The 72089-nt window shown below is 36.9% G+C and overlaps 2 protein-coding genes and 1 long non-coding RNA gene across 3 annotated transcripts; 1 reads left to right on the top strand and 2 right to left on the bottom strand.

The window, feature by feature from the left end:
• Window positions 1-410: 410 nt before the first annotated feature.
• Window positions 411-10978, top strand: LOC142354298 (uncharacterized). Its single transcript, XM_075406561.1, has 4 exons — window positions 411-712; window positions 4691-4852; window positions 8098-8182; window positions 10514-10978. The coding sequence occupies exons 1-4, from the start codon at window positions 667-669 to the stop codon at window positions 10779-10781; spliced, it is 561 nt and encodes a 186-aa protein (XP_075262676.1). The 5' UTR covers window positions 411-666; the 3' UTR covers window positions 10782-10978.
• Window positions 10979-40362: 29384 nt separating this feature from the next.
• Window positions 40363-45587, bottom strand: LOC142354746 (uncharacterized). The gene is made up of 2 exons (XR_012761114.1): window positions 45392-45587; window positions 40363-41494 (listed from the first exon to the last, which is right to left on the bottom strand). It is a non-coding gene; the product is annotated as an uncharacterized LOC142354746 (long non-coding RNA).
• Window positions 45588-64388: 18801 nt separating this feature from the next.
• On the bottom strand, window positions 64389-70805 carry LOC142353894 (uncharacterized). The gene is made up of 3 exons (XM_075406123.1): window positions 70339-70805; window positions 66351-66611; window positions 64389-65879 (listed from the first exon to the last, which is right to left on the bottom strand). Exons 1-3 carry the CDS (start codon window positions 70621-70623, stop codon window positions 64779-64781), a joined length of 1647 nt encoding a protein of 548 aa, XP_075262238.1. The 5' UTR covers window positions 70624-70805; the 3' UTR covers window positions 64389-64778.
• Window positions 70806-72089: the final 1284 nt, after the last annotated feature.

Here is a 72089-nt window from a genome sequence, read left to right as displayed (position 1 = left end):
AAAAAATAAAATGACGAAAGGTTGAGCAGCTGTATCAGTTGCTTCTTTTCGACAAGAAGCTTTTTACCTCAGATAAATAAAATTAGTTGATAAATGTTATCAGTGTTGAGTTTCTGCATCAGAAACCTTCTTGTAGGAAATACTCGATGATAAATATTTAATGCCGCACCATTGTAAACACCGCCTTGTGACAAGATAAAAAAGAGACCAAATCCTGATTCATAAAACAGACCGCTATTTTAAAAAAGATATTTTCCGATTATATGAACAGAAATGAAAGTATGTTTAAGTTTTTTTTGCTAAGCATTGGGTTTTATTCGATCGGATTAGAATTTTTGTAAAGTAGTAAATCCTAAGCAGGTGTTGTTACTTCAAGTGGTCAAAATTATACTTTAATGATTATAGTCTAATACAGTTTCTCTCATGCTGTTCTGTCACGACAGTTCTATCCTTTTTGAGTTCAAAATACATTTGGGCTATTTCAAAAAATTTTTAATGGAATTATTCAGAAATTGAGACTTTTTTTTGTTTTTGTTTATTAAAATAGGATCACAATGTTGATTCTTATGTTTGTTGTCCTTTATTGATAATTACACTTTGAGCAATTAAATTTTATAGCTTTGATGAGCTTTAAACAATAATTCAATATTTCGTTTACTTTGTTTGATGGGAAGTTACTGCAATTTTGTCAAAATTTTTCTTCCTCAACTTGGTAAGATCTTTTTGTTGTTCCAGCATTTTCAACGAAAAAGTAATGACGATATATTGCAGACCAACTTTTTTTCTCCCGTCACAATCGAAAAAATTTTGACGCATTCTAGAAAGATAAAAGTGGTACTACCATTAGAAAGCTTATTAAGTGTAGAATTGGAACCCCCCACCCCCATCCTCTCTATTGCCTATGCACAGCACAGCCCTTAGAACCACCAAAAATAAGAACAGCTTTGATCTTTTGCTTTGATTAAAACAAAAACTGCTTTCTTAAGTGTCTATAATAAATCAAGTTGAATTTGTTTGTTTGTATACGTCTTGCGGTAAAGTCTTTTCGAGATGTATGTATGTATTGCTCATTTGTAACTTTAACAAGAAAAGTGTTAGTTTTGCAAATTTTTTTCTAAAGAACTGTTTGTCATTAACAGTGCGTTTTGGCCTAACGGACATACTTGAATTCTTCTAGATCTAATATTTGGGTTTCAGCAATACAAAAATTGTTTTAAAGGTTCTAATAATCAGAACCTTGAGCAGTTTTAAAAGAAATCAAATTTGTTAAAATTTTTGTCGCAGACTTTGATTTAAATTTTTTGTCAATCACATCAAGAAACAGCTAAATATAAAAAACAGTCATGAAAATTTCCTTTTTTAAATTTGTTTATCATTTTGTCTTTACAACTGTGTTTGAACAAATTTGTTAAAGAATTTTGATACTTCTATTTTTTCTTCTGTTTATTTCTTATGCAACACGCATTTTTTGTCGCAGACTTTGATTTAAATTTTTTGTCAATCACATCAAGAAACAGCTAAATATAAAAAACAGTCATGAAAATTTCCTTTTTTAAATTTGTTTATCATTTTTGTCTTTACAACTGTGTTTGAGCAAATTTGTTAAAGAATTTTGATACTTCTATTTTTTCTTCTGTTTATTTCTTATGCAACATGCATTTTTTGTCGCAGAATTTGATTTAAATTTTTTGTCAATCACATCAAGAAACAGCTAACTATAAAAAACAGTCATGAAAATTTCCTTTTTTAAATTTGTTTATCATTTTTGTCTTTACAACTGTGTTTGAGCAAAATTGTTAAAGAATTTTGATACTTCTATTTTTTCTTCTGTTTATTTCTTATGCAACATGCATTTTTTGTCGCAGAATTTGATTTAAATTTTTTGTCAATCACATCAAGAAACAGCTAAATATAAAAAACAGTCATGAAAATTTCCTTTTTTAAATTTGTTTATCATTTTGTCTTTACAACTGTGTTTGAGCATAAAAATCCTAAATTGATGTAAAAAATTGAAAAATTTTGAAATCAAGAATAAAAAGAACTGTTTCCCTGAAGCTTAACAAGAGGAAGTGCTGCAATTTTATGTTAATGTTGTAATTTTTTTCTGCATTTCTGTAGAAGATATTCTCTGTCCCTATTCCAAACTCTCTTTGTTAAACATAATAAAAGCATCATTGTTAAATGTCACTTCCCCTCTTAAACATAATTGTTTTGACGGTGAAGCTTTTATATTAAAATTTTCTAAGGGTATTGATGACCCAAAAATATACAAACATTTTTTAAAAAATCAAGTTATTTCAGTAATTTGTTCTCATTTTTTTAAAAAAAATTCCTGATTTTCAAATAGTTCACTGTGACTCAAAAAAAATTTATTTCAACGTTGTGTACATTTAACATAATCTTTTTGAATCGCTATTGCTATTGAATGCAATCGGAAGTACTTTTTAAAACTTGAGATTGATTATTTTTGTCTTTTCTTTCTGTCTCCTTTTTCAATTTAAAAATTACTGAATGGAGATTTAATTTTGATTTCGCATTTATCACCCGCTCAATATATTTTTCAATGAGTTCATTCTGTTCTTGGAAATTTTTTCACTTGTTTGCTGTGCAACATTTTTGATGAACTGTTTTCTACGCAGAATTGGGCCTCAGTTCCAATATCAATTTCAGTAGCCCATAAATATTCAATATGCTGAAGACGATTGCATGGCGTAATTTTGAGTCTAAAAGACTAATTTTTTTGAAAATTTGGAGACCAAATTTGTGCTTTTTTGTTTTTCTTTCGGAGAATCTATTTCAAACTTAGGTTCTGTTAATATCTTTTTGACCATTAGAACTGCGCTTTCGTTTTTTTTTCAGATCAGTTCACAATTTTTTCACTTTTTCCTGTAAATCAGAGGTCAAATTGTTCAGCCATGCCGGAGCATTAATAGGAGAGGACATTGAGATTAAAATTATTTCTAAAGGTATTGTGAAAAAATGACGCTGAAGCAGTTTTTCGGTTTTTGGAAACTAAATTTTTCCCCAAGTGCGCCAGTTTGATTTGTTTGCTGCTTTTTTTTGTTTCTTCAAAAAGTTTTAAGCTTGTTATAAAAATGCTAAGTTGCACTTGTTTAAAACACTCAAAATGCAACTAACGGTTTTCAAAAACCTTGACACTATTTGTCATCAAATAACAGTTTTCTATATGAATTTTGAGTTTTTTTCGTTCTTTTCTGTTTTATTGTTTAGTCTCATCAAAAACAAATAATCTCCAAGGTTCTATTAAAACTAATTTAAATTAATTTACTGATTTGAATTTAAATTAACAGTAGTAACGTCTTCGAGGCTAACTGATTTCGAAAAAAATATAATAAGTTTTCTGGATGTTTGATTTTTTTTAATTTTTTTTTGTTTTTTTTCACTTAGTCTCGTTAGAAAAAGCTTTACATGGCTCAATTAAAAATCTCACATTTTAAATTAAGTTAAAAGTTTTTACTCAAATCTTACAGTTTTCACCACTTTTACATCACTTGCTTTCAAAAAATAGTTAAAGTGGTCTCATTTGCTCTTTTCAAAGGCTTCTTTAAAATCATCTAGTTTTTTTATTCCACACTGCAGGTGTTAACGACTTTTACTTAACGGGTTTTCCAAACCGATTTGTTATTTGTATGATTATGAGCGTTTTATAATTGTAAACTACTGTCCTGTCGGATAGTCTCATTAATGATAGGTAAAATTTGCTCTTCAATGAGCCATAATTGAATTTATTTAGAGGTTCAGGTTCAATTCTGAATGGTCACAGTTAATTTGGCTTAACAACATTTGTTTTCGACAATTTTCAAACTTTTGGTTGAATTTTTTGCTGCTTTTCTTGAGCGATTTCCGTAAATTCGTAAAAACATTCGTAAAAATTGTTTGTTTTCTCCAAATGTTGTTCATTTGGTCCTTTTACTTTGTCTGCAGTGGTTTTCTACAAAGTTTGTTTTGTACCATCAGACTATTTTTCTAAATTTTTCTAAAAGAATATTGGCGGTTTAATATCCGAGGCTATTTTTGAAGGAGGGGGGGGGGGGGTGGGGCTGGTATTGGTGTCTTCAATTAATTCACTTCTTCGAATTGTAATCAGGACTTGTCCTTCTTTGTTTTTTGGTAATTGGTCTTCTGTGCCGAATAAACTTGGACGAATGGTTCATTACAATGTTTAAGACTTCAGAACGTCAAACCAGTGGAGTCGGGCCGGCTATTTTCCAGGAAATTTTTTTTATTTTTTGTTTTCCTCTTTTGGAGTCTAGGAAACGTTTTATGGTGCAAATGTCGGGGTAGGAACAATTTCTGTGCTATTTACGGTAAACAGCAATTCGGCTGTTCTTTTCAATATCTTTGTGAAAAAACCAACGAGCTTTTTAGATTGAATAAAAGTTTCTATATCTTGATAAGAGGTGAGACAAACCATTTATTAATATATACCATGTTATGGATCTCAACAGATATTTGTGTTTGTCGGTGGGATTTTGTTACCCATTTACAAAAATATTATTACAATTCAATCTCAGCACAATCTACAAAATTTTTCTTGACGAATTGTTTTTTTCTCACAGTAAAATCTGCAGGATAAAAATTAAGCCTCAAAACAAAATTTTTTAAGTTTTATGATAAATCTTATTAGATCTCACAGGCTAAAATCTAGTTCGTTGGTGAAACGTTTCAGGTTCCGATTTTCTCCTCATCAATACTGACTGTTCTCGGATAGTGTTCAACAAATATCTAACGCAGAAGATAGAGGAGTTTGGATTGGAACTAGAAAATGATGACCCTGCCATTCTTTTATGCGACAGCAAGGGCGCACCATTTGACCTGCTGGAGCACAAAGGTACATAAACAGGCTCGGTGGTTTTGGGATATTAGTCCTAAAGTTTTTCCATCATCGCTTGATCGTTCGACTTGTGTGGTGGTCAGAAAATGAGGTTGGAGTTGTCACTGGTTCTGACATTAAACTTTAAGTGGTTGTTATGCTCTTGTCACAGCCTAAACAACGTGAAAAACTCAGCTTTAGATTTGAGTTCACGTGTCAAAAGATACAAAAAGTTATTAGAGAGTATTAATTCTATATAGAATTAATACTCCCTAATAACTGTTTGTATCTTCTGACACGTGAACTCAATCTAAAGCTGAGTTTTTCACGCTGTTTAGGCTGTGACAAGAGCATAACAACCACTTAAAGTTTAATGTCAGAACCAGTGACAACTCCAACCTCATTTTCTGACAAAATCATAAAATAAACTATTTTCTAAAACAAATATGCTAATATATTATACACCGTCGCAGTCTATCGGGAACGCAGTTCTTCTGGCAAAAAATCTATGATTTTGAAGCAAATTCCAAATAAATTGTTTTAAGAATTTTCGAGGCTCTAATCTATCTAAAAACAATGTTCTATTTCGTCAAATGAAAATCTGGCCTTTTGAAGAATCTTTCATACAAAGAAAATGCGTGAAAGCTTATTCGGAAAAGACTACTCGAATGAATAAAATTGCGGTTAAAATTGTTAAGCAAATCAAAAAAGCGTTTCAGTCCTCTCTCAAGAAAACAAAAACACCGATGAAATTCATCGCGTTTGAGTCCGGAAACAACAGGACACAGGACTATACAGGAATTAGGGAAAAACAAAACAATGAAACTTGACATTGCGGCCAGTTGCCAGAAAATTGCCTTTGACCTTTTGGTCAAAACCAGCACCTTAGCTATACTATGGGTTAACAAATTTATCCTCAGAATGTTGGGCGGGCAAAGGAACGAACAGTACTCGGCGACAACTGAACAAAAATTTCTTTGAACAGTGCGAAAGGCATGGCGAATCAGAAATCTTTAATACCGAAACTCTCCTTCGAGTTACAAAAATTTTCACCTTCGAACACTGGACAAGCAACAAAAACTAAAGATTTTTGATTAAGAGTTATTTGGTTGAAAATAGCTTGCAAAGAAGATCTTGCAGTTTCTTCCTTTCCTCTAAGCACCTGGACTGAGACAGGATTGTTATCTTGTAAGATCTTACAAGAGTCTTCCAAAATATGGTTATATAATAAGATCTCGCAAACATCTTGTCAATGATGGATCTCTTTTAAGATCTCGCAATTTGAATGTATGTCTTGCAAGTTTCTTCATGTTGAGCTGCACTCCCATTGATTCGTTTTTGTGAATTACTCTTCCTTTATTGTTGTAAAATCAAGATAAAAGCAAACAAAACAGAAACCGGCAAAATATGAGGATGAAAAATAGGACCGGCAAAATATGAGGATGAAAAATAGGACCGAGCAATTAAACAATCTTGACACCGAAAGTTTTTGACATTTGAAACTAATCAGTGTATAACGAATAAATTTATTTTTTGATTTCACATACTGGAGCGCACGAGTAGTCAAAAAATGGTGATCGTTCATAAATACCTAACTGAAACACTGTTTGAAACGCAAAAAAAACGTTTTACCAGAAAAACTAGTAAAAACAATGCAGTATTACCGTTTTAAACCAACGTTAATGCTGCATTGTTTTTACCAGTTTTTCTGGGAAAATGTGATTAAAGTTGTACACAATTTTAACTAGTTTTCAACCTTTTGATCAAACATGCCTGGGTCGGCACCAAAAGAGCGCATAATTTTAAGATGTTTTGCTAATCGCGCAAGTGTTTTGACAAGAATTTGTGCCTTAATGTCCAGATGACAGCAATGCGATTAAAGTTGCTATTCGATCCAAAAAAAAAAACATAAGTATAACTCACACCGGTAATTAAGCAAATATGGATTAAAATATGAAATGAAACCAACTTACAGAGGGGTTCGAATTTGAACTAAAAACTGTCAACGGACAATTTGACGTGTTATCTGATCTGTAATGTGGGTTCTCTTTTATGATCTTCCCTAACCTCTTTCGAATTTTCCGTAAGCTTTTTTTTGCTAAAGTATGTTTTTGTAGCTTATTCAGTGTAAACCAACAAGTGTATGACATTGATACTGATTTTCTCAGCGTTGCCATCATTTCACGTTTTTCTGACAATTAATCAACTGCTTATCCTCCCGCTACAAAATATGTTTCATTAAGTAGAAAGTCATTATGACAGAATAGCATAGGGTTTGCATGTTTATAGGGGTTGCAAACAAAATGCACCAACAAAGCTGTGGTTACAAATTTGTAAATCAGTGCATCAGGTAAATTTATCAGGAGTTCAAGGGTTCGAATCCCAGCGGGGATAGTTTTTTCATCGTTTTTTTGAAAAACAATCATTTCCTACATAAAAATAACGACGAAATAACGAACAAAACGACGATTACCACGTAAGGGCTTTGATCGTTTTTGTCTAATGAAAACGATTAAACAACGACGATTTCTTACAAGTGAAAAACAAAATTCCTCGTCACGGGAAGCCAGCACTGAATCACAAAACTTCAAGTCTGTGTATCCAATATGTTCATCTTGTGATAAGGTCATTTTTCCTATCACAGAAAACTTTTTGAGACAGTACTGATCTTTAATTTGTAAAAGGTACGATAAATTTCACTAGAAGTTGACTGTGTAATTCTCGACCATGTTTTAAAACTATACACTTGTCAGCGTGTGTGGACAATTGTGAAAGAAGACAAATCTTGTTAAAACTTTGCTTGAATTTTGGAAACCTCCATCGCGTTTGTCCACGATGACTGTTATGAGCAAGGATGGACAACACTGACATGATTTCATCATCCGGAAAGTTTTCCTTATTTACCAATACAATCCGAGATTCATGCTTTTCCTGTCACATTTGTCCGCAGATAATGTATAGCTTTCGCATCGTGGCTAAAAGTGATGTTAAATGAGAATATATGAAGAAGTATATACAGTCACTTGTCCACAAAAAGTCAAGACTCGAAATTAGCAAATGCAACTTTTGCTATGTAATATCATTTCACGTAAGAGTATAATAATTCAGTACTGGCTTAATATGTCACTACCCGAGTCGAAAATAGAGGTTAATCTTGTAAGATCTTGCAAGATTCTTACATGACGTTGTTAAATCTTGGAAGATCTTACAAGATTAACTTCTATTTTCGACTCGGGTAAGGTCCAATCAACGTGCTTGTTTAGAATGGTGTCGCAAGAGTGACGTCACACTTGGCTCCACGTGCAGGGACTTGTATGTGTACGAGATAAAGCAAGGAAATCGCGACAGGTAAGAAATCAACATCATCACTCAGGTCGGCGCCCCAAATTTTTCAGGACGAGCTTCCCTACCGTAAAAGTGGACCAGACATTCGCTGAGAGGGGTCCAGACCGAACTAAGAACAGACCGAAAGCCATGTTTAGGCCTGACTGAACATACTTTGATCACTCTGGGCCATACCAAGCAGATCCAAAGGACACACCCCGTCCAAGACGGAATGTTCCGGAACCTTGGTCCAGCTGAACAGACCCAAGGCCGAACCAGGGCAATGCTGACTTAAAAATGCAGAAGCGCCTTGAAAAAATTAATTTAATGATATAACCCCCAATTGTTAGAAGAGCGCAGTTTTTGGAGATCAAATTGGTGCATTCACATAGCCATCATATATAAGCCGAGCAGACCTCAATCATCAATCATTATGAGCCATACTGAACAGCGGTACTGAAACCAGACTATAAACTCGGTCACACCAGATCTCCTTGTCCACAACTCAAGTCTGGTTTGCCTATTGGTGTCTTGGGACGGGGAGCTCATCCTCCGTTCTATTCGGACCATGTTCGCGAGGCAGAGGGGTTTTATAAAATTTCCATATCTTCCTTCAAAGGCACGTTTAGGACGACTATATGGTTTTAGTCAGCTCAAAAGATGAGAAATGATTTCAGACAAGGACAGTTTGATGCGATTAAATTATTAAGACCAAGAGACTGTTCGGGTGGCTAACTATATCAATGACAACGGCTGGCTTAATTTGGACAGATGTGACCACCGTATTGCGAAAGCCATATGCGAGGCTCAAATGCAGATTGGTTGGAGACATCGCGATTCTGGATATGGGGTTCAGCGTTTCATACTGCACACCAAACTTAAAAACCCGATCTTTTGAAGCAAAAGACTCCTGAAAAGTTAAATTAGCCGGCCAGTAAATTGGAAACGGAAAGAGATTCAGGATAAAGTTAGGTCCAACTAATAGACATTAGCCCCGGCAAATACGGTCGTCAAAACATCACTGACAATATCAACATTTAAAGAGGCTGGAAAACTCAATGTTCGCATCCAAAATAGCTACCTGACTTTCTTTGAAACAATCGCGGAGTGGTCTAACCATCCATTTTAGGTGTATGCCCAAAGGCGGCGGCTCTCTTACAACAAATCGACGGAATAAATGGTAGCTGAACACTTGAAAGAAAAGAAATGAAGAGAAAATGAAGAAAAAACAATACGCAGATGCAGTCCCCAGTCGATTTCGAATGGTTATCTTGCAAGATTTCTGCCAGAATCTTGCAAGATAACAATTTTTCTACCAGAATCTTGCAAGATAACCGTTTTTTTGCAAGATTCTGGCAGAATCTTGCAAGATAACCATCCGGTCTCGCCTGGGGGTAGCTTTACCTTATCAGTGGATTCATCCACAAATTCTAAACTTCAAATAGCACTTGCGCCACATAAACCAAAAAAAAATCTAGTTTTGGGGCGATATTCAACACAATCTTCTGTCGAAAGACAGGAGCAATCGAGCTATGCCAAACTTCAATTTGCAGTCTGCATGCAACAAATTCACAGAAAACTCGAACAAACTCTGTACAGCACCTATTTTCTACGGAATTGAAAAACCGAGCAAACAGATACGGCAACCTTCTAAAAGTTTCAAGAAACCTTCTTTTGCTGTTATATTGGTGGAATGGCAGAACATTCACTACCGAACAAGAGAGCCGCCAATTTAAAAATGTAGAAACAATTCAAGAAGAACAAACTCACACACCCATTGGCATCAAGACAGTTTAGAGACGGCCAAGTACCCGCTCCACTGCATCCGCAAAATCTTCAAAACTTGGAAGACCCCGAAAACAGTCTCATCGATAATAAGAATGAACGAGAAGAAACTTCATATGACACCAATGATATATGCTAAATCGTATCATATAAACAACATTCACACTGTATCCTCCACTTCCCACTGGGAACCACTAAAACTTCCCCACTTGAAGCCACTAAAATTTGCTAAAACCCAGCGCATATATTTTATCATAGTGGAGTGAATCTGATTTACATGAAAACGAAATATCAGAGTATACCTTATGATTGGAAGCGAAGTGGTTAAAGGTCTGGCTGTTCTCAAAGAGGTCAGTTGTTTCCACCGGTCGAGTTGATTTTGACAAAAAATTGCGTTTAATTAACATTTAGAAAACAATTAGGTTTAATTTCACCGCAAAATCTTCAAAAAATTTGCTGCATTCACTGCTAAAACACGCGGGCGCTTTGCGGTGAAAAAAGTTTATTTTGACCACTCTTTAACCGCAAATTTTCAATTAGTTGTCTGTTCAAACTAAGCTACATTTTCAGGCCAGTTCAAGACGTCAAAATTTACACCCCAGTCGATGTAGACAACAGAACATACAACGAACTTCACAAAACCCTCTTACAAACCCTAATCAGAGCCCACTCCCACAAAATCAGTCATGGAGCAAAATCTGGATCTAATTCAGAGAGAAGATCGAACGAAAGGCGACAAATGAGCGGAAATGACAAGAAATCTGGAACTGGTGGCTCAGCCAATCAGAATTCAGCTAAGAAGAAACAAATTTCGAATTCGTTGACTGTTCAGGAATGAGAATATCGATTAAACTGCTGCAAAAAATTAGCAAAACAATTTTCCTTTCCCTTTCTACCACACTGGTAAGCACCTGAAAGACGAGAAGTTACCACCGAGAACTGAAACATTTTAAACACAGAGTGATCAGAGTAATTGTTTTTAGTTTTCATTATTTATTGGAGAATCCAGGTGGAGAAATAAAAATTTCGCGATAATTGCTTTTCCAGCAATGTCTATCAATATTTCATGTTTAAGAAGACACTTTCAATGATTTACAAAGCATCCAGGTCTTCACAGAACTCCTCTCTTCCAACCCATCATTTAAAATATGCAAGAAGTCGCTAAGTATCTTTGTACTCCCTCCTCACTGTGATACAAAAAAAATCAAAAATCAATCTAAGGGTATCATTGTTCAGTTACAATCATAAAAATCCAGTGACGGAAGAGCAGTAGCAGAAAAAGATTTAGTCAACAATTTTGGTCAAAATTCTACCCATTCAGACAACTAGTAGTTTTTTTCGAGGGTACCTTAGAAAAGCAAAAACTTTTCACTTTAAGAAGAGACTTTTTATAGAAAGACACAAATTATAGAAAGACACAAATTCTTAGAAAGACACGTTTTTCAGTAAAGATTTAGCCATTTTTATGATCTTTCACCACGTTTCTCTACCGCTTCACACTATTTTTTTTCGATTTTCAGTTTGTTCAAAATATTTGATATTGCCCTGATAAACAGGGAAAATAAAATCATTTGAAATATGTCCGTTTGTAAATTGTTAATGAAAACTTTTCCAAAAAAAACGAAAAAAAATACGTTGTATCGAACTTTGTATCGATCAGATTTGAAGAATAAATGACAAATAAAATTTAAAAAAAAATTTAAAATCCTGATCAATTTTTTTGTCAATATTAAAGCCATTTTTTCATATTTCCGTCTGTGGTACGGTTGTACCATATTAAGTTCATATTCTGTTGTTTAAGTATAGTATCACTTTAAGTTTGCCCTTGTCTGACTAAAAGTCATAGTTCACATATGTTAAGTTTGCCGCCAACTAATAAGTCAACTTTTCAGTTTTGTTCACATCACCCACTTTTAAATATATTTCATTCTCATAAATTTCATCACTTAATTCAGTTGCTCTTAATCTACTCTGTTTGCCAATAAGAAGAATCCTATTGGATTCGAGGAGGATTTCCACGTCAGATAAAATACGGCTACAATCGTAGCTCAATTGCTAAGCAAAACTAAAAGTGGTAATCCCACAAATTAGTAACAGCTTGGATTCCAACCTCGAATCCCACTCTACAATTTCTGAGCGGATTCCTGGCTCACATACGTATCTCTACGGTCAGGGATATCACATGGCGCAGTCAGCAACCAAAGAACGTGCACTCCTTGGAATCAAACTCTTTTGGGAGAAACCAACACTAGAACCACCCTTGAGATGGCACCGCTGGCAGATCATGTTGAAGTTGGCTATCATAGCAAAAGAGGGCATTTCGAACGACATTCTTCTCGAAGATCCCCCAGACAAGGGCATCCAACCTCCTGAACCTATTTACGAGGATAATGTTGAAAACAGCACATCTCAGAGCGAAAGAGATCGAAGAATCCGAAACGAGCAATTGAAGAACTCGTGGCTAAATCGTTTTCAGAAAATAGAACTCGTAGGTATATTGTGCGGTGAAAAACCCTGGAAGTATTGTGATACAAAGCAGTCTCCCTAACGTATCTCAGCCTGGGGATGGAGGGTAGACGAATATTTGGTTCCCAAGAACCGAATATCCAGATTGATCGGGTAACAACAAAGGATCTTTGGGAAAGTCTAGATAGGGTGTTTACTAGTTTCTCACCAGGAAACAACTGAAGGGAGAGCCTGTGAAAAAGTTCTACGGTTGTCTTCGGGAACTATCCTTGAATTGCGATTTAGGAAGCCACGAGGAATCAATCATTCGTGATGTCTTCATAGCAAACATGCAAGATTGTGAAAGCCAAAGTGAATTGCTAAAGGAGACAAGAACAGCAAAAAAAGCACTTGAAATTGCAATGAACATTGAAATGGGAATACAAAATCAGCTAAAAATATCTGGGACCTCAGCTCAGACGACCACAAACGAAATTAGAAGTACGACAGTGAATAATGTACAAGGATCCTGGAATAGATTACGTCCATCGACTAACCAATTCGCCAATTCGTCAAGCCTACAATTTGTCCAACCTGTGGCTATAGATGGTCAGCTTCACATAGGCAAAATTGAACTGCCCGTGGAAAAAAATGCAAAAATTGTGGTATTGTTAACCACTTCGCAAAAGTTTGTCGAAAACCTAAACACCCATATAAACCGAAACCCAGAGTAAATAATGTAGATGATTCTGTTTCTGAGGCGGCCACAGTGGGTACCTCAGCAACAGCGGCCGAACAAGTCAATAACATAGACAGACTACTCCAGCAGCAGAGCATCTACGACGCAAACTATAACTCGGATTATGACGACTATAATGATAATTGTGTGCCGATGATTTCAGTTAAAAGCGACACTCGAGAGGTGGAACCGGTGAATTTAGACATTTGTGTCGGAAATACAAAGACAAAAGCATTGGTGGATTCGGGAAGCGTGTGCACAATTATTAATAAAAGTCTCGCAAACACGGTGGTGTCAGAGTGCAAAGAAAGTTTTTGTGTACAGTCACCAGAGATACATGACCTGAAAAATTTCTCTAATGATATAATCGAGATCTTTGGTGTGATTAATGCATCAATCAAATGTAATGACTGGATAGCCATGGGCGCTGACGTAACAGTAGTGTTAGATGGTCATAGACCCATCATTGGACGAGATCTCTTCTCAAAGCTAGTCTTTTCTCTCACACAGTTGAAACAAGTCGCAAACATTGATCAAAACCAATGTTTAATCAAGAAACAGATTGCATTTGATTTTCCAGGTTTCATAAAAAGAATAGGTAAATCTTTGAAACACTCAGTCAAATCCACATTTCACAAACAGTTTACACCTACACATCAAAAAGGACGTTGAGTCCCAATTAATTTACAACCACTAGTTAATGCAGAACTCAAAAAATTACTTGACGAAAAACAAATCATAAAATTAAACAGTTGTTCAGATAAAAACTTCATTTCACCTATAGTTATCACAGTAAAAAGAGATAAAACCGTTAATCTGGCTTCAAAAATTTTGAATAAATCTATCCATAAAAATAAATATCAAATGCCAAATATTGATAATTTAATTGACACGATTCAACAAAATTTAATTACAACCGCTTCACAGGAGACATCATATTTTTCTACCTTACATTTGAAGTACGCATACAGTCAACTTAATTTAGACCCGGAAACGGCCCGGCATTGCAACTTCAATATTATTAGTTGTGAGGGAACTGGTACATATCGTTTTATTACCGCTTTCTACGGATTAACTGATATGCCAGCGGCATTCCAAAAAGTAATGGATTATTCATTAGTTGGGCTTCAAAATACTCATTGCTTTTTGAACGACATTATAGTGGTTAGTCGAGGTTCTAAAGAAGAACACTTAAAGTTAGTCTACAGATGTTTAAAAAAATTAGATGAGGATAATTTAAGAATAAAATTACCTAAATGTCACTTCGCAAAAACCGAAATTGAATGGTTAGGAGATAAATTTACTCAGTCAGGAATCGCAGCACTTGAATCAAAAACAGAGGCAAACTTATCTCTATCAGCACCCAAAAATCTAAAACAATTGCGATTATTCCTAGGCTCTATCCACTATTTAGGAAAATTGATTCCTAATTTATCACAATAGTGCCATCCACTTCGGTCATTACTTAAAAAGAACACAAAATTTGTCTGGAATGATGAACATGAAACTCACTTCAAATCATATAAAAATAAAGTTGCAAATGCAACGGAAAATACACATTATAATCCACGCTTGGAAACGCGGATCAAATGCGACGCATCTAGAGCGGGATTAGGAGCATCATTAGAACAACGCTCACCTACAGGTTGGCATACAGTTGCATTCGCGTCTCGTTTCCGCAACTCAAACGAGGAACGTTATATTGTTAATGAATTAGAATTATTAGGGGTTATGTGGTCCGTAGAATATTTTAAATACTATTTGTTTGGCAAATCATTCACAATCATCACAGATCATCGTGCACTACTTTCAATTATGAATGAACACCGGTCCAACAAATCATATAATAGTCGTTTAACCCGTTGGATAGATCGTCTTTTACCCTTTGATTTTAACATTGAAAATATACCAGGCGCAAAAATGGGGCTGGTAGATTATATTTCTCGCCAAACAAATCAAGAATCAAAAGTTACAAACAAATACGAGGAGGAATTTGCGACAGCAACAATTACCCGCATTCGTGACTCTATTACAGCAATTTATGTAAATATCACACAGCGAAACTGTCAATCACAGCACTTTTGCAGCGTCAATCACACACATTCCACACGTGCCTTACATCCTCAACCAACAAACTATTCCAATTTGCTTTCTGCCATTAATCGTAATACCACTCAGTTGCTTCTCGAGAACTCTGCAAACGCAGCTCAAATCCATTCCAATTCAAATTCAAAAACACACTTAAGTCAAAATCAGCCGCTATTTAATGTTAACGCAAACTCAACACACATTCATTCAATCTCTCAATTAAATATGACCAGCCCGAAGTCAAACCCACAAACCCCCCTACCCACAGCAGGGCTACGTTCCAGTCGACACCAAACTCCGCCGTGAACTCCACTCACTCTTCAAATGACGGCCAAAACTCTCCCAACCTGGAACTGTCGAAGGAGGAAGTATTCGAAAATAACCTCACGCAGTTATTTACTAAAGGATTCTTGGCCGTCCTCACCAGTAAGGACGCGGTCCTTAAAGAAGTGCGAGACTGCATCTTGCAAAATGACCCAAAACGGTGTAAGGAGGTGAACCCCTACTAGTTTCCTACTGGAGGGACTTGCACGTACGGTCAGGTTGTGTATGTGTGGACGAACGTGTGGCAATTCCACACTCCATCCAAGATGCCGTGCTCGAAAGTCTACATCCAACGCACCCTGGCAGTTGGGGTATGATAACCCTGGGACAGTATGCATTCTAGCCGTATATGCATCGTGAAATTCTCAACAAGGCTGCCCAGTGCAAGCCTTGTACTGGTATTGGTAAGAATCTCAAACCCGTTGTTCCGGCGTCGAAATGGAAGCCTTTATTAAATTTTTCAGAACCTAATGAAGAAATACAAATTGATTTCGGCGGCCCCATTACAAAAGAAAAAATCAAGATATTCGTTTTCTTGCATGCATTGACCGTTTTTCCAAATATCATACTGCAGAAGTCCTTGATAAAGCTAACGGACCTAATGTAATTAAATTTTTAGATGAATACATTCAAATACACGGTGATCCCCGAAATATTAGGTTAGATCAAGCACGTTGTTTAATTGGATATAAAGTTAAGAATTTCTGCAAACAACATAATATTAACATAATCACCGCTCCTGCTAATGACCATAGAGCTATTGGATTAGTAGAGCGTTTGATACGAACTATTAAACGACGCTTAAGCTGCATGAAATTAGATAGTAGAAATAACACATTCACAATTAAAGAAGCAATAAAGTCAATAGTATATCATTTGCGTATATGCAAACAAAAGACAACAAATGTAACACCTTTCCAAGCACAATTTGGAAGAAAGCCAAACACACCACTAAGTAATATTAGTACAATACCCAAGTCATCAAATTTATCATATGAAAACATTCTCCACCACTATTTAGACGCAGATAGAGTTCCCGTGGAGGACTACCTCGACGAAAATGGATGGGTGACCGGTGACCAAAGCGACATACTAATCGAAGAGGCGATGCAAAAGGCACAAGTGGATGCTGGACGTCGTTATAATGGAGACACGAACAAATCGGTATCCCGGTTCATCATGCATCCAAAGCTGAATAACCCCATTCCGCGGTCGGAAAAGTCGCTGGAAATCAAACTGGCACGCAAGGTGTCCAAGAGGTCCAAGAGAAATCTTCGTGGTCTATGGGAAACATTGGCCCCGGGCAGTACGGTTGTCAGAACTTCTGACACGACAACAGTTTTTAAGGAACCCGGAGTTCCTGAGGTAAGCGTGAGGAACAGCAATATTGCCAAATTCGGCACACGTGCTGAACGTAATACAGAGCTATGGCAATACGCTCAAAGACGTCCTCTTCCCTATGAGAAGACCACGGAAGAAAATATTGCCCAACACACGAAGGATCTTAAAAAGAAGTATCATGGGGAGATCAAAATTCGCAATAGACCTACCCAGTCTGATGCGGCCTCAGGAGTTTCATCGGCCAATAGCAATATATCGAAGGCCATGTCTTCGCTCAAACTAAAGAAGCCACAACCGGGAAGTAATCGCTCAAGCAAATCGTCCACCACTTTAAATACCTCCAATGCATCCTCTGTGGCTGCGCCATCGGTCACCTCGTCAACCGCTTCGCCGTCTACACCGAAAACCAAAAAAAATCGACGAGCTCCAGATTACTTTGGCTTCGAGAACACAGTCTGTTCCATCAGCGATGACTCTGCCCCTGCATCCAAAAGACAAAACACCGCAAATCCTGTTATTGAAACGATACTCCAAGAAGAGGCGTCACAGCCTCCTACAACAGAGACAGATTTTGAGCTACCAGTAGTGAGTCGTCCTGAACCTCTTCCTGTCGGAACATAGTCTCCGGAGAGTTACGAATACGACAATTATGCTAGGGAGATTAGCATGAGCGTCTTTGACGCCGAAAACCAAATTTGAAAACTGAGCAAACTATTGTTCAAAACTAATTCCTTCATTGCATTTCAATTTTAATTTATTCAATTAGCAGTTATTTAATGTAAAACCGGATTCGCAGTACTATTGTGCAGATTTTCTATTAAATATCATTATTTATTTGTGAGCGTATTTAGTTTACAATTGCTCAATTCAATTTGGTTTCTTAGCAGTAAATCGTAACCATTCAATCTGTTCGGGACTCGCACCAATATTGTGCAAAAATTTGTGCTTTGTATTTACGATTAAAGGTAAATGTCAAGGATTTACACGTAATGTAATTTAGCTATCATATGTCCCTCAATTCCACTGTAATTTTCTGTTGGTTGTTGCTGCTCTCATTATTTACTAATTATACTAACCAGTACATATGCTAATAATATCAAAATTTTCCACTGTTGCAGTTTAAAATTTAATTAGAGCCGAGGATATGTGGTACGGTTGTACCATTTTAAGTTCATATTCTGTTGTTTAAGTATAGTATCACTTTCAGTTTGCCCTTGTCTGACTAAAAGTCATAGTTCACATATGTTAAGTTTGCCGCCGACTAATAAGTCAACTTTTCAGTTTTGTTCACATCACCCACTTTTAATTATATTTCGTTCTCATAAATTTCATCACTTAATTCAGTTGCTCTTAATCTACTCTGTTTTCCAATAAGAAGAATCCTATTGGATTCGAGGTGGATTTCCACGTCAGATAAATTACGGCTACAATCGTAGCTCGATTGCTAAGCAAAACTAAAAGTGGTAATCACACAAATTAGTAACAGCTTGGATTCGTACCTCGAATCCCACTCTACAGTTTCTAAGCGGATTCGTGGCTCACATACGTATCTCTACGGTCAGTGATATCACACCGTCAATAAATTAAACAACCATATCATTTGCAAATAGCAGTTTTTAAACCCAGTCTGCTATTATTGAGCTCATAAATACTGGATTTCATAAATAGTTTGATGCAGTCATTTTTTAGAAACTCGTCATAAATTTTAAAGAGTTTGAGATTAATTGAAAGACACTTCGGGTTCAACCCTACTGGGGCAGAATAGTCAGTGGAGAAACAATTAGCTTTAGAGCGCGAAAATCAATTTCTGTGGTAGGAAAGAAAAAAGATTTTTGCAATTTTTGTTGACATACGATGCTCTGGCTGCTGCTTTTATTGTTACCACCTTTTCAGCATTCGTTCTGAACAGTTTTTTTTACTTTGGACTAATTTCTTCGAAAGAATTTTTTTGGATGTTTTTCATTTCTATTTCTCGTAATCATAGTTCTGTTTGTTGAGGTCCTCAATTATCATGTTTCCGTTTCTGTTCTCATGTAATATACATGCTTAGAAAGATTTATTTTTCCAAAAAAAAAGAACTTCTTTTTTTAATCAGTATTGTCTTGATCTGTTTTCCCTCTAATTTGCTAGACTTCTATTGTCTTGTCCTGGACAGCATTTTTGAGTTTCAGAGATAATAAATTGAAACATTTCAGATGGAATCGTTTCGTCTCTTTAATCTTTTTATTAATTTTTACTTAATTTTTTTTACTTGCTTCACGACGATTTCAAGCTGCAGATTCAAAAAGTTCCATTTTTAAAATTCACTGCTGATGAACACTGTCTTTGTTTCCAATAGAACTTTTAAATGTCTCAAATTATCTCCTATAAAGTATATCGTCTTCCTTATGTTGTATATTGTCTTCCTATACGTATGATATTTTATACGTATATAATTTGAAGAAGGTATTTGAGCATTTTGTTTCTTGAGTCCAAAAATTTTTGCTTCTGTATTCTCGCAAATCAGTCTAATACGCGCTTTTGAACGCTTTATGTTTATTAGTTTTTTTATTCTTTGAAAGATTTTATGCTTTATCTATTTTTCAATGAATGAGACGCAACCTCTTTTGGAAAGCAAAATCGAATTAGCTAATTTTTACCCGGATTTCATATCCGCATACTTTTTTGTGATTTTTAATAGAATGTGGTATACGCTTCATAAGAGTACTGAGTTAAATCTGTGCCTATTATTTGCTAATTAAATTCAACATAATTTGTTGCTAAAAACGTTTCTGCATGATAATTTTAAATATATTGATATGATGTATATCAATTGTCAAAAATGGATATGAATTTAGTTTATAAAAACGTATCCAATTTTGACAACTACAAAACTATGCCTTTTAGATTGATGAGCAAAAAATGACCCCGCAGTAACCGATATTTCATTGTTTTCAATTAAGTACTGATTTTTCCACCATGAGATTGAAATAATTGCGATTTTGATAAAAGTTTACTCGCTTTTCGATTTTCTGCTTTAAAATTAATTGAGACAGATTATCGAAAACATCTCTTTATAGCCGCCTTATCAATTGACTTAGCTTCTAATTTGCTCTTCAAGTGAGAGCCATAAATAAAGGTGTTTTGGGTCTATTTTTGTTTGAAAAATGATAATGTTTTTGTAGTCATATGAAAACTATATTTAGTCCTCGATTTTTGTCTCTCCGAAGCAGTAAAGCATCAAAAAAATCTATAAAATTTTGCTCGTGTCGCAATTTGAATTCTGTTTCCTCGTACTTCTAATTATAATAGACTAATTGTTCCAGAACTGATCGATTCTGGTTCTTCATTCGTAGATTTGTCAGTTGGTTTTCACGACCAAAAAGTGTTGTTACCGAGTAAACTAAATGAACAACGCGCTATTTAAATAAAGCAGCGAGAAAACTATTACGTAATCTCTTAGCCATGTAAGCCTTATAAAAAGATTAAATGCACACAAAATACGTTCTATTTGGCATAGAAAGCTCGGAAAAAGTTCGTTAAACATAATTTTCGTTGAGCCTACTAATATACTGAATCGATTGCGCTCTTTTTAGGCTTAATATTTTTATGTTTCGAAAACGTATCGGTGACCAATCTGAGTCGAAAATCGGCTCAGACAAAATACCTGCTAGCAAATATAGCTAGATTTGCCGGGCCATTGAGATGTGCTTTTTTTTGCCTTGATTCGTTGAAAGACAGTTGTTTCTATCATGGTTTGCTTATATAAACACGCTATAGAATAAACGTTATCGAAAGAGTGTTTTATTCACCTTTATTTTGGCGCCCCACAAGGGACACACCGCAGTGTTACAAAATTGAATTTACAACAGTGCACGAAATTAGCGTTTGGATCATTTGCCGATCCGTTCTGATCATTGTGCACATTAAATAAAGATAGCGTGCGGTCTGTTCTGCCCTCGTACGGAGTCTCCAGCCTCATTTTACCCTATATTGTCAGTTCTGTTATTACCCAATTACCACAAATTTTGAGTTTGCCTTTATTCGAAGTTTGCACTTTGTTACACAGCACTTCCAATAGAAGCATCTCAAACGACTAGCTGTTGCAAAACGGTATCCAGCTCATTGTAGACAATCCTACTGGAATCTCATGAAGATTGTAGTCAATACATAGTCAATACCAGATGATATTGAAAGAAGAATGGCTGGGGCTGTAATGAAAACAAACAGTATCTAAATTTCGCAGCCACAACTCAGCAACTGTTAGGATCAAGTCTGCAATGCCCTTTATGAACAAGAATTTGACAAAACGGAGCTGGAATTAGCTAACGATCGCAGCCCCGGCCGAAGAATGAGCGGGGGAAAATTGAGGAATTTGAGCGGACTCCTCGACTTGGGTGGGATTAAGTGACCCTGGGATCTAGACGACGCAACCCCTCAAGAGTTCGGCAGACCCCTATTGATGAGAGTTGCCCAAAAAATTAGAATAAACTTCAAAAACTGTAAGAACTATCCAAACTAAAACTTTGTTACTTGAAAACTTAATGCTCTATATTTATATTCGAGACCGGCAAATCTAGGCCCCAAATCCCATTTCCTATCCTATATAACAAATTTTTTTCGAAATTTCTAGGTCACCAAAAACCCACCCCTTAGAATTTTTTTGAAAGACAAGAAATTTGACAAATTTTTGTCAAAATCCAGAAATAATCAAATTGCGGTGTTTTTTACAGTTCTTGACATAAACGCGAAGCAAAAAAAAAAGTTTGAAAAAATTGACCAAATTTGAAAAATTGGAAAAAAGTCTATCCGATCATTCTAGCATACCCATATACTAGTTAGATGGATTAAAACGTTGTAAAAAAAAAAAAAGAAGTTTGGTCAAGTTTTTCAAACTTTACAAAAAAGAGATCAGGTAACTGATTTTTTTCCTCGATTAAGCGCTTATTCTTGGTAACTCGTGAAAATCGTGCCTTTAACATCAAGGTTCGGAGTTTGAGCAAAGCTCAAATCATTTATGCTGTAAAAACATTATATGGTTTTCATATTAGCTGCTAGTTCACTTCATCACGCCATAAAAACTGCGCCTCAAGTAACACAAAATCGTTACAAACGTAACGTTTACGCATTACCGGGTTTAAGTTTCAACCCTAACGCTTTGAAAGTCAGAAAAACAGCGCAGTTCCAGTTGAGTCATTTCTTTCATGATAAGAAGCGCCTAGTTATATGGCATGATGTAGTGAACAATTCGCTTTCACGTCATCGAAGCAACAACAATAAGCCTTTAACACCTTCACAGCTTATTGCAGTGCTTGAAAACTATCAGAAGCGCATAGAAGCTATTGTGTATTGCCCCAGAGAGGGAACTCCTGATATTTCTGACCAGCTCAAGTGTAGTACTCTAGTTACCATACACTTAGTGAAAGACATTGTGTCTAGACGTAAACAGAAAGACCTTAGTTTACTCAAAGAGTACAGAGCATTACACCAAAGGCCTGCGCTTGAGCTGAAAACACTGACCATAGTCTTAACTCATAAGAACAACCTCCGGTCCATGATAACACGGTCTCGACCGAAAAAACTTTCAAAGCGCCGTCGAAAAACGCTCCGCAACCGCCATGCATACGAGGAGGCGGAACTTACTCAAGCTTTTAATAACCTAAATGTCTCGTAGTCTTGCGTTGTTGCGCGGGTTAGTTTGTGGTTGATTCCTTCCAATAGCGCTTTACTAAACGTTTCGCTCTCCCCATTTTGAGTTATTCACTACCGTCCGTATTCCGCAGGTTATCTGGTTTCATTTTCCGTTTCCGTCCTCTTTGTTTCCGTGTCTTCTTGTTTCTTCCTATTCCCCGTTTATTTGTTGTATGATGTAGTATGTTGAGTTTTGCTGTAGTAAAATTTCTTTCTGCTAGTATGCCGGTTTGTTGTTTAGTCTCGTTCCTTGCTAGGGTGTGACTTAAGTTCATTCTGGAGTTACGGCTGGTTTGTTTCGTGACTTTCACCACACTGGTTTGCTAGCAATTTGTTGTAGCTTTAATAATTTTTGTAGTATGCACTTTGGTTGTCTGGGCAGGGTGGTTTGCTAGGGTGTGACTTAAGTTTGTTCTGGAGTTACGGCTAGTAAAGCTCCTGACCTTTTCGACTTTTGGTTATACTACACTGTTGCCGTAAATTGTTTCATGTTTGATGTTTTGTTGCCGTTGATAAAGCCCCCATAATGCTTTGTGCTAGTTTACCTGGCAGTAGCTCCTCTCCTTCTTTCTAGGGTGTGACTTAAGTTTATTCTGGAGTTACGGCTAGCTTGTTTGGTTGAGTTTGTTGCTGTGGTCTGTTAGCATCGATCTTCCCGCCTCCTCGCTTGGGGTTTCCGCCCCGCCCGTGCCAGTTTTCCCGTTTCGTCGCGCGCCATCCGCCCGACGTTTCCGCCCCGTCCGTGCCAGTTTTCCCGTTTCGTCGCGCGCCATCCGCCCGCCTTTTCCGCCCCGCCCGTGCCGTTTTCCCGTTTCGTCGCGCGCCATCCGCCCGACTTTTCCGCCCCGCCCGTGCCGTTTTCCCGTTTCGTCGCGCGCCATCCGCCCGACGTTTCCGCCCCGCCCGTGCCATTTTCCCGCTTCGTCGCGCGCTTTTCGCCCGACGCTCCCGTTTGTCCGTCCGGTTCCCCGTTGCGTCGTGCGTTAATCGTTCGGCGTCTCTTCCCGTCCGTCCCGTCTCCCGTTCTGCCCCCTTTTCGTTTTTCGGCCTGACATTCCTTGCATGTATTACGATTGGCGAAATTCTTGAAACCGCAGGAACAGTTCCAATCTCCAGGTCTCCCGCGATTTCCACCACCATCAGCTCCACCGCCAAATCCCCCGGCTGAACTAGCGCCTGCACCCTCAGGTCGACTCTCTCTGCATTTTCTGCATGAGGTACGATCCATAAAGTTGGTCGATCCACAGGAGCATGTCCATTCTTCCCTCTGCTCCCGAGCTGCGCCACCTTCAGATTTTCCTCCAAATCCACCTCGGTTTCCCCCGAATCCGCCTTCACTCTCGTCATTTCCTCCGAAGCCACCTCCTCCAAAACCACCTTCGGCTTTTCTTCCAAATCCACCTCTGTCTCGTCCGTCCCGTCTCCCGTTCTGCCCCTTTTCGCGCTTCCTGCGCACCGTTCTTTCTTTCTTTCGCCGGGTACTATTGTACTCGACGAACATCTTTGCTCTTTGGCGGTTTGCTAGGCAAATCGTCACACTAGGGTTCGGTATAACCCATTTGTGTTGTGCTGTTGCATGTGTGTGTACGTTATACTAGTACCAAATTAAACTTGTGGTTCCTGTTTTTCTTAAGATCATGACAACATTGCAGGACAAATTCAACAAACTTTATAGCGCAAGAGCAAAATTAGAGGCTGAACTTAATAACATCTATGGGGAAATTAACAATGCTGTTGATAAGCAAGACAGGAAAGTTAAGATCGAACGTCTGATTGTGAAGTGCAAAGATGCTTTTACTAGAGTAGTTGATAAGAATGAAGAGCTCTTTGATCTGGCACAAAAGACTGAAGATCCAGACGCTGCCTGTAAGAATCTTGAGAAATGGTTAGAGACTGTAACAAAGAAAACTGATGAGTTCATTGCTGCTGCTCGAGGGTATATAAATTCGGTCCAAGACAAAGAGACAGCAGAGATGTATACCTCTCACCACTCAAGATCAGGTTCGCATATGACTTCCTCAAAAAGATCAAGTCAGCGTCAACGAGAATTAGAATTATCAAGACTAAAAAGGGAGGAACTTGAGAAACAACATGAGGCAAAGCTTCGCATTGCTAGACAACGTCTTGAAATTGAAAAACAAACGAAATTGCGGGAATTAGAAATTGAACAGCTTGAGGAAGATCATCGCAAGGAAGTAGCTGCTGCAGCCCTTGAGGAAATTGAGTTGATGACAAAATCATCAGCGGACGGGTCTGGTACAGGCAAAATGAGTGGGCTCTTTACGGAAAGAAGTTCAGTCAAGAGCAAGAAACTTGTTCAAGATTGGGTTAATTCGTCACCAGCCGGGAACATGGCAGATGTTGCAAACGAACCGAGTTTGCACTTTTCTGGTTCCATCGCCCAATCCAACCAAGCAATTGTCCGACATTCTTCAGCTCAACTTCCAAACTCACACTTCAATCTCAATACACATGGTCAAGTTGAGGCCAACATCAACCTCCCTGTCCATGAACCAAGTAGTGGAACCAATGTAACCAATGATGCACATGTTGCAAACAACATCATGCAAGAGCAGCGACAGCCTCAATATACGCCTCCATCACCACCAATAAACTTTGGTATGCCAACTCAACTAAACGCCCCAAACACAGCCCGACAACTGTCTCAAGCAACAATGCACTTCGATGGTTTACAGTTAGGCCATCAATTCCCTCGCAGGTCGAGCATGCCGGGACAGTTGAATTTAGTCAGCCCTCCGCGTTCACCACCTTTAAACACACTCGTTAATGCTCCGCTAGCACTTAATCCGCAACAAGCACACATAAATGTACCAGCCCCCCCATCACCCGTTTTAAACCCCGTACTACCGCAATTCCCGTCAATCCCACCAGCATTCCGCTTTCCTCCTTCGCCACCACAAGCACCCCCACTACACGCCACTAACCCCGTGACAAATAATGTCAATCTGCTGCCCCATTCTCCGCCTGCACAATTCATTTCCTCCGCAAACAATTTCGTGCCTCAATTAATTCATCCACCACCTCCACAAAAGAGTTTTCAGCCCCAAAACTTTGTCCCTATAACCCACGCACCTCCTGCTCCTCCGGATTCAAATGTCTGGCGTTTTCCGGCAGCAGTTCCACCTAATGCAGTACCACTTGTACGTACATCTGCAAATTTATACACCGCACAACCGGCCCCGTTAACCAACCCTCATATAACTACATCTCACCACTCCTCTCATGTACAAGCAACAGCAGTGCCTCAAAATTACGTAACTTCAGACTTCATGCAAGCGAATCCATTTAGTTCCTCCACAGGTATCGCCCCCACCTTTGTCACTCCGATCATTCCGCCAACGTATGGAGCTACCGTTCCAAACCCGTTGTGTTGGGGTGGCACGCCGCATCCCACACCTTCGGCTCCTTCTTTGGACTCTGCGGATTTGATAAAGCAGTTGGCAGAGGCAATTACTTGTAAGAAGAACGATCCACTGCCCGAGTGGAAGTTGTCACAGTACAATGGTGATCCACTGCAGTGGCACGAATGGTTCGGACAATTTAAAAGCGCCATCGACGCACAGTCCTTGACTGATGATGTCAAGTTAACATACTTAAAAACTCTTGTAACTGGAAAAGCTAAAACCGCCATTGCTGAGTTCGCATACTGTGGTGTAATGTATAAGGACGCACTTAAGACACTCGAACGTAAATTTGGCCAACCACAGGCAGTAGTCAGTGCACATTTAGACAAACTCAGCTCTTTTCCTCCATTAAAGATGCACAATAGTGATAACATCATAAACTATTCTGCAACAATTTCAAGTCTTGTTGGGGTCTTTAAATCACTTTCATATGACGCAGACCTTAAGAGCGCCTCACTTCTCAATACGGCTGTGCAAAAATTGCCGCCCAATCTGAAAGAGTCTTGGTCACTCTTCACAGTGAAGAAACATTGGGTTAAGCCAACACTCCTTGACTTCAACGATTGGTTGAAGGATAAGGCCGAGGCACATGGTTTAATGAAACAAACTACATCAAAGGCAAGAACTGAGGATAACACCAACTCAGTAGTAAAGACCAAAGTTGCCTCAAGAACTTTCGCCGCTAATACACAAACTAAGGGCACTCAGAGACCAGCCTCAACATCGGCAACGCCTGCAACCCCTCGCTGCATCGTGTGTAAAGGCAATCACCGCATCTGGGAGTGTAGGGTATTTAAAGAAAAGTCTCCCACTCAGCGAGCAAAGGTAGTGGCGGAAGCAAAACTGTGTTTCTCATGTTTGAGAGAAAAGCATATGTTCAGGCAATGCCCAAACCCCAGGAAATGCAGGAAGGACGGTTGCAACAGCTCCCATAACACACTTCTTCATGGAGCTGAGAGGGTTTATCCATCAAAATCCCCTCCAAACGGCAACAACAGTAATTCTAATGCTGGCGCAAATCAAAGTAAACTTCCTAGTGTCCAATCATCGAGTAAGACCACCACTTTGTCATCTGTGAGTAATGTGAAAGGCCTCCTTCAGGTGACTGAATTACATTTGAAGAGCTCTTCCGGTAAAGATACCACAGCTTTAGTTTTGTGCGATACCGCTTGCAGTAACTCTTGGGTGTCCAATGATCTTGCAAATAGACTTGGTTTGCACGGTACAGCATTGAAATTAACAGTCAAGGGTATAAATACCGAGGAGGTCGTAGACACTAAGTTAGTTGAACTAATTGTAACACCACGCGACAACCAATCATTTGAACCATTTAAAGTAAGCCCTTACGTAAAGGAAAATTTGAATGTAGGCGCCGATGTCATTAACATTAAAGCACTTCAGGAAACATACCCGCACCTAGCAGTTCTAGACCCAGTTACATATTGCTATGGAAACATCGAGATGATACTTGGACAGGATGTGTATCATGCCATCCGCCCGTTAGAGTACTTCGCTGCCGACGAGAAGTCCTCGCCCTTCGCTGTTCGCTTGCCCATAGGTTGGGTTCTAAGCGGCCCGCTACCGTCGTCTTCAGGTTTAGTCTCGACTTGTTTCAAAGCTAATTTGGAGCAGGATTTTGAACTCGCTAGTCAGGTAAAATCTTGGTACGACATGGAGTCGTACGGCGCACTTAAGCAAGTAGACCCACGATCCGCATCGGATGCACGTGCGCATGAAATTCTTGAAAACACCACCGTGCATAATGGAAAAAGGTACGATGTCGGAATGCTATGGGCTGAAGATAACATCGAACTGCCCAACAATTATTTCTCAGCACTTGTTCAATTAAAGTCTTTGGAAAAGCGGCTAACGAAAGATCAGACATTAAGGGAAAAATACTCGAATACCATCAAAGAGGACTTAGACAAAGGCTACGTAGTAAGGGTCAAAGATGCTCATAAGGTGGAAAGTCGCTCGGAACGAGAGTGGTACCTACCACACCATCCGGTTGTTAACCCGAACAAGCCGGGTAAGGTTCGTAGGGTACTAAACGGAGCAGCAAAATTCCATGGCGCATCTCTTAATAAGTCATTACTTACCGGACCCGACCTACTACAAAACCTAATCTATGTACTCCTACGGTTCAGACAACATCCATTTGCCGTATCCGCCGACATCGAGGGAATGTTCCTCCAAGTTGGAGTGTTGCCATGTGATCAACCATCATTGCGCTTTTTGTGGCGGGAGGACCCCACATCAAATGTTGTGGTACACCAGTATACGCGCCACATCTTTGGGGCAAAAGATTCACCCACCTGCGCCAACTACGCACTTCAGCGCACGGCACGCGATAATGCTAAGGAGTACCCAGAAGCTGCGAAAGCCGTCCTCGAGAACTTCTACATGGACGATTACTTGGACTCAGTGGAATCCCCCGAGAGGGCCCTCATTAGGTCGAAGGAATTGGTACATCTTCTCCATCTAGGTGGGTTCAAGCTTACTAAGTTTGTAAGCAATGTACCAGATCTTGCTGACCGAATTGATGGGTCTGCTCAATCCACTGAACCGAAGGTCATCGTTTCATCAAAGGAGGAATCAATGCACGTGCTTGGGCTTAAGTGGGATCACAACAACGATACTCTGGTTGTGAGTAGGGGTACTAACAGCACCATCACGAAAAGTTTAACACAGCGCTTGGTCTTAAGTCTTGTGTCAAAGGTCTACGACCCAATTGGTCTTGTCGCACCTTTCACTGTTGGTGCTCGGTTAATCTTGAAAGACATTTGGCGTGTCAATGGACAAAGTTGGGATGACGAGTTACCTAAAGACACAGTTGACAGATTCCTTGCCTGGTGTGTTGAACTGCCGCGGTTAGCTGAGATCACTATACCGAGAAGTTACTTTTCAGGACCATTCCAAAATCTTGAACTCCACATGTTTGGTGATAGTTCGCAAGACGTATTCAGTGCAGTAGGTTTTCTCAGGGCTCAAGTAACTTGCACCTCCGGGGAGATTAAAACAGAGCTGGCGTTTGTCTTGGGCAAGGCCCGTGTTGCACCTATGAAGGTAATGACAGTTCCTAAGTTGGAATTACAAGCCGCTCTCCTCGCTGCCCGTTTAAAAAGGGAAATCTGTCGAGCATTAACGGTTACTGTGGATAAAGTCTTTATGTGGACAGATAGTACCATCGTCTTGCAGTGGGTAAACTCAACAAACAAACACCCCATCTTCATTGCGAATCGTGTTAGTGAAATCCTGGAGAACACCAGCGTTGACCAATGGAACCACGTCGCCACTTGTGATAATCCGGCAGATGCTGGCACGCGTGGCATGTCCGCTGAAGTTTTGCAATCAAGTAGCTGGGTGAGGGGTCCTGACTTCTTGAGAACTAAACAATTCCCTTTTGTACCAAATACTGACGTCGTTGATAACATCAAGCTCGGCGTTGTAACCAAGGAACAAGATGATGACTCCATCTCATCTTTAGCCGCATCTTTAACCAATTCCCCAAAGGAACAAAGCATTAATCTGATCCCGTTTGATAAGTTCAGTTCTTATCAAAAATTACTTCGTGTCACCGCATATGTGCTCCGTCTTTTACCATCTCATGAAAGTTACCGTACCGTAGACGGCAGCATAGCCGACCCTGTTGAGCTTGACGAAGCCGAGCGTCATCTCCAGTACTTGGTTCAAGGAGAGTCCTTTAATACTGAAAGAAAGGATCTTCTTGACAACAAATCCGTTAAGAAGAGCAGCCGCATTGCTCAGTTTGCTCCGTTTATTGGACCTCATGGTCTCATCCGTTCCTCTGGTCGACTCCGACGGCTAGTGGAAATTGACTTTGACACTAAGCATCCTATCGTGCTGGATGCGCGTCATATTTTTGTTAAACTGTTTCTGCGGCATACTCATTTGAAGAACCATCATCAGGGCATCGATTACTTAAGGTCAATGGTACAAGAACGTTATGCCATCCTAAAACTACGCTCCACACTGCGTTCCATCAAATAAAACTGCGTTTTGTGTAGAAAGTTCCGTGCAGCAACCATTCAACCTATCATGGCAGACCTCCCAAAGGAGAGACTCGCATACCAGTCTCCTCCCTTTACCAACACCGGGGTTGATTACTTCGGCCCATTCTACGTCACAGTTCGTCGAACTACCGAGAAGAGGTGGGGATTTCTCTTCACTTGTCTCACTACTCGTGCTGTCCATGTTGAAGTTGTCCCGTCCATGGACACTAGTTCTTGTGTAATGGGAGTGGAGCGGTTCGTCTCCCGTCGGGGTACTCCTGCTACGATTTGGTCGGATAATGGTACGAACTTCATTGGAGCGGAGAAAGAGCTCCGTGAATGTGTGGAAAAATGGAACACGCTTAACATTGCCACCGAACTTGCACATAAGGGCATTAAGTGGAGGTTCAATCCACCCAGTGCGCCACACCAAGGTGGCATCTGGGAGAGGTTAGTTCGGAGTTTTAAAAGAGTACTGTACACTATCCTCGGTACGCGTCGCCTCACAGATGAGGTGTTGAACACTACTTTTTGTCTGGTCGAATACGCACTAAACTCACGTCCTTTAACGCCCGTAAGCGCCGACCCGTCCGACCTAGGCGCTATAACACCTAATCATTTTCTACTCGGTAACCAAGCAACCCGAATTCCGTCTATCGTTGGCGTCGACGAGTTCGATCATCGTAAGCGGTACGCCCGTGCACAGTCCTACGCCAATGCAATTTGGGCACGTTGGCTCAAGGAGTATGTACCTGCGTTGAACCGTAGATCTAAGTGGCAGACGCCTGCCGAGCAGCACCTCAAGGTCGGTGATTTAGTTTGGATCGTTGAAGAAAGCAACCCTAGGGGTTACTATCCAACCGCTCGGATTGAGGAACTTCGGTACGGCTCCGACAGCGTCGCCCGCTCCGCCGTCTTACGCACGTCATCCGGATCGCTCGTCCGCCCACTCGTTAAGCTTGTGCCAATCCTCCCAACATTTTCTTCCGGGCCGGAGGATGTTACCGAGTAAACTAAATGAACAACGCGCTATTTAAATAAAGCAGCGAGAAAACTATTACGTAATCTCTTAGCCATGTAAGCCTTATAAAAAGATTAAATGCACACAAAATACGTTCTATTTGGCATAGAAAGCTCGGAAAAAGTTCGTTAAACATAATTTTCGTTGAGCCTACTAATATACTGAATCGATTGCGCTCTTTTTAGGCTTAATATTTTTATGTTTCGAAAACGTATCGGTGACCAATCTGAGTCGAAAATCGGCTCAGACAAAATACCTGCTAGCAAATATAGCTAGATTTGCCGGGCCATTGAGATGTGCTTTTTTTTTGCCTTGATTCGTTGAAAGACAGTTGTTTCTATCATGGTTTGCTTATATAAACACGCTATAGAATAAACGTTATCGAAAGAGTGTTTTATTCACCTTTAAGTGTCCTTGTCAGTAGAGGGAACACTCATGGATCAAAAGACGTTAAGAGGGAAATAGTCTGTTTCAGACTACAAGGAAAATCATCCATTGACTACAGTGTAGTTCTATGTTTATAACAAGATAACTTTAATTGTCCAAATTGTGAACATATGCCAGTATTTTGTCTTAAAGGTCATCAAAATCAGTAAACAATGTCAAATGGCGCTTAACTAAAATAGAGGAACCCCTCAATTGTCAGCTTTTCATTTATTTCGATCCAGATTATTTTGGCAAATTAAAGGAGAATATTTTACCTGTCCTCACCTTAATTTGGGTGCATCCTCAGAGAATCATTAATCACAGTTCGCATCTGCTTTATAATGGCGCAATCTTCGAACTGATTAAATTCTTCATTTTATAATCAATGGATTACAATATTTGTACTCAATTAGTTCTATAACAAACGATTTCTGTTCCTCTTGTTTTTTTTGCGTATTATTTTGACGCTGCTCTTCAAGTCTTACATTTTTCATAAAACAGTTGACATTTAGTATGACCTCAATATACGAGCTAGCGCGTTCCATCGACTTGTGAAATGATGGATCGTAGCTTGAATACTCGCTTAATTCTCGATTGCAATAATCGGGCATTAAATTTGAAGGATATCATCCGTACAAACGGTATAACTCCATCAGTTTGTAGCCAAAACAGGTTCTTCCGTGTTTTGAAAAACTCCCAAAATCAAACTGTCACGCTGTCTAAATATGGGTACACCTTGTTGGGTTCCCAGACAAAGGTCACCAGTGATCAGTTCATATCCAGACCCATCTCCATACTTTTATGCGGTTTTTACGGACTCAAGTATAGTTGATTCCAGTGCAGTATAGCTCGGTGTGCCCCCGACGATAATCTTCTCAGAGATCATTTCAAAATCCTGCCTTGATCATGACAACAAAAAGTAGAGAGATTTCCAGCTAAGTCATGTCCGCTAGAGTTTCATGTCCGCTCAATTTCCCTATAAAACTTTACAGTCTAAATTTTTACCCTTATAGACAATAGATAAAAAAGCATTCGACAAACTGCGCGAATTCCTTTTACAGGTTACCCCATTGACGCAGTATTGGTAGGTCCAAAGTGCTAATTAATTATTTCATAAATAATGAAATCAGATGTCGAAAATTCAGGTGGCAACTTTTTATATATTTCCGACATCTATTAAAAAAGAATTTTCACATTTTCAATAAAACTGAAAATTTTGATAAACATGGTGCTTGAATTTTTTTCGCATTTATACTGTCTCATCAAATTTTTGAGTCTTCCCTAGTAATGCATATCTTTTTACGTTTGAGCATTCTTGCCCCTGGATGCAGCTAATGTTCTTGTTCTATTTGTTACTTTGACCGAAATAGTTATTACAAAGTTTTAGGAATGGTTTCTAATGGGAAAACCAGAATTTTTGAGAGCTTTCATCGTGTAAACGTGTTTAAATAAAATTACTGTCACTTTTATATGGAACTTGAAATTTTGTCCTTCAGTTCGTCTCGTAGATACTTTGCGCTTGAGTTATAGAAGCAGGTAGTGGGTATTTTCCCGTGACATGTAATCATTTCTCAGGTAAAATCCTGTCTCCAAAAAATGAAGTCAGCATGAATGATGAAGCACAAACATAGCTGGCAGATTGCCAGAAAAAATCAGCGATAGCGCTGTAGATCTGCAGTCGCAAAAAGAAAAACAGAAAATTCTCTTGCCGAGATGTTATATTTTAATTAAGAACCTGCATAACTTATTGCTGTTTCTATTAGCTGCGATCAAATATCCTTCAATTAAACTAACACACACTCAATTAACCTTATCTCCTTGATTTAAATTAAAGAAGTCTGTTTGAAAGTGAGGTAGGTCACAATGTGAATAAAAATTTAATCACGCCAATGAACAAAAAATCGCTCGACTAAGTGTGAAAAATGAATTCACGCACGCAATTCAGTTGAAATTGCATGAATGAACAAAAGTCAGATTTGAGGTGATCGTGACGTCATTTAGTCGAAAATTTGAGGTGATCGTGACGTCATTTAGTCGAAACAAAAATTTTGACAAAGTGAAGAGGAACCAAGAGAAGTTCAACATTAGAACATTAGCCCCAGCTATCGCTTTGCGTTTATTAAACAAGACCACCATTGTAGTTATTGATTTGACAACAGATTTCCAAAACAATATTTTGTATTATGGCAAACAATTCTGCATTATCATTTCAGATATAGTAATATGCTTTGCAACCTGTTCATTTCGGCTGAGTGAACATTGTGCCACGCACAGAGACATGCCAGCCTTCCTGTTAAGTATACCAGTTTTAGCATCTTAGACACAAATTTTTCTTCACAATTTAGATTAGTTTCGACTTAGAATATCAGAAAATTCACCATAAGTTTAAAACCTATTGTAGTGCATTCGTTAAAAAAACTTCAGCGACATCCAAAAACGTTATTTTTAGTTCATTTTTCTTATCACTCTTCATTCTTGTTCTATTTATATCTAAAACTTGATTCGTCCTGTCAGTTGGTTGTTAAGAATCACAAAACTCAAACTGGTGAAACCTTCAACTTATTCATGTTCAAATATGGACAACAAGCGAACTAAGTTTAAAATACACTCATCAAAAGTAAAGGTTAACGAGAGTATGAACTTAGTCAGACAATAAATATACCCCAAAAGAGTTCAAAGCAGTTTCACATCCAAGCTTTCTAAACCTTCTCGTTGCAATGGCTTTCCTTGAGAGACGTTCTGGTTGTTTTAGTAAAAGCCCGGGTAACTAATCAAACATTTAGTTATCACGAGCCAGTTTGGAGACAGTCTATTTTAGGAAAACAGAATTTTTCTGCAGTTGCATTGCATAATACTACTACTTTTACTGTATGATGAATTTGATGATAGTGAATGAGAAGATTGTCCCGATCGTCGTAATAGAATCGGCGATGTTGACTTCGAGTTAAAAAGGGAGCCAATCTTCTGCAAGTTATCTGACAAGCCTCATCAACGTCTGAAAACTGTCAATTCTCAAACATTTGACAAGCTTTTCGTTTCCTTCGGGAATTTATCGCAGATGCTCAATAATGCTCATAATTCCTTCAGGAAAATTGTAAAAATTCGCCAGAATCCACTTAACGTTGAATAACGCTCGGCGAAAAGTCAACAGGGATATAATTTCCCTTCAAAGATGAAAAATCCCAGTTAGTCTAGCGATGTATGTAGTTGTTTGTTGTTGTTGCTGTGTGTTGCCGTGTGGTTGCTCAGTAACGAGGGCTGTTCAGAGAACATTTCACTGAATTGTAATTTTAAAAATCAATTACTTTTGATTCTCGTATTTTGCGAACATGCCCAAATAAAAGCAAACAGTAAGCGAAGTAAACAATATTGTATCAAAATTGAGTATTCGCAGTGAATCGAACGAGCACACTTAGTCGCCCGATCTAGTGAAGTTTTAGTAAAGTTGCGTTTAATTTAAAGCAATATAATTTATAATCTAAAGCAATAATTGCGCAACAAGAATTTTTCCACGAGCCTATTTGTCGAAGTTCAACTTCGGCCGCGTGCAAAAAAGGTAATAATTTTTTCATCATCTTAATCATCGTCATCATCACAGTAAAAAGCTCAAAGATAGTTCAGGCCGCGAGTAGGAACAAAATGAGTGCTGGGTAAATTTGTTCAACATCGACACCACGCGCTTTCTCAAAACTATCCAGAACTCAGAAAAAACAATCGAAGTTGTTTGTCAGTAAATGGAAAGTCAAGAAGTACAAGTCAAAAGAGATCCTTTTGTTCATCGGCGTCAAATAAGAAGTCAAAAATGAAAATTTTCCCACCATTTGACCGAATCACTGATAATGGCCATATTACAAGGTAAAATTTTGCCAGTACTCCATTTCGGCTGTAACCTAATTGTGAAAACTTTCGAAGCAAACTGCAAAGTAACATTGGGCATCACGTGCCACGAAACTTTACTACCATGCAATCTGAAATCAAAAACCGTTTTTATCAAACTTCCAAAAGAAGCAAACTGCTTCCTTCCTTTTGTCGGTTATCCTTCCCCCCCCCCCCCCGCCCACAACCACAACCACAACCACAACCACAACAACCACCACCAGCACCACCACCACCACCACCACCACCACCACCACCACCACCACCACCAACACCAACACCAACACCAACACCAACACCACCACCACCACCACCACCACCACCACCGCCCCCACCACCCCCACCACCACCACCACCACCACCACCACCACCACCACCACCGCCAGCACCACCACCACCACCACCACCACCACCACAACCACTTCCTTCGACAAAAGGCAGACGAGCTATTATATTTAACATAGTAATGTGCTATATAACAACAAATCGTAATTAGGGACATGAAAACACTGTGATGGGGGAAGAACTGTTCTCTGCGCAGTTCACACACACGTACCTATTTGACACCATACAATGCGTCATATCATTGCATTTGGCAAACAATTAGGTCACAACAGGTGGTGAAAACTGCATATACAAAACATAAGCAAAAACTGGAGGGGTCCTCGGAAAAGGAACCAATTATAAAACGGCTTTATTCAAACGGATGTTTTGTTTTTTCAAACCTATATTTTAACCCCGATTTTTAGCTTCTTTATCATTTAACCCCTCATTAATTTAATCCCTATATTCTTTCACCCCGATGTTGAGCTTCCTATGATTGAGGATAAATAGGTCTCAATCAATTCTACGAAATGACTGAGGTGAGAAAAAACTTTTTCACACCTCAGTTATTTCATCCTGATTTCATTCAATAAATTAGTGACTCATAATTGTCATGAAAAGTAAGCCCGCGAATCAATAGTTAAAAGCAAAACTATAACAATTAGCAAATTATTTATCTCGTCCCTAATGGGCCAATTATAAGCAATTAAAACGTGGATGGAACTCCAAAACATTTTTTCTTTCAATGCATTTTGAAATCATAACTGCCGATTTCATCTCTAACTGCCGAGTTTATTATTTCTTCTAAAAATAAAGAAATGAGGAAGGCCATGAGTTTTATGTTAAAAAATAAAAAAGTTTACCACCGCCTGGAATTGCTCGAAATATCAAAGCAACAAGTGCCGCGTTTCCGCATTTACACAAAATGGTCAACTTATTCGCGTAAATGGTGAGCACAATTATAATGCCTCTATTCGAAAGCCGGCCACATTAAAAGTTATAAAAGAGATCAAAGCCCTGAGAGAAAAACTAAGGCCCACAGCAGCCATAGCTTCCGCATTTTTACCAGCAACCGACGTTCTCTCGACACAGTAAGCGTTGTCGTCGAAACCCAATTTAATACAAACGCAGCGTCTAAAAAATAACAGTTGTCAATTCATGAACCGTCGGACCGGAATTTTGATAAACCCGATACGTTTAAAGAGGTTTTGCGGTATGACAGCAGAAAAGGCGACCACGAGCGTACTTTAAATTTTGGTGATCCGTATATGATATCGGTTGTCGAAGGCTTTAAGTATTGACTTGCTGACGGAACATTTACATTATCGCCTGAAAATTTATACCAATTTTTATACCATGTATATATTTTTGGTATTGCTCCTGCTTGTTTGAATGCAGTCCTTCCAAACCAAACGAAAAGAAAAACGTAGAGCCGATTCCTCGATGCCTTAGAAAAATTGGCTCCCGATACGCTAACTAACTGTGAGCAATCGGTAATTGTCGCCAGATATTACAGCAGAAATGCAAATTCTAAATCGGAATTTTTTCTGATTGTGCCCACCCTCAGCTTAGTGGGTGCATATTGTTTGCACCTCCCAAACACACGTGCCATATTTTTATATAATGATTAATTATGTAATGGCACGTGCTCTGTAACTGAGAACAATAGATGTATTGCTTTGTAGCTGTATGCGTCTAGGATAAAAAATTCTGCTTTCTAAAATAAAATATGAGGCATAATCATTAGCAATTTTTTATTAATTAACCTAACCTCGTCCCATCTTTTCGATGAAAAGCCTACTCCAGATTAATACAGTCGTTGTTTAAAATGGTTAACTTAATAATTTTTTTTGTTCAACTAGTTATTTTTGTTAAAAAAATTTTTTGTAAAACTCAATTCAGACTAGCCCTCATTTTTACTAGCACAACAGAAAATCAATTTAAAGATGGGTCAGAAGTTTTAGAACGAATTGGGTCACATTATATTAATAGATTTTAAAAAACTACAAGCTGTTTAAAGTTTTTCCTTGTTCATCTTTGGCCTATTTCTTCAGCAACTTGAACAGAAAAGTGTGGGTTTAAATGTTCCTGCTGTGGATTTAAGGGATATATGAGATTATAAATAGGGTTTTGAAAATCTTAATTTAAATCCATTAGGGTATTTTTGATATTCATTAAAATAGAATATACAAATTCATTAATATTATTTTAAAAAGGTATCTGGTAATTGTGAAACAACCTAATGAGCTTGCAAATTATATTTTTCATTAAATTCTTTTAAAGTCAAATCAAACACAATATTTATTTCAAACTGAAAAAACTTTGTACGACATAAAAATTTAAGGTCTGAAGCCTATTTTTTTCAAGTATTTACATCATAGAGTCTGCACATTTTAAAAATCCTATGAACAAAAATTTACCTTCTGATTTTTACTGTCTTGCAAGTATGATTGCAAATAGAACTTATCGAGAACTAATTCTCCAACTCTTCCGTTTAAAATATATCCTATAAATCTGATTTAAATATCCGATAAATCTCCATGCGATACTATTTTCCAGACCAGAAAAAACCACGTTCTTGTGAAGACACGAGATATTAAAGCAGACTAAAGTACTTGGTATTAATATCATTATAATGCTCTCCATTTTTTTTTAGTTTTGAGACTTCGGGATTTAGGTACATTTATTGAATTATTGTGCCAAAAACGTGTTAAAAATATCGTTCTAACAACTAATGTTCTGACAAAGATTGAAAACTTATAGTGGCAATTTTTCCGGCTAATTATAGTATTCATACGTTAAATTAACTTTCTTAGTTGTAGAAATTTGATCTATTCTGTTCCTTCCACTCTAGCACACCATGGCTTTGACCGTGGTGTGCTAGAGTCCGACCGTGGCTTTGATTGATCTAAGTATGGCATAGGGCGGAGCGCCGCGAATTCCGGTGCTCCCATTTGAGCTTCCACAATCAGCAATAAAAACTGGAACCATCTGCGAACACAACAAAACATTGCCCTTCGCACAACTACTGGGTGTGTAAAAATGTCTGACATCAATGACTTACACAATGAGGTTAAAATGCTGCCTGTTAAAAATCAAACAGAGACGTTAGCAGAGCAATTTGTAGCTGGCGATTATCGGAGCCACGGTGCTGATTTAAAACCTCCACTCCAACCAGTTTTTGTCCCATAAGACCGACACTAAACGACACTTGTAAGGACCGCGTAAAACAACACACAGACAAAAAAGAGCACGGTCCGTATTCAGTTGAACAAAGCCAGCAAGCAACTAGGCACATCTCTAACAACGATAGCTGAAAAACAAACGCTGCCACGAATTGCACGCATCCGATTATCGCAACAGAAATGGATATTGCCCCCTGCTAAACTCTTAGTAGGATCTGTAACAATGTTGATAACAGCTGCCCAAATGTAGAGTAGCACCACATGACGTAAACAACATTTCAAACTTCAGCAAAAACAGCAGGGACCTGAAAGTGATTGACCTGTGGGAACTAATACCATCAGTCCAACACGACCACACTGCACAGAATAATCCGCCTTCCTCGCCCCTTTCCCCCGAAGTTGACGATGACCCTCTTGGCCTCCATAACCCGCGGACCGCATGGAGTTCACCATGACGTAGATTCAGAAAGGTTGCCACACCACAAACAATTTGTGGATAGGCAGTGACACTACTACTAATATATATATATGTTTTTATTATAATACAAATGCAACTAAGGTACCGGTTAAAAACGGCAATAAGCTCCACTATCCCGCCAAAATTACACGCAAATTGCAGCTCTGTGCCACTGCTACAACAGCGACAACCTATGTATAGCACGCGCATACAGCAATGGGAGGGGAAAACACCACATTCTTTTCACAATTTCCCGATTATAATAAAAAAGACCACTACGCAAAACAAAAAATTTTAAAAACAATTTGGCATAAGAAATTAATTTTATTAAAAGCTTGATAAGCAACCTACAGAAAATGAAGTCTGAGAATTTCTGAAAAAGAAAACGAAAGACGTCAAATTTAACAATTCCTTTAATTACTAAAATGAAAGAAAAATTTTAACTTTCGAATTTGAACCGAACCCGAGCACTGCAGTACAAATCTTCAGTATTATATAATTGGTGAATATGCAAAAAATGCTGCAGTAGAAATCTACTTTACTCTCTATTTATTCCCCGTCTGTTTCACAAAGTCTGATGTGAGCTGTTTACTTCCAAAATTTCTTATTAAGAAAAAACATGAAACAGAAAACCTAGTAAAGGCTCGAATCAGCAGGTTTCATATAGCACATGCTGTTTCACATGCGTTTTTACCAAATAACTCCAGATTAAACTGCTAAGTTGGGCTGCCTTCAGCACTTAATCATTCTTTCCCACTGGGATCTCTAAATTTTGTTTGAGGGCAACGAAAACTTTTGTGGTGATAGCTTGACAATTTACACAATTCCATTTCACCCAACCTGCCATTTTACCCAATACATTTGGGTAGAAAGGCAGGTTGGGTATTATGTTACTGGGTAAAATGGAATTGGGTAAACTGTCTCGACTCCCTTTTTGATATTATGTACGGTCAATGCAAGTCGTACAAGACTAAGGGATTAAAGAGACAAATTGTAAAAGGTTGCAAAAAGCCAATTAATACGTTGAGATTGTTTCAAACCTATTTCGGCATACATTTTTCATTACGATTGCCCAAAAACTTAACTCTGTGTGAAAATTTAGAATTCAATTTGACTTCTTAGTTGCAACCACATCAATTTTGAACAAATATAACATTGAACAAGACATAGGAGTAAGCAGCAAAATTGAGTTTGCTGAAATTTACGAACTTCAGTCATTTTATTTATCAATCTCTCTATCTATTCTCTCTCTCTTTCTCGTAAGTAAAGATTAAACTCAAGGCTCTTCGACCTTATTCATTGTGAAAAATAATTGCAAGTGAAAAATTGCACAGCAATTGATAAGCGTCAGTGTCGTTCGCCTGAGGTTCAAGTCTAAGTCGCTGACCTTTAACAGCCGAGCACTTTTTCAGAATATTGTGAAAGTTTCCCGCATAAAACTGTGCATAGTTTCTGCTTATAAAACCTATCAGTGTATTATGTTGAAACCCAGTTAGGTCGTCAACACTTCAACTACGCAGCCATTGAGATATCGTCCATATCATGCTAGGGTATTGACGAGTCAATCGAGTGTTGCTCCATCAAAATATCACAATAAGACCAACGTAGTTAAAGGGAAGAGTAACATAGACAAAACGTCCCATTATTAATCTTCGAGTAAAGTAGCACTTTGGTTACTCTGGCAACTTGTGATAAAAGCAACGAATGAAGTGCAAGTTCAATTATTTGTCTTCTTCTTTCTCTTCTCTCTCTCTTCATCGTCAAGTTCTCAACAGTTCTCGAATCAACTGTAATTAACGGCAGAACATCAATGGTGAAAGTAACTTTTTACAACCTTTTCAAGTTGCAAGTAAAAAATGCCAAGTAATTCTTCGCACAATTTTTTTTTAAATTGAACAAAATCTCCAACGATAGGAGTAAGGGAAGTTACACACACTAACACACAGACAGCTGCTCCTAAAATTGGAATTGAAGTTGGATATTCCATTAACTGTGGCAGCGACGAAGTAAAGTAGGAACTTAATTCGAAATGAAATTTTGAAGTAAAGTTTGACCACGCGATCTGATCAAAAAAGTTGACAGAAATTTGAATTCCTGAATTGCTCGAGTAAATTTAGTAGTAGGTTGAGTAGAAGAAGCAGCTGCGTTAACTGTTCCAGACCAAAACATCTGCTTACGTCATAATTGTTACCAGAATCGGTAACACAGAGATGATGACTAACTGGGAAAAGAGCTATACCACATGCAAGAATTCAGATTACACTATTTCTCAAAACTAGATTATCTTAAAACATGAATTACGAATATCAGAAAAATTCAGCCAGGAATGAGTACATCTTATTTATAACAATAGCAAGTGATAAAAAAATTTTGAAAAACTTAATGCGCTCTTTAGAGTAATATACACAATCTTACAATTCATTTTTTTTTCTTTACAAGAAAACAGTGTGTGAACAAAAACTCTCAGAATTTTATCAATATTTTACTACAATTTATTTTTGCTACACTTTCAAACTTTCCAGCTCCATAAAGAGAATTGTGTCCGAATACCCACCAGACAAAAGCAACCAAAAATAGAAAAAAAACGAATCTGAACATATGGAGTAACTACAAAACCAATGGACAGCAAACGACTTTTTTTGACGGTATGTCTTCATAAAATCTTTACATTTTTTTTCAGTTTAACTCTTAATTATTTCAATTTTGTTGCTTTGTCAGTAAGTTTTAATAGAGAACGCTCCCATTGATGGTTTGAAAAGGAATGCGTACACATATGCATTCTTTGAACATCTTATTTTACGAATTCTTCATTAACGTCCAATAAAAAAGCTGAACTTTTCAGTTCAGATTATTTGTATAACATATTGTTCTCATAACTAGGGCTGATTGATGTTAGAACCATTGAGCTATCTAAGTAGACACAAGTAAGCTTGAGCCAATTTCTAGTTTTGCATCTTCTTATTATTTGTTTTTGGTATTATCACTCAAATATCAAAAATGAAGGGATCATTGAGCTTCCTAGCGCGCTATCGATCAACTTAAATTAATTGAACTCAATAATTAATGCATAAAAACTATAAAATCGTGTTTGAAAAATATTTAATTTCTGAATTTTGACGTTTTATCGTTTTTTTCAGCATGAGTATTACTCTCATTAATGACAGCGCTCATTTGAGTTCTAGTAACCCATGTGAAGCTATGTAACAGTTTTAGTTTGTATCAAGAATGTTTGACTTCGATACAGGAAACGAGACTTCAGTTTTGTCCACTTTTTTGTCTTGTGTCTTGTTCTCAACAATAACAGGTCTAATCAGATTTCCGATGGATTTCGTAGTTTCATTGAATTACTGGTATCATTTTGCAGCAGAAACAACTGACCAAAAATTATTAACTTTTGAAAACTGTTTTTTTTTTAAAATCTTGCCTTCATTTGCTATTGTTTACTTGCCTTGTTATTATATTTGTCACTTTGTCGTTTACTGCAATTAATAAAAACTTCTTGAAATGTACAATTACTGAATACTATATAGTTGTTACTGATCTGACCTGGGGATATGTGCAGTTATAAAGTTTCGTTTTTAACTTTGACGGCACTAATTTTGTGCTTCCCAAAGTGTACGGTTTTTGTCCTTTCCGTATATTTTTTACGCTCGTTTTTCGATTAAATTTTTTTGGTATAATATTGTGATTCCGATCAATATAAGAAGCTTTGTTTGGATAAAGATAACGTCACTATATTTCGAAGAGGGTCGAGCAAAAACTTGCTGAGCTTTTGATTTCTACTGACTTTTATTCTATTAGAGGTCTGATAACTAGGGATGACTAATGTTGGAAACATTGGGCTATCGAATAAGGCATAAGTGTATTTATAGATTTTATAGTCAATAGTTTACGGTTTTTTTTTGGCTTCAACGCCATATTTTTTCATTTAGCCTGTCTCTAGTTTTGCATATTCCTATTGTTTGTTTTTGATATAATCACACAAATACCAAAAATGAAAAATGAAGGGACCATTGAGCTTTCTGGGCAGCCCTCGATAAACTTCTATATTGATTGAAGTCAACAAATTCTGCTTTTTAAGACCGTGAAATCATTGTGGAAAATATTCGAAATTTATCAAATTTGACTTTCTATCGTGTTTTTTAAATGAGTAGTACTTTTATTTAATGACAGCTCACACTTGAGTTCGAGCAACCTATTTGAATCTGTTGATTGGTTTTAGTTTTAATCGAAAATGTTTGACTTCGATACAAAAGAAAACGAGACTTGTTTTGTCCGTTTTTTGTCTTGTCTCTTATTCTCAACAATGAGAAGCCTCATCAGATTTCTAAAGCAGTCTTTACTATTATTGGTTTAGTGGATTCATTTTATAGCTGAAAACACTGATCAATATCCAATTAATTTCAAAAATTCTGATTTTGCTTAAATCTTCGTTTCATTTGCAGTTGTTTATTTGCCTTGTAGTTATATTTCTAACATTGTCACTTACAGCATTTTACTGCAATTAGGCGAAACGTCTTTCACTTTTCAATAAGTGAATACTACAAAAACATTAGTGGTTTTAAACTAGGGTTATACGTTGTTATGAGGTTTCGTTTTTCAAACTTTGACGGCACTAATTTTTTGGTTCGCAAAATTTAGGGCTTTTGGTCTTTCCCATTCGATGACTTTTTTGGTATAATATTGTGAATCTGTTCAATGTAATAAGATTTGTATGGCTAAAATTAATATCATAATTCAAAGAAAATAATGCTTTTCTTTGTACAGATTTTTTTCTGTTCCTTTGTTTAGTTCTGCCTCGGGATTTGATGCAGATATCAACGGCTGACGTTAACGTAATTAAGTTGGAAAGCCGGGTTATAATCATTTATTGTACTTTAATCCTGGACTTGTGCTCGTATCTCTTCTTAATGAGTTGTCTTCCTCTGTTTTAGTTCCGACCATAGGATCACCAGTACAGAATTCAAAGAGCGACTTTTTTATTGGTCTTGATGTCCATTTCTGGCCTCATGCTGTATGGTTGTCGGTCAATCGTTGGATAAAAATTTCCACGCACTTGAAAATCCTATTTGAGAACAAAAAATCAATATAAATTTATTAGGGGCTAACCAAATTCGATAATCACAGAGCTCTGTTTTTTAAAGGACCTTAGTATTTAAATTGTGTTTGAAAACAGAACAGAAGCTCAATTCAGAATCTCATTTCTCTTGTTCCCCATAATTGAGCGTTTATTTGACAAAATTGTGTTTTTTCTGCTCGAGAAATTCTATTATGTTGACTTCTTTTTTCAAATAAACGTGAAATGTGTAGTTCATTCATTATTCAACTGAAAGTAAAACCTCAGACTGTATATATAACTGTCCTATTTTGAGATTATAAAGTTTCCAAATACAAAGCATCTACCATCTACTATTTTGACTCTGTCCTATCTGTTCTTGATTTGATAACCATTTCAGTCCAGATTGTGGATGAGCAGGGTCGGAACATTATGTGCAAATGCCGTCTAACGAGTCTCATTGTTTTTCTTTTAAACGAAACGACACACCACGAAATTCAGTACGAGGTGAAAAGCTCTAAAATAATTAAAATTACAAATTTTTCTGCTCCCTATTTAATCATTTAAGCGTTCAGATGCAAACTGTAATTCTGTTTGAGGCCAAACCATTTTAAATAGAACTAAATAGAATTAGGTGGGGTCAGCTTGGTGCTAGGACAATAGATCGAAAGACAACAGATCGAAAGCGAAAATTGGGACAATAGATCGAAAATTAAATTATTCAAGTTGCATATTGGCCAATCAGATTTGAGCACTCATATATTATACAGCATATAACATGTTCGGTTGTGATACTTTGTTTGGTTGTGATAGATTCATATCAAGTCCCACGGGCCGCTAAGGCATGGCCATAATGTGGTAATTACATTGCAGCTCGCAAATAATGCTTAATTTCAACCAATAAGAATAGAGATTATTTTTCGATCTGTTGTCCCAATTTTTCTGTTTTCGATCTGTTGTCCTTTCGATCTATTGTCCGGTCACCTTTGCGAATATACATTACCGCGTTTTCCAGCTTAACAATGATCCATAACTGGAAAATTTAGCTCTTTTCCCACTTGCCTCCCACGCGACTCAAGAATAGATGTATAGGATTTCCGCGTGAAATGAGTCCACGTGATAATTGAGCAGAGCACATTTGTATCTCTGAAGTTACCATAGTGAATTTGTCGATTCAGTAGTGTGAAACGAACACGACATTTAACCCATTGTTGTGATATAATTTTTGCTCACAGGTTAAGTGAGCCCAGTCATCATCTAAAAGACAAATAAAAATCTTTATCACATAATACAAATTTCTGTAACGAATATTTTAATTTAAAAAATAAATTTGTCGTGAGGGTGAAAGATAGAAAAAGTCTCTCCCATATAACGTCGATTTGTCGACCGCAGCAAAAGACAGGTGCGTCGATTTCAGTGCCTATATGTTAATTATTTTACTTATGTCAATTAAACCACCGTCATTACTCTATATCGCACTTTAGATACTCCAACAAGCGAAACTAAACCCGATTTATGCTATAATTAATTTCATTTTTTCCCGTACTCGTTTTTCCAAGAAGAGCGCCCATTTAGTCCATAATCAGAGGCTGTCAAAGTCATTCGGGAACACTGAATATTACTCAATTGAACATATCGTATCTTTATTTTTTCGAAAGGACAAATTTATAAAAAATTTTTTAGCGCACACAACAGTCCCGACCTTAAATGAAACCTACAAAAATAATCAGTGCTAGGCGAAGAACAAATAGATGAAGATTAATTTGCTGAACTTCGAAATTGGAGTGACATTTTGCTTATTCTTCTATTATAGATGTCTACCAAATGAGGAAGAGATAGAAAACCCCCAAAAACAAGCATTTTTCAAAAAAAAATGTGTATGAACAAGAATATTGCCTCCAACGCAAAAAACTTAGTGGAATAAAAAAATGGATTGATGAGATCAGACATTATTAAGAAAGGAAGTCAAGACGATCAACGAAATCAAACAACAATAACAATAAACATTAATTACCTCCAAAACTTTATGTACAATTTTAAAAAAAACTTTTTAAAACAGCAAGGTCAAAATAGCGCCAGATAAAACTGAAATTACACAAAATAACTTTTACTTCACTAGAAAAGATATGGGAACACTCCAAAACTAGGCTCGTAACAATTAGACAAAAAAGAAAAAGAACAGCAAAGATTAAAAAAATTGGCTCTTATTTTTTAAAAACAATTAATTTCAAAGTAATTAAAACCATTCGGAAGCAATTGAAAACATCTAGCATGTTTATGATCACATACGGCTCTACAGGAGGGCATTAAGACCTGTCATTATTCAACTCTTTATGGGGTTACAAAAAGAACAAACAGAGACAACAAAAAAAAACGCTGTCGAACCCGTAAAGGCATATTTTGCCCACCAAAACATGTTCAATTAGACCTTCATCGAACGCCAATATTGCCATTATTGTGGTATGCGAGCTATCTTTAATGAGAAAAGGTAAGGAGTAGTAAAAAAGGGCAAAATTAATACATTTGTATTTTTCGAAAACAATTCTCAAAGTTATGACAGCCATTAGCTACAAAATGAAATAAGAAAACCGGTTAGATTATTCGTCCAAAGAAAGCGCTTGAGACCTGTAATTATTCTGAGTATGTCTGACGTCTACAAAAAGGGCGTCAAATTTAGACAAAAATCAAAAATTAGTGTACTTTTTTTTAGAAAAACCTGCGTCAAAGCCAGTATTCAAAACGAAATCTTTAAGAACCTTAGATTTTGTACAATTGCTCCTCTCCTCAACAATAATAATGTCATATGTGAAATGTAACAAAGAAGACTAGGCAACAAATAGACAAAAAGAACGAAAATTAAAAAAAAGTTTCAAAGTCATGAAAGCGATCAGCTATCTACTCAAATCAGAAAATAGCCTTATTTAATGCTCCAAAAAACAAAGGAGACCTCTCAAAATCCAAGAAACTGACTAAAAAGACAAAGTGAAAACGACAGTTAAAGTCATGTAAAAAAAAAATTCAATTAAATTCCTCGAGAAAGGGGCGTCGAAGTCGTCAAAAACATAATCCATGCATTTAAAGATTTTAGTATGTCCGATTGTGCCTGAGTCTCAACGCCAATAACGTAATATATGAACTTTCATTAATGTGATATTGTGACAAAACGAGAAAAAACGTGAAAAGGGCCAAAGCCTAAAAACAAAAAAAAATGTGAAATTTAGTAGTATCACAGCCAAAATACCATAACTTAACGCGCCAAAAAACATTAAATACTAATTCACTAGAAAAAAGAGGAAGAGGAAGCATTCTTTTTGCTGACACTAAGCTACTATTTGGCCAAATTAAGAGAAAAATAGTGGCAATTTCAATAAGCCATTGTTTTATTTAAAATTAAAACATTTTTAAAAGTCAAAACGACCATATCTAGATAGTGCATGCAAAATTGTCAACAATACTTTTTGGTCTTTTAAATTACATCAACAGCACTAGTTTAAAGAATTTTTACATATTTTAGCAAAAATGACGAAATTTTAAACAAATGTGAATAAATAACGCAAATCGGTATTATATTCACAAAAATTTAAACCACGATAACTCGCTCTAAAAAACGAAATTAAAAAAAATTAATTCCATATTCTACGCTGGACGGGGTTTTTAATGATACCACTCACAACTCTCTTCGATGAATTTATCGATCGGTCAAAATTTTCTGTACTCGTTTTTCCAAGAAGAGCTCCCATTTAGTCCAATCAGAGGCTGTCAAAGTCATTCGGGAACACTGAATAGTACTCAATTGAACATATCGTATCTTTATTTTTTCGAAAAAAGCGACAAATTTATAAAAAAAATTTTAGCGCACACAACAGTCCCGCCCTTAAATGAAACCTACAAAAATAATCAGTGCTAGGCGAAGAATAAATAGAAGACGATTAATTTGCTGAACTTCGAAATTGGAGTGATATTTTGCTTATTCTTCTATTATAGAAGCAAACGGAAAAAGACAACGAGAAAACACATACCAAATTTCAATACAACAGAAAACAAGATTTCAATACACAAAACAAAAAAAATAATGAATTAACATTACAAAGACACGTGCAATTTTTGTTTCAAAACCACTTGGTGGGGGCCTGACTATGCTCAACTAGCTATGTATTAGTCAATGATATGATTTGTAACAAAAAAACAATCCAATAAAGAATAACTTATGAAAGCATTTTTTGAATTTCGTCTTTTTGAAGAGTTATTGAGATTCAAACTTTCTTGCACATTTTGAAGAAATTTCGCGTATTTGGCTACTATATGGTACTAAAGCTGACAAGGATGCGCGGTAATGTGCGTTCACACAAAGTTCCGACCCCGCTCATCCGCATTTTTGGCATACATGTCTACCAAATGAGGAAGAGATAGAAAACCCCCAAAAACAAGCATTTTTCAAAAAAAAAAATTGTGTATGAACAAAAATATTGCCTCCAACGCAACAAACTTAGTGGAATAAAAAAATGGATTGATGAGATCAGACATTATTAAGAAAGGAAGTCAAGACGATCAACGAAATCAAACAATAACAATAAACATTAATTACCTCCAAAACTTTATGTACAATTTTAAAAAGTTTTTAAAACAGCAAGGTCAAAATAGCGCCAGATAAAACTGAAATTACACAAAATAACTTTTACTTCACTAGAAAAGATATGGGAACACTCCAAAACTAGGCTCGTAACAATTAGACAAAAAAGAAAAAGAACAGCAAAGATAAAAAAATTGGCTCTTATTTTTTAAAAACAATTAATTTCAAAGTAATTAAAACCATTCGGAAGCAATTGAAAACATCTAGCATGTTTATGATCACATACGGCTCTACAGGAGGGCATTAAGACCTGTCATTATTCAACTCTTTATGGGGTTACAAAAAGAACAAACAGAGACAACAAAAAAAAAAACGCTGTCGAACCCGTAAAGGCATATTTTGCCCACCAAAACATGTTCAATTAGACCTTCATCGAACGCCAATATTGCCAATATTGTGGTATGCGAGCTATCTTTAATGAGAATAGGTAAGGAGTAGTAAAAAGGGCAAAATTAATACATTTGTATTTTTCGAAAACAATTCTCATCAAAGTTATGACAGCCATTAGCTACAAAATGAAATAAGAAAACCGGTTCGATTATTCGTCCAAAGAAAGCGCTTGAGACCTGTAATTATTCTGAGTATGTCTGACGTCTACAAAAAGGGCGTCAAATTTAGACAAAAATAAAAAATTAGTGCACTTTTTTTTAGAAAAACCTGCGTCGAAGCCAGTAAATTCATAACGAAATCTTCAAGAACCTTAGATTTTGTACAATTGCTCCTCTCCTCAACAATAATAATCTCATATGTGAAATGTAACAAAGAAGACTAGGCAACAAATAGACAAAAAGAACGAAAATTAAAAAAAAAGTTTTTAAAAAAAAAATTGTTTTCAAAGTCATGAAAGCGATCAGCTATCTACTCAAATCAGAAAATAGGCTTATTTAATGCTCCAAAAACAAAGGGGACCTCTCAAAATCCAAGAAATTGACTAAAAAGACAAAGTGAAAACGACAGTTAAAGTCATGTAAAAAAAATTCAATTAAATTCCTCGAGAAAGGGGCGTCGAAGTCGTCAAAAACATAATCCATGCATTTAAAGATTTTAATATGTCCGATTGTACCTGAGTCTCAACGCCAATAACGTAATATAAGAACTTTCAATAATGTGATATTGTGACAAAACGGGAAAAAAAAACGTGAAAAGGGCCAATGCCTAAAAACAAAAAAATGTGAAATTTAGTAGTATCACAGCCAGAATACCATAACTTAACGCGCCAAAAAACATTAAATATTAATTCAGTAGAAAGAAGAGGAAGAGGAAGCATTCTTTTTTTGCTGACACTAAGCTACAATTTCGCCAAATTAAGAGAAAAATAGTGGCAATTTCAATAAGCCATTGTTTTATTTAAAAATAAAACATTTTTAAAAGTCAAAACGACCATATCTAGATAGTGCATGCAAAATTGTCAACAATACTTTTTGGTCTTTTAAATAACATCAACAGCACTAGTTTAAAGAATTTTTACATATTTTAGCAAAAATGACGAAATTTTAAACAATGTGAATAAATAACGCAAATCGGTATTATATTCACAAAAATTTAAACCACGATAACTCGCTCTAAAAAACGAAATTTTAAAAAAAATTAATTCCATATTCTACGCTGGACGGGGTTTTTAATGATACCACTCACAACTCTCTTCGATGAATTTATCGATCGGTCAAAATTTTCTCAAAAAAAACCCAGCTGAGTATATATCCCCCCCCCCCCTCAAGAGGGGTCGGAACGAAAGTCAATACCTTAAAATAGAGCATTTCAGAGCTAAAGAAGGCTGCCTGAATATTGCGGGGAATGGCTCTCAGTTGCAGGTACTTAATCTCAAAAGTGCTGATACATAATTGAAATTAAAATTATCAGGGGTTTATTTGCACTTCCACTATCTAGCAGAGAGAGATTGATTTCAAAGTAAATTTCTGCGGGTTTTTCAAAAAATTTTCCTCTTTGCTATAAATATTGGTCTATATTTCCGTTTTCATTCAAAAACGGACCAATAGATTGCACAAAAACTCAATGGGTGTGAAGGTTATGCATGCACTATCTAGATAGGTCTAGAATTGCAGGTCATTCTAAGTGTTTAACTTCACTCAATTTTAATTCATTGGGCAGCATTCTTTTCTCCGGAGAAAATTGTGAAACTAATGACATGTTTCCCTTACCGTACAAGAAATATGCGAGAAATGGTACACAAATTCAAATAAAAGTGAAAAATTGATTGTAACTTTTGCCAATAGCCAATTTCACTTTTTCTTCTCAATTAATCTAGTTTCATTCACAAATGTACAGGACAAAAGACCATACTGAATAAGCAATTAAAAACAAATAAGCATTTTATGCAGCATATGAAGGAATGTTTAACATTTTATCGTTTAATCAAATGAAGAGGGAAGTTTTTAGCGGTTGAAAAAGAAGTGCTACTTTTTATAAATGACTTAAATTAATTGATTTGTTAACAGCCTTTGTAAAACAAAATAACGTTTCAAAATGTAACTCAAAATGACGCTTCAGGGCTTGCGTCTCATTGGTACCACCAAGCTATAAAAAAACAAAGCAGTTTAATCGTAAATGCAGGTTCTGGCTCCAAAAAAAAACAAACTCATTCTAAAATATTTCAGGTTAAAAATTGTAGGAAAACAAATATCGTTAAAATTATATAACACAAGAGCCAGAACTTGTTGAAAAGTTTCCATTTGTTTCCCTAGAGTTTAATGAACAAGAAAAAAATTGTTGCCAAAAGCTCAATTTATAAGACACAGACAAAACACCTAAAAAGAGACAAAAAATACCCCAAAAAATTTGATTACAAATACCCCATTTTTTTTTAAAAGAAACACAGTTCAAAATTAAAATCTATCAAATTGAAAGACCACATAAACAACTTAAATAACTAAGTTCAACCAAAAGACTACCAAAATGATTTAAAAAAATGAAATAAGATAACAAAAATACTGTTAAAAACGTCCAATAAGGCCAAATGGCGAAAAGAGCTCAAAATCATATGATCAAAAATACCTCCCAACGCACTAATACTGTTTTCTTTAATTGATACCATCAACCTTATCCGATAACGTTAATTTAAAACAAGGAACACTGCTTTGAAAAAGCCGCAAGTGATGAAAAAAATTCGCTGACTCGATTTCATTACACATACTTTTCTCGCTCTCTCTCAGAATAATGCTTGAATAAAAACCACTCTAAATTCCCTCTCTGCTTTTGACTTTTTGTTCAGCAGATAGACCTAAACGTGCGGCATTTGCTTTCCTCTGAAACCAGTCTGAATACAAGTCACCGATTAAAAAAACAAAAATAGGTCAGATTATTCATTTTCGAGTCGAAAAAAATAGGATCCTTATAATAGCCGGCGGAGATGAAGACGGCTGTTAAAATCTCAAACAATTTGAAGATCTGAAATCCGATTTTTATCACCAAATTAATTGAGCATTTAAAGACACTCCCCGCTGAGAAACTTTTTACTGCAAAATGCTTTAAGTATGTTAGCGAAATTTTAATAACTGTAATCCCACGTATTTTAAAATAAGGTTAATACTGCTTTCACAAAATTGTATTGCTGTTTCAATCGAAACCAATTTGTTTTAACTGGAATGCACATTTATCGCCTCAATAGAGATTATCAATCCATAGTTTTGAAACTAGTCTAATTAAAACTTTAAAATTATCGATAGGATTTTCTGAAAGATTCCCTAAACCTTTCCCAATAACGTCCAGAAAGACCCATTTTTTAAAAAAAGAAACTTTCATTTGTGAAAACCAAAATTCGAAAAACATTGACATTGATCACTGTGAAATGCTTTGAAACCGTATGCTTCAAGATTTTCTGGGCGTTAAAAGACGGGCTGTTATTGAGTTCATTCCCTGAAAACATACGGCAGCAATCATATTCTTGTCATCGTTAAAAAACGAAAACACCGACTAACGTCTGAACAACTGCCCTTGAACGACTAGTGTGAGCTCAAATATAATGCAGCCTGCTTCAGTTGAGGATGAGGGGGTTGTGGGGAATTAAAATCACTAAGCGGTATAGCCCTTGGGGAAGGTGGAGGGGTAGATTGCAGAGCTAGGAGGGACTTATATGGGAAATGACCTTTTCACCTTTAATATTACTAGCAGTTCCTAATTACTATATATTACAAACCAAGCGACGTTTACAGTTTAATGTTCGAAAAGAGAAGTCAACGTTCAAAAACGCAGGTAAATGGTCAAATAGAAAGCAGCCAAATTCAAGTCATGAACAAACCTGCTTCAGCTAAAAAAACACAACCGGTAGAATAATGAAAATGACTTGAAGAGTCGTACAATAAAAACTTGAATAGCGCATCTATTTAATAATTGAACGCAATCTATTTAATAATTGAAAACACAGCAAAAAAAACAACCAATTTTCAGTTAGAAATGTGTAGGTGTGGGTGCGTAGGTTGGTGGAGGGCGAGGTGACTAGGTAGGAGGGTGTGGTGGTAAGTAGGGTGTGGTGGGTTAGGTATGTGTAGGGGTAATTTGTCGGTGGGGATCAGTTGTTAGGGGGTGAGGGTATATTGGAGGGATTGACAAGTGGGGGTATTTGTAACCGTTGCGGCACTGCATGTGGTAAAGTAGGTGGGGAGGCGGTTGAAAGGTGCTCAGGGGTAAGTAATAAAGGAGTATGTGAGCGTAGCTGGAGGGAGAGGTAGGGGGTGGGAGTTAGGTTGGACCGGGGCTTAAGCTCCTGTTCAAGTCCAATGGTCGAAAACAGATGTCAGCGTTCAAAAACGGACGTAGATGTCTGAATAAAAACTAAAACTGCAAGTAATGAACATATTTGCTTCAGCTAAAAATTTGTTGAGTACCACCTATACTCCTCTCTGAATCGTAAAACCACTACTCCTTTTCGAGTCGCAAAAAAGACCAACACGTCTACAATAATTGATTCATACTCCGTTCGAGAGCAGTTAAAAATCTTTGAATCGAACTGCCCCGTAAAAGAAAAAGAAGAATTCGGATGCTAATTTTCAGACATATGACACGAAACACTATCATTTTCAAAAAAATCAGTGCATTCTTTTCTTCCTATTAGTCTGCTTTTGGTTCGAATCAATAAGACGCGACCCCTTTTTTGAAAAGCGATTCGGCATTAGCCAGCCAATGTATTGGGGGGGGGGGGGGTAGGTATATGGTAGTGGTAGGTGAGGGCAGGGCTTAGCTCCTAGTCAAGTTCAATGGTCGAAAACAGATGACGATATTCATCAACGGAGGCAGATGTTTGAATAGAAAGAAGTAAACGTTCAAGTCCTGAACAAATTTGGTTCAGCTAAAAAAAAATATGTAAAAAAACCAGCTATGCTCCTCTCCAAGTCCTAAAAACTTGTAGAATACCATTACTCCTTTTCGAGTCGTATAAGGTCAAACGTTGACAATAATTGCTTCAAACTTCATTTAAGAGCAATAGAAAATCTTTGAATCGGACAGCCGCGTAAAAGATAACGATAAATTCGGATGCTATTTTTCAGTCATGTGAAACGAAACACTCATTTTCAAAATCAATGCACTCGATTCTTCCTATTAGCCTGGTTTTGATTCGAATGAAGCAGACGACCCATTTTTTTGAAAAGCGATTCGGCATCAGCAAGCAAATGTACAGGAGATGCATTAGAAAGCAAACACCATTCGAACAAAAAAAAAACATTCGAACTCTATAACCCTAATTCAAAAACATGTGCAGCAGCAAAAAACTACCCTTTAATTGAACATATGAATTAAATGAAGTTAATGATTTATTCTCACGTACGACTAAATTGACGTATCACGTCCACTAAAATATCATTCGGCAATTGTCGGCGCCTACTTTAAATTGAAAACAATTCCCAAGTATTCATATTTTACCGATCGATATTATTACTCATAAACTCAATGTTTGTACATAAAACCATCATTGCATTATACGAGTATGACAATTCAATTCCATCATCACTGTTGAAGTCCTTAATGTGATCTTGAATTTTTTCTGCTCTCGCGTCCGAAGAATTGGCCACGACTACATCAGACAAGGAAAAGTAAATAACAACAGAACCATCGGATGATTGTTTCCCGAATGGCAGTAACAAATCCAAAGTTTCTAGAACATCTTCGGTTTTTACAGAACAGTCAGAGAGAAAACGAGATAGGAGAGAGATATCGAGAGAGAAAGTAAAAAATAACGAGTTAGCTTTGAGGCATCTGCAAAATTTGCAATTTCAAAATCTCCAGATTACATTTCAGAGATGCATTTGATGTGCCGTAAGCTATTCGCTACGTAAGTAACCAAAAGTTTAAAAATTGAATTCCAGTTTTTGGCTTTTCGACAGTAATCAATGAATGCGATCCGTCTACTTAGCGGCAAATAAAGTAATGGCTTATACTTACATTTGTAAGAGTTTCTAAAAGTTGAAATTATTTTGAGGGCGTTTGAGTTGCATCAAAATAGCCGATAATTTGTTCAATTGCGCATCTATACCAAACTTGCTCCGCTGTTTGGTACGCAAATAACAAAGTAGGCAGGTAAGTAAGCAACAATGCTAAGTAAGATCCGTGTAAAACCGGATATAAAAGTAAATTTCAATAGCAAGTAAAGTTTAAGCTGTGTCTAAAACGCAGCACGAGCAATTTTTGATCACTTCTTTGGAGGTATCACTGCTCGACAGTAAAATTGCGTCAAATTGTCGATGTTGATCGCTTTCGATTCCGAATACTGATCAACCTGCTATTTGTTCAGCCGACTGGCTGAACAAATAGCGGGTTGATCAGTATTCGGAACAGTGAGAAGATTTTTCTTGTTTCTTTTAAAAATTGGTTGAGATATTGGGCAGTGGACATGTAACGTTATCCATAATTTCGCCCATTAAGAAGCTAAACTAAAACTAAAGATAAGTAAAATGCAAAAATTGGCATCCAACCAACTGTTGTGAAATAAGTAACATCCATCAGAACCAGCTGACATTATTCTATCTGAAATTCAAAATACATTTATTTAATTGCAAATTTGATAACAACAAGGAGGATCGGTAATGTCCGCGTCTATCTATAATTCAATCGGGCTGTTCTGAACAAGAAACTTTTTGAAAATTATCGCTCTCCTTCGACATTGAACCACGTGTGCAATGGAAAATCAAGTTTAAATTTCAGCTCAATAAAAGAGTTTTTAAAATTAATCAAACCAAAATCTCTTTGCACTATCTGACTACTATGGTGCAAAATTATTTTTTAGCTGAAGTACATTTTGAACAACGAGGACTCAAACTTCAAATTAAAAAACGTAGAAAAAATTGTGATTCTTGATAACTTTTCGGAAGTTCAGCTGCTCACGACATTGAATAATATGATTGAATGATACCACGACATTGAAAGGCACCTTCTTCCAAAGCGAAAAAATAAAAAAGCAAACCGAAGCTATTCAAAATGGCCAACTCGTTTAATTTGAAACCAAAAGCTTATGTTAATGACAGAAATAAAACTTAACCTTGAAAATACTGAAAAAGAGCAACTTAACAATAAAGTGAAAATTCAGAAACAGTCATTTCGATATTTTATAGTCTGTCCCATAAAGTTAAAACAAGCGAACGTTCGAAAAACTCCAAAAACGTGCAATTGAGCATCAATGTGATCATTTGAATGTCAACGTTTTCTCCATGCAGTTTTCATTCAATTTTTTCGACATGTTTTAAATTTGAACTTTGACCTCGAATCCGTGGCTTTTGAAATGTTCGCTTATTTTAACTTTATGGGACACGCTATAAAAACTGAAAGTATAGCGCGTCCCATAAAGTTGAAATAAGCGAACATTTCAAAAGCCACAGGTTAGAGTTCAAAGGTCAAAGTTCAAATTTAAAACATGTAGAAAAAATTGATGAATGAAAGCCTAATGGAAAAAACGTTGGCATTCAAATGACCACATTGATGCTCAATTGCACGTTTTTGGCGTTTTTCGAACGTTCGCTTATTTCAACTTTATGGGACAGACTATATCTACTCTTTGGCTGTTTAAATTTTGCAAATGAATTTAATAAGGCAACCGCCTATTTTTTTGTTCTCACAAAAAGATTTCGAAACTATTTGCTTTCGAAACTATTCGCTTCGAAAATATAAGATAAAAATTATCTTCCAATATCTAGTTTCGGGAGATTTTTATTTTGTTGAGATTCTGAGAAAAATTATGAATCGCAGCTCGACAAGATGGTTCCAAATGAGAAAATGAAAAACATAATTTGTGAAGAAAAACCTTGTCTCATTACTGGCTCCTGAGGGCCGCATGTTCATGTCTCACTAGATTGTACTCACAGGCGATACCTGTTCTTATTGTTTTGTAAAGAAACAAGCGGGGAAAAATTTTGTAGCGCTGAACGGGCGCTACCATGCTTTTGCAATTTAGACAAAAAGTACGCAATGATCTCAGCAAAACTTTTGAAAACTTCATCTCTCAAAGGCTGGAAATCAGTTCCTGAATTTTTTCAAAAACTTAAGCTTTTTCGAATTCTATTAAACTTGGTGCCCAAAAACCCTTTATAAAACTCTCATGATTTTTGACGACAGGCAAAGTGTCCTATGATGAAAAAAAGTTAGAAAAAATTCGGAAATAGATTTTTTTTTAAAAATCTAAAATGGGTCGAAATTGTAACTTTTACAAAGCATTTAGGTAAAATTTACAAACCTAACAGTTCAACACAAACATCAGGTACGTTTTTAATTTTCTCCTCAATTCACCTGTGAATTTTCTCCTCAAGTTCACTCCTGATACATTTCAATTTAAAATATAACTTCTAAGTTAAGAAAATTGACCCATAAACGGTTGGATGGCAAATTGCGAAATGATGGGAAAGTTTCACTGTTCGCTATAAATCGCCTGTCTGATCATGCCAACAAAATTGCTAATCGTATTCCCCAAAAATTATCATGCTTTCTGTTTTCTCCAAAAAATCATTATGCTGAAAAAATTGCCCCGAACCCGGGGTTTGTATGTTAGCAGGAAACGATATGTTGGCGAACAGCTAGCAAAAACGAGTTGATAAAAAAAGCATTTTTGCGAAATAAGCAGAATTGCAAATTTGCCATAAATTTCAATAGCATTATCTCTGAGTTTCGACCACCAAAATTGAGGTTAAAGAAAATAGAGTATAGTTCTGGAGAACCTTGGGCAATTCGAGCAACCTCGGGTGCAAGCGCCCTCGATTTTGAGCTCCAATTGCGATAGGCTTCACAGAACTATACTCTAGCATATACTTGATGAGGGGATAAGATATAGCCGCTAGTATCAAAACCAATAATCACTGGAGATAGTCAGGCTTGCTGGATGTATCTTGTTTCTACTCTTGGTTTCGTCTTTATAACTCTGCAGTTTTTCTCGCTTTGCTGAGCAACTGCCGCTTAAAAGCACTTTAAGCAGAATGAGCGAAAAACTAGCCTATAGAAGTCAGATTTCGCGCAAAAACTTCACGCAACAAGCTTTGACTCACGATAAAGCGAAACATTTTTATTCGACGAAGTAAGAGAAAAATGAAACATAACACATAACATGAAGACTCCGGAACCGACTCCAAGTACACATCCAAATAAGCCTCAGCCAACCACTCAATAAAATGATCCCAATATTCAACTAATTCATCTGAAACAAAAACGTAGCAAAAACATAGCCAGAAAAGTAACAAAAACGACTAAAAGAGTCAGGCAAAAAAACCCTCATCTAACCCTACCTATTTCAGAAGTATGAAAAAAGAAATGAAAAAGCAATATAGAGCAAAGAAAACGCAATATGAGAAAAGACATAAAAAATCAATATACGATATAAATGTGGGTAGGTAAGTGGCGGTGTAAAGTGGGGGGGGGGGGGGGGGGGGGGTTGGGGGGAGTTAGGTGTGTGTGTGTGGCAAGGCGTGGGGGCGTAGTTAAGGGGGTTGTATAGGTTGGAGGGACTTATATGGGACCAGAAGGGATCGGACATGTTGGCAAACAGAAGTCAACGTTCTAAAACAGAAGTCAATGTTCGAAAACGAAAGTCAAATTTCAAGTCATGACCAGCTAAAAAAAGCCTGTAGAATCTCAATACTCCTCTTCGAGTAAAAAAACATGCAAAAATTCAAAACTGATATCTGGATAAAATCAGATAAAACTCCTTCAAAATTTTTGACCACAACAAATATGTGCGATTAACTTGCAAAGCAAATTCAACATTTAATAAATGTCTATCATATGATATGAAAAAGCTGGAAACGGTACGCACACAGGAAACCATGAAAAGGTGAAACAAAAAAAGTTACTCAACTCCTTAGAAACCGTTGAGATGCTACCTCACGACAATTAATCTGGAAAACAATTTACTACAAACATACTACTGCTCGAAAAGAACCACCTATTGTATGGAACAAAAACGCAAATCATCAATGAAAAAATGCAAACAGCGAAAATTGAACATTGAAGTGTCAACTCTTAGTAGCAGTATTACTTAGAACGCATATAAAAAATTCTTAATTAAATTGTGAACAAGGGATAATACGAAAAGCCTAAATGAAGAAAGAGTATACAAAACATTTAAAAATCGTGAACAACTAAATTCTACCAAAAAACAACAGATGGTACAAAAAATGATTAGTTTACAAGAACTGCTATAAAAGCGCCCAATAAGGCAAGATTGGAGAAACAAAGCTCAAAATTGCATCTTAAGGACTAATATTTGATTGAAACGTTTAAAAACGATTCCAGAGTTATATTAATAACATAGACAATTGATTAAGACCTTAAAACTCAAAGACCGCTTTGAAAAAGCCGCAGGCGGCCACTCGCTCTCTCTCGGAATGATTCTTAAACAAAAAACATAGCTGGCAGATTGCCAGAAAATAGCCACAGTAGATTCGTAGATCGGCAGTCTAAAAAAACAGTAAAAAAGATAGACCAAAAAAATTTATCTTTTCATTGAAGGCTGATCTGTTATATTTTGATTAAAAATCTGTATAAGTTCTGGCTGCCTCCATTAGCTGATCTCAAATAACCTTCATTTAGAGCGACACACACCCATTTGACCTTATCTCTTTGAATTAAAGTAAATAAAAGTCAATTTCAAATTGAGGAAGTCATTGTTGAGAGTGAGGTAAGTCAAGTGTGACCAAAAATTTAATCACGCGCATGAACAAAAAAACTCGCTCCACTAAGAGCGAAAAATGACGTCACACATGCAATTCAGTTGAAATTGCATGAACGAATGAACAAAAAGTGGCTGTGACGTCATATGGTTGTAACAAAAATCATGACGACGAAATAAAAAAAACCAAGAGAAGGCCAATAATAGCCTCAGCTATCGCTGTGCTGCTATTAAAAATCATAGATTAACCTACACAGTTCTTTTGACGAGCGGAATTTGACCTTTTCTAAAACACATCCTCTAAAAACAGAAGTCACCGATTTCAAAAATAGATAAGCATTACTCCTATTCTCGTCGTAAAAATAGGGCCACTATAATAGATGGCTGAAAAGATTAGGGCGGCTATTAAAAACTGAACAAAATGTAGACGCGATTAACAGAATTAAAAAACCGACTAACATCGAGCGAATTGCTTTCAAACGAACTGCGAGCGGTTGGCTTTGTCAGTAGCTAGCCACTGTTTAGAGAGGCTAGCTTTAGCTTAATTGAAGGGGCGTGAGGTGAGCGCAGCGGTGGAGGGAGGTGGGCACTCACGGCCTGAACGATGTGCCGGGGTGGGGATTGGGGGCGGGCTGATGTGGAGGCGGGGTGTGGGATCAATTTCTCTTCACATTTTGTTGTAGCATTTTGTTGTTTATTCTTTTGCAGCACACAGTTGCCAGGTAGTTCACACACACAATAGAGCTTTCCAAACAACTCGAAAACTGATTGCAAAACTTTCTCTACTAAGAATGATCAGTCAAGTCGATTATCTATCTTGTTCAACAGAACAGCACTCCTGTAAACTTTTTTCCGCCACTTTAGTGGCCTCTACGTACGCTCCAGAACTTTGTAGAAGCACAACCGAAAAACAATCGGGATTCAAGAACAGAATTATAGTAGTCAGAATTGATGTTGAGCGTGGCAACAGTTTACGATTTTACATACTTTAATGTTTCACTTAAGGTTGCCTACACTGAAAAATTCGATCAACTTTTCTCAACACCGCAAGTAGCTCAAACTTTTTTTTGTCGGCTGCTTCAGCTAGGGGGAGACTGCTTTAGCAAGAGGAAGTAATAAGATCAATTAGGAGCTCCAAAGGATATCATTAGAGCTTATTTTATAGCACACTGAAAATGAAACCAATTTTGACGCAGCTCTGATATTATTTAAATAGTATCACTAATTGGAATCAAATTCTCGCAAGGGTATATGACACACTCGATAAACTTAATCCATCAAGCAAAAAAAATTGCATAAATGAAAGAAAAAACCAATAACTAACGTTCAAACTGACTTCGCTCAAGAGCAATTACTCAAACTTCATCCCAGAGCAATTCAAAACAATTTCTGAATGATGCTCTCGAAAAACACCTTAGACAAAATTGATCTCAGAACTTCAAAAATTTTACTTGCTATTTAAAAACGAACTTTAAAATAAATAGCCTGACTCTGGTTAGAATACAATTGCCAAAATAAGGCGTTAAAACATGCAAGCGTGCAAGATGCAGAGCGCCAAAAACATCACTGCGCCCAAAATTCGTCAAATTTTTTGCCATGCCAGTCTCCTATCGCTTTATAAGAATCTCACTTTTTACTTATTCAAAAGATGTTCAGTTTTTACCGAGTCGCTTCTTTATAAGAGTTAGAACAAAAATCCTAGCCCCCCTGGGGCCCTCCGCCAGGCAATCTAGCACAATCGTCATCGTGTCAGGGTCTTAAGTCCGGATTATAAGTTCTAACATATAATCAGGGACTAGTAAGGCTCCAGTAGAACTACTCAGAGACTTAAGACCTTCGGGCTTTGTCAAATTATTCCGGTTTTCAGGATAAAACGTCATGAAAATTCGTCAGTCAGACAAAAAATTGCGTACAAAAAATACAAACAGGACCAAGAGAACAGGATATTTGAGCTTAAATCGTAGTTGCCCTGACTTCAGGACAAAAGGCCAGTATGGGAGACAGTTTATGTTCTAACTTTGAGAATCAAAACGGTTAATATGAGGCTTTTTAAAAAGAGTTGAGAGAGTCAAAAGTGGTATGTTGTTAGTGAGCCGGGGCGATTAAATAGGGCAAGAAATTTGGGAAAATGTGCGGTAAAATAATATCAGCAAAGAGTACGTGTTTTTACAAGCATTTCGATGAATTACCTAAAAAACTAATCAAAGCATAAAACCGGATGAATTGCTCTCGAGCGACAGACGGGGGCAATTTAATTTAGAAGGGGTGTAGCTTAAAAATATCTTATGGGGGCAAAAAACGCCCCCACGGACTCCAACCACGGACCTCCGGGATGACAGTCTGACATCTTACCCATTCAGCTAAAATGTCTTCGATCTCATTTCGCTCACAAAATGCAGAGCTAAAGTTTGAAAGGTCACTCAAGAGTTCAAAGAATATTCTAGAACAAAAACTTAAAACACGGTCAAGCAAAAATTTGCATAAAAAGGACGTTTACAATAATAATTGCTTCAACCTTCGTTCGAGAGCAATTGATTAAGTTCATCTGCCTTCAGGCTTTAATGTCTGACTATTTCACCCTCTAAAACGATTGCTATTAAATTTGTCAGGGAGCAACTAAAAAAAACAACATTGTTCAGAACTGGATAAAACTGTTTGTTTTTCACCTTCTCCACGAGACGGTGCTTCGTTGTGAAAACATTAAGTAAGTAAGAATGTAATGTAAAGTAAACAACATCTACATTTTAATTTTAGAGAAACATCATTCAATTGAAGAGCACAGGATCATCGAACTAAATTGACATACTAAGCATCTGTAAATCATTACTGTCTGAGTTTAAAGAATCAATTTGGATGTTAAGTCTGCTTAATTCAATGGTAGATATTTACAGACACTTGTCTTAATGACAACAAAATGATGCTTCATATTTAGTTATGTCTAAATTATGTCCTTTCACTAACAGTAAGAATAATTATCATTATTTATGTTAACAGTACTCTCTATGGGCAAAAGATGGAAATGATGTAATAATATTAATTACTCAAAAAATAATTATTAACAGGATCAGATCTGAGAGAATTATGTGCCAATATCTATTATGAGCGATAGTGACATTAGTAGCTAGATTTACGTGACTATTAAAGGACAAAAATATTCCCCCAACGAGAATTGAACCGTCCCCCTTCACGGCGATGAAACGAAATATTACCACAAAAGTCAACTTTCAGCTGAAATCAGTGGAGGTTTTTTTCCAACAAATCAGCGTTTTCGTAAACTTTGTAAATCTAGCTACAGACAGAAAATATTATACGATCAACATATATTTAATCTGAATAACTTCTGACAGATTAAGTTGAATTTTTTCTCAACAATTAATGCCAGCATTCTTAATACTCAAATTGCTTCCTTTACTTTTTTTTTAACCAGATATGGATTAAATTTGCGTATTTACTTCAGTAATTTCAGCAACAGTATTTCTCAGTTTTATTTGACCTTGAATATGTTTCGAACAAAATAGAGCAAACACATTGCTCTCCAATACAGCCTGGCTAAAGGAAACATTTACAACTTTGAACTAGAATCAGAATTAAAAATCGATACGTGAATGGCTTTCCATAACCACTGCAAGTTATAACAACCACTATATAATAACTATCATAACTAGGAACACTAGTACGAATTCGGCGGCAGTTATGGAAACCAGAAAAACGTTAGAAGACAAAAAAGACTCAAAATGCAATGCAACTGAAAACGTTAGAAGCAAGATTAATTCAGGATAAATTTCCATATTTCAAATTAATTAAGAGCAAAATGCATCATCATCATCATCGAGCAAAAAAAACTTCAACCTTACTATAATCACGCCAAAATAACCTCAGCATAATTTTGAGCAGATAGGGAGCTGTTTCCTTTCGATGATAAGAGTTTGGCCTTGTATAATTATTATTTTTTACACATTTATTGTCAGATTGAGAGAAAAACCTAAAACCTAATGTGGATTGGATATGAGATAAGCTTAATAGGCTCTATTTGTTCAACGTATACTTAGCCAGGGATTAAGCTATGAAGACCAAGAAAGAATAAAAACATAATAAGAGGTAACAAGTCCGAGATCTTAAGACCAGTTGAAAAACGATTAGTACAACAGCTTTGCAAGTAGAGATTGTGGTTTGAATCCATTAATAGTCCATTTTCACACAGTAGCTGGGTTTGTTTAGACCCCCCTAACATTTATAATGATAAATAATAATCGCAAACAAAATCTCCTGAGCTTATACAGACCATAATCAGCGAAAAACATGCATTTAATTGTTCACAAATAATAATAATAACAGAATTTTGTCAAAAGGAAACAGTTCTCAGAAAAGCAAGGATTGAGATTTTGATTATCCCAAATTATTCAGGGACAAAATTTAACTATATTCACTGCTAATCTAAATCTTTGATGAAATTTGAGTATACAATGAAACCATATACACGCAATGGATTTTCATTAAGGTTTATGGTCCAGCAATAGGGGGTAACAAGGGTAGATGGGGGGGGGGGGGGTTAAGACGATTGATGTCAATTTTTTTGGGAGTCCCTTAAGAGATCTAAATCTCTTCTTACCATTAGACGCGATCTAGGCGTTTCAGGTACTGATGAGGTCGTTGAATGGGGGGGGGGGGGGGGTATCAGATATTATGGATATTATGTGCAAATAGGGTTAAATTTAAGAGTTCAGGCTATTCCGTTGGGTAATGAGGCTTCGTTTTCAGGCGTTAAGGGACTCACACTTGCAGCTGAATTCTGGTTCAAACTGGCCGCGGAGGTATTTGCATTATGAAAATCCGGATCGAAACAGCCGTTGGTGAGACAGTTCGAGGCTGCTTTTGAGAACTGTTCAACCTCCTCCGCTACCGAGGAGCGGGTTGTTGAAATACCCAGAGATTCAGCATCCATAGCACAATGACGACCTTCATCGTCGTCTTCGCGATCTGAGGTGCACGGGGTCAGCGTCACAGTCGAGGCATTTGAGCTCGAATCGCTGTCAGTATCAGATATTATATCCGTTTCTGAGCCATATCTGTATTTCATCATTCCCCCTCCTCCCCCTCCACCCACGCCATTCCCGTGCAGATGATTGGGAAAATTGGATCCTGAGTCGTGTTCGTTACCTTGGGGTACACCATCGTATGAGTTTAACTTATTTGGAACACCTCCTCGGATGTAGTCGTTAATATTTGATGGCCCATTGACCAGCGAAGCTTCTTTCTGATCTTCGGGCATACCGTTCATAACTACGTCATTTGGGACATTATTGGATCCAATACTCGCATCATGTCCTGAATTCATCGGTGCTTGATCACCAAAGAACGACCCCGAGGAAACTGACATTGAGTTCGGATTCGCTGAAGGGAAGGAAGCGTTTTCGGCACTAAACAACGCCGCTACTGAATTCGAATTACTGCCACTTAGGCCAAGCGACGGCCGTTTTTTGACTGTTTTGGACGGATAGTCGAAGTTTGGAGACTGGTCCGAGTTGCCGTTCTCTGAGTTGTCATCCGACAATGGCGAGTTCTCGCCCGTCTGAGGTGCATTAGGGGTAATCAAGTCCTGGGCTCCAGGCATGGCAGGTAAAGCGTAAGGATTTGAGGATACCAGTCGAATTCTGGACTGGAACTGCTTGCTTACAAATAGCAGTTCTCTTAGGGTTCGGTTCTCGTGCTCTAGTTGTGCTATTTTCTTTTCGGCCGCGCAGGCAGAATTCTCGTCAAGTCTCACGACCTGTTGCATGACTGATACCATTTCGAGTATTTTGGCATTCTTCTGTTCTATTTCCTAAAACGAACCAAATATCCAAGTGAGGTTTAAGCTGGTTTCAAATATCGAATAATATCGTTAAGATCGAGATTCTGTTTCTAAAAGGATAAGGTCAAAAATATCAGACAAACTCAAATCAAGCGAGCAGTACTTAACTTCAATATTACTCGTCTTCTACCAAAAATACGTTTCCAAAAAAATTGTTTCCCAGATTCTATTAGATTTGAGAAAGCAGTAACCTATTGTAATCCATTATTTTCCTTCCCTCCCACCGATACCCTAGTAGGCATATGATGTTTAAACTCCTCTGAGGTACTATTATACAAAGCAACGCGTAAGATCACAACACATTTTGTAACTGGGGATCATAAGCGTCCCTTGAGCTTAACTTTTGTACAAACTACCTAATCATAACAACTAAGTTATCAACTCTTCCTGACAGATGCTGGCTAGTTAAGGTTAGTGTTAGTTGAAGTTGATAGTACTGACCTGCTGATTGATAGTATTTAAGGATGCGAAGTCTAATCTGGCGTATTGGGATAGAGTAGAAACGTGTTCCCTGTATTTACTCATGATCAACTCCATCGCATTCTGGTGTTCCTCCAGAGCCAGTTTCAACTCCTCGTTTTCCCTTTGGAGACTTTTGATCTGTCTGTTCTCGTACTGGATTCCCTTGATCATGCGGGCCCTGTGATTCGAGTACGGACGGGGTCTGTTGTTCTCGTTTATGGCATCTACTTCGTCTTTGAACTGTGAACAAATAACAACAATCTTGTTGCAAAGATTGTTACAAAATCAAGAAACTAAGATACTGTAACAACGTCGGACAAGGACACTTGTTCACTTTTGGTTATCATCGTCAGAAAAAATTTAATACAATCGTAAAACGAAACTCGCGTAAAAAGACAATGCAGTTTGACTGTGTTTAAAAACGATAACATGTGCAGAGCTGCGGAGGTGTTGGAATAAGTTTTTCTGCTTTTCGCACGTTATTTCCCTTATCTACTTTTAACTGAACTTTTATATCAGTATTTCAAGCCAGAAAATAGACCTCAAAAGAGTATTATGGCTGCATATTATTGGCAACCCCCCCTAAACGCATGTGCCATAGATTTACATAATGATCTCCTATGTTATGACACGTGTACTGTAATGGGGGTGCAGAACGTACTGGGGGGGGGGGGGGGGAGGTGATGTACGGAGAATATCCGAGATATTTATTAGACCAAATTTTGTTGCAATAGACGGCTGGTAAATTTGTTATTGTTAAATAAGTGAGAAGACAGTCAGCCGAACAACAAATAAGGCCAAAACTGAAAAAGAAACAATATTTTAACAGTCCCCGCTATAATTAAAGAGACCAAATACCAGGACAACAAAAACAACAAAATTACAGGTAAAACTCAAAAACCTATCAATAATTCACCTAAACCACGTTGTCAAAGTTAAACAACCATAAGCTGTTAGCTAAAACACATTAAAAAGGTTCAACTACGTTTTTTTTTTAAAAAAATCCGATGGCACAATTCCGTAATGAGAATAAATGGCGAGACAAAAATAAAATGGAAAATGTCAAAACTTAACAATACTCATATTTTATGAGAATAAATGTAGATAACGTCGGGTGAATTGCTCTCAAATTCTTAAGCACCACCCTTCATATCATGACTTTCTCACGCAGCCCTTCTCGACCATTTAGGTGAATTACATACCTAGATATCTACGAGAACTACTCAGCGACTGCAAGCCCTCAGGGCTTTAACTGTCGATACTCTTTTCGGGGACGGGATTTCCAACGGTCAGACGGAAAAAAACTACAAGGTGAAAAGTTTGTAATACAAAAAGTCTCATAAAAAAGACCAGCAGGCCTAGAACTATTGCTACGAACTTCGATTCAAATATTGCAAAATTTAAAATTAAATACGGGTAAAACTCCAAAATTCACTATTTTTATGAATGATTATTAATACTGATCTCAAAAAATGAACGTCCTAATACGTCCTAACTGCTGCAATTCAAAAAATTTCATTGAGTAAACCAAAAATTAGACCTAGAAACGAATAGAATTGGAACTGAAAACTATTCATTGAAAAAGACCAAAAAACAGCAACAACAAGTCAAGTCGCCGCACAAAACAGCCTCCAGAAATATAATTTTTTCAAACTTTTCAAACCAGAAATATAATTTTTTAAGTTTTTTCAGATGTTTTTACACATTTTTCAATGACTTTGATCTTTCAAAACGGGATAAACAGGTAAAGCCCAGCTGGCATTAAGTTTCATTAGAGGCCCAAAGAGCTTTAGTAGTCCCTCAAGTGCTTAGAGTGGTGCAGCTGCTGAAATGGCTTTAATTTAAGGTTAAAAGGACTTTTTGTTTTTGGGCTCAAAATGGTAATTTTTCATGTTTTCTGCAATTCTTTTGAGTTTCTTGTTTGAATAGTCTTAAGTTGAAGTTTTTTTAAAAATGATGAAAGTCTTTTGCGGGACAAAACTACTTGTTGTGGCCATTTTATGAGCTATCTGTTTTGGTACTACAAACACAAACACACAAAATGATACTAATTTTTGCAATTTTTTTCAAATTTTTGAAAACTTTTCGTCCTTTTTCGAGTTTTTCTAGCCTCAGGGGCCAAGGGAATCTCCTTTAAGGTTTGATAATAGGGCACCGCATTGTTTCTAGTAACAATGGAATGGTTTTCAACATTTTAATGTCTCGAACTTAAGAATTTTTGATAAAATCTGCAATATTTTTAATTTTTCCAAGTGCCAGAAAACCTATTCTACAGTCTGATAAAAAAATACTGCATGCTTGTTAGTGGCAATGGAAATGTTTTCAACAATTAAATTTTTCGAATTTTGAAATTTTTTGATATAATTTGCAATTTTTTTCAAGTTTTTTATTCAATTATTCTTGCCTCAGTAGCCAGCCAACCTCCTCCAGGGTTTGATAGTCTGTTATTACATAGTTGCTATGGAGCAATGGAATGGTTTTCATTTTAATAGAAAACTCTATTTTTTCTAAAAAATTGCCTATCGATCTTTATGAGCCAATGAATTTTTTAAGGCTTGGAATTGGGTTCCTGGATAGCCTTCAGAGACATAGAAATGACTCTGAAGAAGATATTAATATCACAATTTTAAGCAGCATTTCATTAAAATTTGCAATTGATCCCATTTTTTGTCAGTTTCTGAGTGAATTGATTTTCAAGTGCCAATGAATTTTTGCCAGGTCTTGCAGATATAATCCTGGACCGATTTCAGAGATAAAAATTGGTTTTGAACATATTTTTGAAATAGGTATATTTAAAGGGATCAAATTGTGCCTTCGGGGTAAAATGTTCAAGAGTTTTAGCAATGAGTATATTTTTGTTTAGTTTGTTTGATTGTTTTAGTTTCTCTACTCTCAATTTTTTGAGATGATTTTGTGTTTTGGCTGACATTGTTCAATTGATCTGCTGGCCAGGGAGAGTATTTCTTAGTTTTTTATTCAATTCTTTGGATTGTATTTCAGAAGATATTAATATCACAATTTTAAGCAGCATTTCATTAAAATTTGCAATTGATCTCATTTTTTGTCAGTTTCTGAGTTAATTGATTTTCAAGTGCCAATGAATTTTTGCCAGGTCTTGCAAATATAATCCTGGACGGATTTCAGAGATAAAAATTGGTTTTGAACATATTTTTGAAATAGGTATATTTAAAGGGATCAAATTGTGCCTTCGGGGTAAAATGTTCAAGAGTTTTAGCAATGAGTATATTTTTGTTTAGTTTGTTTGATTGTTTTAGTTTCTCTACTCTCAATTTTTTGAGATGATTTTGTGTTTTGGCTGACATTGGGCAATTGATCTGCTGGCCAGGTAGAGTATTTCTTAGTTTTTTATTCAATTCTTTGGATTGTATTTCAGGAATTGTCCTGCTGTTTTTTTTGCTTCATTTCCTGCTTCGGCGTGACCAAAATAACCACTAATTTGACCGTTTCAAAAATCATCAAATTGTCAAAAAGATATTGAAAGACAATAACCTGTAAATTTGAAATGTGAAAATATCACAATTAGAGCAATGATAGCCTCACTGTCGCTTCGCGGCTATTGAAAAAACGAATATGCAGACTTGACAAGAACCTTCTGTCACTTTTCAGAGAAATAAGGGAAAAATTGCGAAATGCAATACAGATTTATTTAAAATGATTGTATTAAGGCTCTTAAAAGACTACAAAAGGGGGGAGGGATTCATTACTAGCAGTCAAATATTTGAAGATGAACAAAGGTTTATTCTCGAATCAGTTCAAATTACGTTCCATTACTTAGAAAAAATATTTTTGTACCGACAACAATATAGAAGACTTGAATTATAATGGATGTCGTAATGGCTAACAACAATAGGTTGGACCACAAGTCGCGCGCGAAATAGGTTTAATATGTTAAACTGATGACCTTTAATACCATTAAGTCATGAGCAATAACTTTACATTAACAAACCTTCTGCATAGATTCAATAGTTTTATTGACTTCTCTAGTTTGTGTAATTATGTGCTCCACATTATTATCGTGTTCTGTCATCCTTTCAGCCAGCTTTTTGGCAGTTTGCAGCAAACTTTGGATCGTACACGAAGATGATGAGGCTCCTCCACTACCATTGTTGTTATTATTGTTATTGGGGCTGTTGTTGTTATTGGTACTGTTGACGGGTGCAGTATTGGATAGGTTAAAATTGACACTCATGCCGGGAGTGCTTGTCGTTCCCGATGCGGTTGCCACTGCCATGAACTCGTCAGAAAATTTGGTGTCAAGATTTGACAACACTTATGCTATCACGTTGCATCTCGTGAAGTTAAATACAATGTAGATGGTTCTTAAAATCGGTAAACTCTCTATAGCGTGGCTCCTATCAAGCGGAGTTTCACTGAAGCACGTCGTACAAAACACTTCCTCGAAGACATTTCTGTTATCTAAAATTCAATCGATCGCTTAGAATTATGTCTGCTTTCAAATTTCCTTATACGATTTCTGCGTAGAATCTTTCATTAGCAGCTACCGTTCTTGAACACTTCAGCTGAGTCTGAGCCCCCCCCCCACGAAATTAGAGCCCCTATTATGATATGTTTACCATGATTGAGTGTGCTCGTCAACAACCTTAATCCCAACTGGAACGCACTTAATCCTAATAAATCAACTGGACTCGATGGTATCTCTGTGAAAATACTAAAATCTACGCTTCCGGTTATAAACTGCACTTATAAACAGTTCATTTTCCCGAGGAAGCTTTCCAGATTGTCTCAAACAGGCACGCGTTACTCAGCATTTCAAAAAAGGCTCAATGTTTGAGATGAGCGATTACCGACCAGTATCAATCTTGCCTTTTGTTAGCAAAGTCTTCGAACGTGCTATGTATGCCAGATTGTAGAGCTTTATGAACAAACGATTCAATGAAAAAAAAATTGGCTTCCGAACTATATGTAGTTCGGTATTGGCAATCGCAGATATAGTTGAGAGACTACGATTTAACATGTCAACCGAACGTTTTTGTATTTTCCTTGACTTTAGTAAAGCATTCGATATCGTTAATCATGATTTGATGATTCAGAAACTGGGAAAATATGGCGTGCGAGGAGCCATTTTGAGTTGGTTTCGCAGTTATTTCCTCAACCTGCAACAGACTGTGTTCATCAATGGAGCGGTGTCAGACATCAACGTCATCAGTAGCGGTGTGCTACAATATTAGTTCAAATCATAATTTTGACTAAATGTGAATGCATAGGGCAAAAAACATTTTGTGCATGACAAAACGAAATTTGCAAAACCTCCACAAGAGGGATACTTATGGTTAGGGCAAATTCGGAATAACCCTAAAAATACAAGAACATGGACAAAATCGAAAAATCCGGAATAGGAATGTTTTTAAGTAAATTGATAACAGATGTAAATATGTGTTGTAAATAGGCTAAATATTGTATATAAGGAAAAATTTTCGATTGAATTTTTTAGAATGTTTCCTAGAATTGTTTTAATTGTCATCTCAGACAAATGTAAATACATATTCATTTTATCTTTTAACAATTTGTAAAACAGTTTTAACCTGACGATGAACGTAAAGTTCGAAAACGTTTGTTTTAAGTATTGGAAGTAATTTTAATTTGACAAATTGGTTTCTTTTACATTATTTACTTTGTCAAATATTTTGAAAACAAGGCCTATAGAGGGGCTCATTACATAATACTTTGAGAAGTTTT

The sequence above is a fragment of the Convolutriloba macropyga genome, chromosome 15, assembly GCF_964194025.1.
Source record: "Convolutriloba macropyga chromosome 15, txConMacr16.3, whole genome shotgun sequence".
Lineage (NCBI taxonomy): Eukaryota > Metazoa > Xenacoelomorpha > Acoela > Convolutidae > Convolutriloba > Convolutriloba macropyga.
The sequence above is the reverse complement of the archived record's forward strand: the minus strand, read 5'-3'. Positions and strand labels throughout refer to the sequence as shown.

What these genes read in the sequence shown, in the direction of transcription:
- LOC142354298 (XM_075406561.1), top strand. Translation starts at nt 667, where the DNA reads ATGGGAAGTTACTGCAATTTTGTCAAAATTTTTCTTCCTCAACTTG. An exon ending in TGACCTGCTGGAGCACAAAG is followed by an intron (nt 4,853 to 8,097) that starts GTACATAAACAG and finishes GTGCTTGTTTAG; the next exon opens with AATGGTGTCGCAAGAGTGAC. An exon ending in AAGCAAGGAAATCGCGACAG is followed by an intron (nt 8,183 to 10,513) that starts GTAAGAAATCAA and finishes CTACATTTTCAG; the next exon opens with GCCAGTTCAAGACGTCAAAA.
- LOC142353894 (XM_075406123.1), bottom strand. Translation starts at nt 70,623, where the DNA reads ATGGCAGTGGCAACCGCATCGGGAACGACAAGCACTCCCGGCATGAGT. An exon ending in CTATTGAATCTATGCAGAAG is followed by an intron (nt 66,612 to 70,338) that starts GTTTGTTAATGT and finishes ATTTGTTCACAG; the next exon opens with TTCAAAGACGAAGTAGATGC. An exon ending in TAAATACTATCAATCAGCAG is followed by an intron (nt 65,880 to 66,350) that starts GTCAGTACTATC and finishes GGTTCGTTTTAG; the next exon opens with GAAATAGAACAGAAGAATGC.